The sequence below is a fragment of the Apium graveolens genome, chromosome 1 (assembly GCF_009905375.1).
Source record: "Apium graveolens cultivar Ventura chromosome 1, ASM990537v1, whole genome shotgun sequence".
Classification (NCBI taxonomy): Eukaryota; Viridiplantae; Streptophyta; class Magnoliopsida; order Apiales; family Apiaceae; genus Apium; species Apium graveolens.
Window position 1 is genome coordinate 164,440,622 of NC_133647.1, and position 72,089 is coordinate 164,512,710.

The 72,089-nt window shown below is 35.1% G+C and overlaps 1 protein-coding gene across 1 annotated transcript; it reads right to left on the bottom strand.

Moving 5' to 3' along the window:
- Positions 1-20,705: 20,705 nt before the first annotated feature.
- On the bottom strand, positions 20,706-23,138 carry LOC141710238 (uncharacterized). The gene is made up of 5 exons (XM_074513042.1): positions 23,017-23,138; positions 22,751-22,920; positions 21,790-21,869; positions 21,157-21,168; positions 20,706-20,825 (listed from the first exon to the last, which is right to left on the bottom strand). Exons 1-5 carry the CDS (start codon positions 23,136-23,138, stop codon positions 20,706-20,708), a joined length of 504 nt encoding a protein of 167 aa, XP_074369143.1.
- Positions 23,139-72,089: the final 48,951 nt, after the last annotated feature.

Here is a 72,089-nt window from a genome sequence, read left to right on the forward strand (position 1 = left end):
CTCCATCATCTTCAATGTTGGAGTCATCACCGTCGTTATCATCTTCGTTAAAGAATAAACCCATAAATTTTCTTTCTTCCTCGCTCCATCTCCAGTAATCTGATTCATCGAACTCAACATCTCGAGAAATGATTAAATTTTTCGTTAGAGGATTATGGAGTCTGTATGCCTTGCTTCTTTTGTCATATCTGGTAAAGATGCATTTCTCACCTTTATAGCCAGTCATATGATTGCTGGCTCCTGTGTCAAGATACCAAACATTCTTCTTGATCTCCTCGTCTCCTTCATAAGTGAGGAATATAATAGTGCCAACGTCTTTATCTTCTTTTTTTGATGCAAAATGACTTCTTTCTTCCACTTTTGTTTTTCTACCCTCGTAACTGAAGTGACCAATTTTATTATAGTTATAACATTGAAATTGAGATTTGTCACCTCGTTGAAATCCGCCTCTTCCTCGGCGTCTAAAATTCTGACCATGACCAGATGGTTAATAACCTTCAGAATTCCGGTCTCTATTGAAAAATTGCCTTCCACGGCCTCATCCACCTCGTTAGCCACCTCTGAAGCCACCTCTTCCACGTACAGAACTACTACTACCAGACTTCTCACCAATGGATACTTTACTTTGCAATGTCTCCTCCAGATGGCTTGCATCATCATACTGGTTCATTCGCTGCTTGTGAGCTTGAAGTGAACCTACGAGCTCATCAATGAAAATTGTGGACAAGTCCTTTGACTCCTCGATAGAAGAAACAACATAATCCTCGAGACTTTCACCATTTCTTTTCATCTCATTTGTCACGGCTTTCAAGCGCGTAACAAATTCACCAATATTTTCATAAGTCTTCATCTTTAAAATTTCGAACTCTCCCTTCATAATTTCGAAGGCCGTCAAAGGTTAATTTATCAATGCCCTGAATAATTATGTACAACGCTTTTTATCTTTTTTCCGGATCTCCTTTAACACCGTCTTCTCGGCATTTGGAAGTGCTGCTTCAGCGACTGCATCAGTGGGTTTTTGAACCAATTTTCGACAATTTTCCAATTATCGTAAGAACCGAGTAACACCTTCATTTGAATACTCCAATTCTCGTAATTTATGGACGTCAATTTTGGAATGCTAGGTTGTACCATATTTGCCATTTTTCACGAACGTAGCATTGGTTTGGATACCAGTTGTTGCAAACGTGTATGGGATTTTCTATTTCTTGAACTCTAAAGACAGGGTACATCTTTAATTTTATTTAGATAATAAAATATACACTTACAAAACTATGTATATATATAAGTAAAGCACACAACAAACTTTTTATTTCACAAATATAAGCTACAGCATATTTTGTAATCTAGTACACAACTTTTCTTTTTATCATTTAAAGGAGCTTTTGTTCTCTATTTATAATCACTCTATTTTTCACATCAATAATAAACTACAAACTACCAGCCCTCTATTAATAGGCTACATGTGAGGTTTATTTACTGCATGGCTTACATCAGAAAATTTATTATATAATAAGACTTTTACTACTTAGCCAAGGATGACCATTATTTATACTGAGCAGCTGTGTACCTCGAGAGCAACTCATCCAGCCAACTATTTAGATAACTTGATTAATTACACACCTTGTACGGCCAGTGGCAGACGCAGAACTTTTTTTTAGGGGGTCCAAAAAAATTTTCTTGCGAGCATTAAAGTTTTAATTTACTTAAAGTTTGGAAAAATTGATAAAACATTAATGCAAAATTAAAATATAACTCAAGTGGTTAAGGGTTTATTTCTTGTCGTTCCAGGTTCTGGGTTCGATTCTCGTTCACCCCCGAGATTTGTTAGGACATATACTTAATTGTAAGACATATAAGCCAAATCAGTCAAAGAATATATATATATATATATATATATATATATATATATTATAAGAATACTCTGCACATTTCACCTCTTCACCATGATTTATATGTTAGGAAGAGTAGTCAACGTACATAAAATACAGGTAGAAAAGACTACAAAGAAAAAAAATGAAGTAGAGATAAAAGGGCACACCAAAACATTTATTAAAAGATAATAGGAGGGGCTTGAACCCTGTTCTTGAAGGAAAACAACTCCACTAACAACCAGCTCAACTACTATGACAATTGTGTTTTTAGGCATACTACTCAGGTTTTATTTAGAAAATTAGGGGGGCAGGGATCCCTCTGGACCCCCTAGATCCACCACTGTGTACGACTATATACTTAAGTCTCAAGCATATATACATATATGAAGGTGTATGCATGCACGTATAGTAACCGGGACCATCTTTTACTTCATCTTATACAGATGGTCTTATTTTTGATACCCACACGACTTTGAATCACATTCACATGCTTCCTACCATTTTCCTCGCCCTTGACTTGAAAATTTCAATTCCAAATTAATGTCTATTCTTTTCCTGCTAGATATGTTTTCTGGATGTATTGTTCTGATGCATATAGCTAGCTGTAATACTTATTAGGATGGGGGAGAGTTGGAAATTATAATATTAAGTTCAAAGTATGGTACGTTGTGCTAGATTGCTTACCTATTCAAGAAAATATATAGAAAATACTATGTTGAAATGTACATATTATAGAATTCTAGAAAAAGGATTCATGGTTTCTTTAAGTAAAAACATTGGAGACAAACTTATACGTGTTTTATTTCTTAGATATTTGATACCAACCAAAACTGAGACACATAAGACTGTACAAGTAGTCCAGATAAGCTTCCATTGAACGGAGAGAACACTGTTTGAACACCTACTTCTGCTTGCAAAAATGAGAAGAGTTTTAGGTATTAGTTCATCAGGAAAACTGCCAGGTTTCGTCATGATCGTCTCAAATAATCTTTACTTTCTTAATCGCCGGAGACTCTATTACTAATAAGATATCTAAAGGCTCTATGAAGGTACGGAACCGGACCTGATCGGAAAATTGGATTTCATAAAATTATGCAACAAGGTCCAATGCCATAATCTATTATCATGTTTGATTTTGGGATCGGACTGAACCTTAAACAGATTGTTTAAAATTTTGAATTTTATAGTTCAAATTTTGTTTTTCAATGAAAAATTTAACACAAAATTATTTAAAATATTTTTTAAGCTAATACCTAATAGGCTTATTAAGAAGTAAATATATTCCTTACAATAAAAAGTAAATAGATTATTATTTATAAAATAATAGTGTTTATTAAATGTACAAGTATCAAACAATTTAGGTCTATCATAATGTAGCATTTAATCATTTCTTTTTTAATATTGAACATATTCTTTCAAGTTGGATACGTATAAATATATAATATATGATGTAAAATATTGAAAAAAGATAATATTATTAAAATAATTGGGTGTAATCTAGATTATTCACGATCCGAAATTTTTTTCTTAAAAATTGGGAAAGACACGAAGAATCTTTCACCTTCTTCGAAGTACCAACTTTCGAACCCGCTTTGACACGCTTCGGCGAAGGGACTGGAAGCGCATGAATGATCTTCATGGGAGGTGGACTAGAGCGCGCCCCATGCTTTGAAGGAGGCTCAGTAACGTTCCCTTCAAGAACTATAGGAATTATTCTCTCAGAAGTCAATTCAGGTCTGAAATACCTCGGTATCTTAGGAGCCATACCTAAAAGTTAAACATAAAATAGCTTAGTAAAATGCACATACACTACACCAGAAACTGAATCAGACAACACCTATTACACAATGGTGGCCAATAAAACTGTTGTCTCAAAAAATCAGACAACGATTAATTGGTAGTTGACCAAAAAGCCTTGTATCATTCTGTTTCACACAATGGTGATTCAACTTATTCGAAATTGTTGTCTAAATGGTGCCCCTGTGCTCCAATGAGACAATGGTTGTATTTATCCTCATTGTGTGACATCTATTGGCACAAGTGTTGTTTAGGTCACAATAAACCGGTGTGCTTTCTATGGTTTTACACAATGGGTTTTAAGGACTGTTGTGCAACTTAGACAACGGTTTTCCGGTACCAATGTGTTATTTATTTGAGACAATAGTGCAGAAAAACCAATGTTAGAAACAAAGCATAACAGACAATAGTTTATCACCCCTGTTGAGTAAAAGAGTTTCAGACAATGGTGTCTTACTCGTTGTCTGAATCACCTGCATTAGAAAATATGTTACAACAACTTTTATGAAAAACCGTTGTCTAATTTTCAGAGGGTTTTAAAAAAATTGCCTAAAACATAAATCTTTAGACAAAAAGCAATCCAAATGCTTTAAGAACATTGTCAAATAAATGCTTCCAACAAGTTGTCAAACCAGATGTACAAAAAACTTCTCAACCTAACTGAAAGGTACAAATTACATATAACAATTCTTGGATAAAAATCAAACCAAATCCTTCAAGAACAATGCCAAAACAAATCTTACAATAAACTGTCCAACCAAATTTGATTTAGTACAAATTATAAGCAAAGGGGATAACATAGGCACTTATAGGCAACATCTGATCAGTTGATATAATTATGGAAGTTGAATCATCTCTTCTTCCTCCCGCATGTAACTTCTATTTTCTTCCTCGACTTCATCAACAGTTGGGAACATGGTGACATCTACCTCATTTTCAAGTTCAATTTCTACGGATCCCTCATTTTCATCGTCACTTTGATCATCGAACTTGTTTGGTAATTTTAATACAACTGACCAGAATTTTTCAAGAGGGTCGTCAATGTAACAAACTTGCTTGACATGTTTACCTAACACAAAAGGGTCGTTCAGAAAACCTAACTTGTGTAAATTAACAACTGTGTATCCTAAATCATCTATCTTAACCCCTTTGTTCATATCTACCCAATTGCACCGAAAGATAGGGACTCGAAAATGGTTATAGTCCAACTCCCAAATACTTGTGATTACTCCATAAAATGTATGTGAAATATGCTCAATGTTCTTATCCTTATCCTGCACGAGCATTGTATCAGCATGAACACAAACACCGCTGCATTGAACTTGTCGCGTATCATCACGATCTTTTGTGCTGTAGGTAACACCATTGACTTTGTAGCCACTGAATGTAGGGACATACTTGTTAGGCCCTTCTGCAAGCCACATTACCTCCTTAGATACCATACTTTTCACATCAAGCAATTCTGACGAAATCTGTCCAAAAAATAAAATACTAAAGCAATTAGACATTTACTTGATTTCTTTAAATTAGAAAAAAATTATTGTCTAGCTATTACCTTCTTTTGAAACCAATTAGGGAATGTTTCATTTTGCTTGTTCTTAAGCCATTCTTCATCATTTTCATGTAATGGATATCTTGCCACCAAGAAGGCCATATGTTCACTGTGAGTAAATCAATTTCAGCTTTTGTTGAAAAAAATCATAAAATCATGGAACAAAAAACAGATGTATTTATTACTGAAAAATCAGAAATCTAAATAAAGAAACTTACTTGAAATATGGGGTCAATTCATTACTGTTTTGAAGAAGACACAGATGTGCTTGGTGCAAATCCTTGATGCTCGGCTTTATCATTGTTGCACCAGATAAGGGTCTGTATTTCTCCTTGTTCTTATCCCTTCCCGGTAACCCAACTGTTGGTTCTTCAAAATTAACTAAACACTCAACCGCCTCTTCTGCAATATAGGCCTCAGCGATGCAACCTTCCGGATGAGCCCTGTTTCGAACATATCCCTTGAACGTCTTCATATATCTCTCGAAAGGATACATCCAACGTAGGAAGATAGGACCACAAAGCTCAACTTCTCTTACAAGATGAACTGAGAGATGGATCATTACATCAAACAAGGAAGGGGGGAAGTGCTTTTCTAGCTGGCATAAGGTCTCCACCAATTGAGACTGCATTTTTTCTAATTTATCGACCTCAATGATTTTACTACAAATTGCCTTGAAAAAAAGGCAAAACCTGATAATAGTGCACCTGACTTGTTTTTGAAGTACTGACCGAAGTGCGATGGGGAGCAAGTGATGCAACATTGTGTGACAGTCGTGAGATTTCATTCCAACAAGTCGCAAAGTGTCCATTGATACTATACCCTTAAGGTTCGAACAAAAACCATCAGGTAACTTCATGCCAATCAAGGACGAGCAGACAATCTTTTTTTCTTTATACAATAAGTTCCAAGATGCCATCGGTAACTTCTCTTTTTTTCCAGAATTTTTTGGTCTCAGCTCCATTCTTATTCCCATTTCAGCCATATCAATACGAACAGATTCTCTATCTTTTGTCTTCCCGGGAATATTTAGCAATGTACCGGTTAAAGCCTCGCATATATTTTTTTCTATATGCATCACATCGAGAGTATGGCGAACTGGCAAAAACTTCCAGTACTCAAGCTGAAAAAATATAGACATCTTTTTCCAAATTGGTCGAGGTTCCCCCTTTTTCCACCGAGGTTGGTTTTGTGTCTTACCATAAACATGGTCCGCTAGTGGTAGTACCCTTTCTAACACCTCCTCTCCAGTTAAAGGAATAGGTTCTGATAACTTCTCCATGGTGTTATCAAAGGCTGATTTTTGCCTTCGATATGGATGATTTCTGGGCAGCCATCTACGATGTCTCATAACCACCGTCTTTTTGTAAGTAGCCAACCTGGTAGCTTTTGTTTTATCAACACAAACTACACAAGCATTATATCCTTTAATGATGTTACCCGACAAGTTTCCTAAGGCTGGATAATCACTAATTGTCCACAATAAAATTCCTCTTACTATGAAAGACTCTTTCTTAAATGCATCATAAACTTGTTTCCCATGCCACAATTTCTGCAAATCTTCTATAAGTGGTTGAAGGTATACATCAATATCATTTCCAGGCTGATTTGGTCCGGATATCAATAGACTTAGCATAATGTACTTTCTCTTCATACAAAGCCAAGGTGGGAGGTTGTAAATTGAAAGCAACACAGGCCATGTTGAGTGATCACTTCCTGGTCCATGGAAAGGATTAAATCCATCGGAGGATAAAGCTAACCGAAGGTTCCTAGCCTCTGCAGCAAACTCAGGCCACCTTTGATCGACATCCTTCCATGTCTTTGAGTCAGCCGGATGTCTAATTTTACCATCATTTTGTCGCTCGGTTTTATGCCAAGTCATGTCCTTCGCAATCTGAGCTGTATTGAACAAATTTCTCAATCTTCGTATCAATGGAAAGTACCACAGAACCTTAGCAGGGATCCCTTCCAATTGTTCTCCTTTCTTGTTTAACTTCCATCTAGATTCCCCACATATTCGGCAAATCGTCTCATCTTCGTCCCTCTCACCGCGGTATATGAGACAATCATTCGGACACACATGTATTTTTTCATAATCCATGCCTAAAGTACATAAAGTTTTCTTGGCTTCACCAAAAGATGAAGGCATACTGTTGCCTTCCGGAAGCATTGATGCAAGCAAAAGAAGGACATCGGAAAAGCATTTATCAGAAATACCATGTTTTGCTTTTAAATTATACAACTTGACTAAAGCTCTCATTTTTGTAAAACTCTCGCATCCAGGATAAAGTGGTTCATTTTCACCTTGAACATGATTCATAAAATCAGAAGAATCTAACGAAATATCCTCATCATCGATAATATCCTGCCCCATTCTCATGTTTGTAGGATCAACGGATGATTCCTGTTCAGAAACTACATGACTTTGTACATAATTTGACTCTCCATGCCATATCCAACACGTATAGGTTTGATCAATACCATATTGATAAAGATGATCCTTAACAGTCTGAGCATTCCAAGATTTACTATGAGCGCATCTTAAGCATGGACAACTAATTTTATTTTGTTTAAACCCATTCAGAAATGCAAAATTTAACAATTCATCCACTCCAAGTTTAAATTCTTGTGTTCTTCTATCTGCTTTCAACCAAGATCTATCCATTTTTACTCAACCAAGTTTAAACCCATTCTTTTGCTCAAATAACCACAAACATATATATTCCATTAAACTCGATATGGACCCTTATTAAAATTCTCCAAATAGATATGAACCCTAATTTCAAGTTCTCCAAATCGATATAAACACCAAATCCCCAAATTGATATGAATTCAGCAGAAACTTACCTGAGTTCAGCAAAGTGAAGTTCCCCTGGATTACTTCAGACATCAAAGAACTGAGACAAATATATGGTTAAGAAATTGTGTATGAAGGAGACAGTAAAAGAGGCATAATAAAACATAGATACTTCAGACAGACAATGATCACGTATAATAATGCTAGTCAAACTACTTTATTGCTAGTCAAAATTATTTACACTTTCCCCCTCTTTCCCCAGTGTTCCCACTTATATTTTTTTTGAAAAAAATAGAAATTTTCTTAAAGTAAAAGAATTTCGTTTCTTGGTTTATTTAAAACTCAGGACAATCGTTTCAACAATATTGCATTGTAAAAAAATGTAAACACAATGGTTTGTAGCATAGTTTATTTAAAATATTGGACAACGGTTTCAACAATTTATCATTGTAGTAACACCTACAAACAAGTGTTTTTTCAATAAACCATTGTCGTATTATATCAACTTTTTCGACAAACACAAGGACTATAAATGATTTTGTAGGCTTCGAAGACATGCAACAAGAGGAACAATTGACATGTTAAAACTTACATTATTAAATATATATTTAAATATCACTAATTGTTTATGAAATAAATTAAAAGTGTCTTCTTTTAATTTGTTACATTGTAATCATATACTATATGTGCATTCAGTGGTTACTTTCGAACTATATAGTCGATAACTCTATATAAAAAATTCGGGATTTGTTAAGTTTTTAAATAGACACTATATCCGTTACAAAAGCGAAACGAGTCATTTTAATGTCGACAAATTTGAATATTTCGCCTTTAATTTTTGTTAATTTTTGTTTGATCTAGGGTTATAGGGTTTAGGGTTTAGGGTTTAGGGTTTGGTGGAATAATTTTTTCTTACATAAGACAACGGTTTTTGCAATTTCCCATTGTAAGAACTTGTAAATTATTGTGTCGTCCTTATCATGTCGTGTATTCAAAATCCAAACACAAATACTAAATTATCGTGGTGTGTTAAAAATTATCGGGTGTAGCTTATATAAACAACTTTTTAGATACACTTAATTTATACATGACTTCGTTTACTTACTAATTCATTGCCTTTTTCTAATTTTTGGAAAATTACCTTCGGGCATGATACTCAAGATTCCTGGTATGTTATGAAATATTCCCTAAATTTTGCCAACATACCAGGAGAATATTTCATAACACACCAGGATTCTTGAGTATCATGCCCGAAAGTAATTTTCCAAAAATTAGAAAAAGGCAATGAATTAGTAAGTAAACGAGGTCATGTATAAATTAAGTATATCTAAAAAGCTGTTTATATAAGCTACACCCGACAATTTTTAACTCAACACGATAATTTAGTATTTGAGTTTGGATTTTGAGTACACGACATGATAAGGACGACACAATAAGGTACACGACACGAGATACACAACTGAGAAAATTCAAAATTATGAATTAATTAATATCGAAATTATTTAGAAAAAAAATCAAAATGTTACTTCAAAATTTTCCCAATCGTAGATTAAGGATAGATTTAATAGTAACCGTTGTTTAAAAAATATTTAATATTCTCTTCTTTTCAATTAATTTCTAAAAATTATGAATAATTCACTCATCAATCAATTAAAATACACCGTTGGTTTGGTAAAATACTAACAATCCAAGCCGTTGGTTTATTCCCCAAAATTATTTCACTTCCCCCTCTTTTCATTTTCATTCCCCCCTTTTGTTCCCCCCTTTGTGATTTCTCTTTTCTTACCCGATAATACTTCATTCCCCTCTTTTATTTCTCTTCCATTTTCTTTTCTCAATTTCTAATCGAAGCAAATCTAAGAAAGGTACTTGCATGTTTTAATCTGTTCAGTTCTTGGTTGTTGTTGCATGTTACTTGATTAAGCTTGTTCTGTTCAGTTCTTGTTTGCTCTTGCTTGTTCTTCATTGGTTATGTTCAGTTCTTGCTTGTTCTTGATTTGTAATGTTTTTAATTGTTTGTTTTGATTCTTATGCTCTTCTTTTCATTTTCATTCCCCCCTTTTGTTCCCCCCTTTGTGATTTCTCTTTTCTTACCCGATAACACTTCATTCCCCTCCTATTTCTCTTCCATTTTCTTTTCTCAATTTCTAATCGAAGCAAATCTAAGAAAGGTACTTGCATGTTTTAATCTGTTCAGTTCTTGCTTGTTGTTGCATGTTACTTGATTAAGCTTGTTATGTTGAGTTCTTGTTTGCTCTTGCTTGTTCTTTATTGGTTATGTTCAATTCTTGCTTGTTCTTGATTTGTAATGTTTTTACTTGTTTGTTTTGATTCTTATGCTCTTCTGCTGTGATTCTTTTATATTTTGGTTCGATTCTTGTGAAACCCTCGTATGTTATGTAGTTCTTGTTGGATTTTTATAAAACTCTCATATGACTTGTTTCTTTGGTATTTTTTTAATTGTTGTTACTCGCTACTGATTTAAATGGTTCACTTTGATGATGTCTTGGTTAGTTATTAGATTTTGTTTCTCATAAAACCCACATTATTAGAGATTTTTTGCTGGTTAGATTTTGTTTCTCATAAAACCCATATAATTTCTTAGCTTGGCAAATCCTTCTTTATAATGGTTTGTGGTACACAGATTATGGCTCCTCCAAAGAAGAAGACACAAGCTTCTCATAAAAAAGCAAAGTCTTCTCCAAACAGAACAGCGATGAGAGTTATGAAGGCTATAAGGAAAACACAATCATTGAACAAAGTTAACCCCTCTTGTTCTTCTCCTATATCTGTCAAGAAGAATCCGATATCTGAAAATTTAAAGAAGAAGTTGTCAAAGAAGAAAAAACAAGTGGATTCTAAGAAAAAGCAAGTGGATTCTAAGAAAAATCCAGAAATACCGGAAGGACTAAAACTATTGAAACGTGGTTGTGTCACGATGCACAGAATTCTGAGACGGAAGATAATGAATCAAAAGCTTACTGTGACCTTCAATGCAAAAGGGGAGCCGTATGGTGATGAAGCTGGAGAGATGCAGTCGTACATTGGAGTTTTGGCAAGGACCAAAGTCCCCATTTGGCATGATAGTTGGAAGCAAGTTCCTGAGCAGACAAAGAATAAAATTTGGGACTGTGTGCAGGTATAGTAAATTGTCTACACACACATGCCTATCTTTCTCTTTGATATTGGTTTTTTTCTTTTCTTTCTATAGATTTTGTTCATTCGTTAACTTGCATATTTGAATTTTTTTGTTTCTTATGTACGTAGATGGCCTTTATTGTACCTCCGACAGCAAGGAAACTTGTATGGGAATCCGCTTGTCAAAAGTGGAGAGAGTTCAAATCCCGGCTCATGACAGAGTACATCCTTCCACACCGGAATCAACCAGAAAAGCTCACTTTTCCTCCGGTTGACTACACGTTCATAGAAAAGTCGCACTGGGAGATGTTTGTTGCTGATCGTCTCGGAGATGATTTTAAGGTAAACTTTTTATTATTTTTATTTATTTATCAATTTCAATAATTGGATAGGTATTTAGCGTGATGTTTTAACCTTGTTGGTGCTTTTTTCTACAGAAAATTCATGAAGAACAGGTGAAAAGAAGCCGGATGAATGAGTATCGTCATCTAATGTCTCGAAAAGGTTATGCCAACCTAGAAATGGAATGGGTTAGTGATGACAGCCTAAATCTACTTAGTCTTTTTATATACTTTGTGTGGTCAATATGAATTTGTATCTTTGAATCATTAATAAAATATGTCGTACATGCAGTTGAAAAAACATCCAGAAGAACCGATAGATCGATCGGATGCTTGGGTCCTTGCAAGGAAAGACAAAGATGGTAATTTTAAAAATGAGAATGTTAAAGAAAAAGCTGAGAAAATAGTAAGTTATTCATTTATATTTCAACCGAGAATATTCATCATAGTTCCAATTTGATATATAACTTCTTCTATACTGTGGTGTTTTTAGGAGTTGCTCAAGAAGAAGGTTAAAGAAGGGGAATTGGTAGAAGAAGGTAGAAATGATGTGTTAACCATGGCGCTCGGTAAGCCTGAGCATGGAGGCAGAGTACGTGGGCAGGGGAGCCACGTGAAACAGTCTATCTATTTTGATCTGCCGAGATAGAAAAAATCAAGGACTATTGAGGAGAGGATACATGAGGGGGTTAAAAACTTTATGGCTGAGGAGACTCCGAAAATTATAAAACAGAGAGATGCATTTTGGACTGCTGAAATTGAAAAGATCAGAGCAGAATTGAAAATGGCTAAAGGTATTGGTCAAAAGGGTAGCCCAATCATTACTTCCCAACAAGGAAGCTGCTCAGATTTAAAGGGCGTGCCTCAGTTCGTAAACGAGAATGATAGGAATGATATTGTGAGGAAAAAGCTGAACGTGGAATCTGGGGATGAAGGTTCAGATCATGGTGATGAGGAGAATGTAGAATGTTTTTCTAAGGACAATATTGGATATAAAAATATTGAAGAGGAGAATGAGCATAATGTTTTTTTCAAAGGTGAGGAGGCCTTTATGGTTGACGCTGATAATGAGTTTGTTGAAATTGAGAATCATCCTAAAGGGTTGAAGTTGGATGGTTTATCCGGTGTTTGTCAACTGGCAATAGGATCAGTAAGCAACATCGTAGCATATGGCCGGGTTGATGAAATCCCTCTTGCTGAAGGATGTGAGCCGACTCTTCACGGAATATGCCTTTCAAAGGAAAATGCAAGAGTGTCCATTTCTTATGCAATTCAAGAGGATGCTAAGATCCCATTTCCCGTAGGAGATGAAATTGTAACTGTGAAACAAGCAATAGGTTCTTTTATTGCATGGCCAAGGGATCTCGTGGTGGGGAACACAAGCAGTACCCAAGTTTTGTCTACTCCAAAGGTAAAGATTGATGATAGTGTGTGTGTAATTGATATATTTTGTTATGTTTTTACTGTGTTGACGTGCATGTTTTTATTTTCAGAATATCAAAAAGCGTGGTGCGAAGAAAGTTGGTTCCAAGAAAACAAAGAAGCATGTAGTGATAGAAACTGATGATGTGGAGGATGAGCTTCATGTAGAGATGGGTGTAAATTATCCATCATCTTTAAAACGGTTGTGGATGTGGGCTAAGGATGCTTTAAGCGATGGAAGAACCGTAAGTTTTCAGTTATATGAACAAGCATTTGCTGTCACAAAGAAGCAGGTGATCTTTCTGCAAGATATACATTCCCTATGTGGTAGAGGTGAAATATCCGGATCGATCATTACCATATTCATTCAGTAAGTTTCCACGTACATTAGCTTTTTCAATTTGTTGTTAATTATCTTGAATTAAAAATGAGTGCATTCTTATTTTAATTGTTCTCTAAATAAAATTAAATTAGATTCCAACTATTGTTTAATTTGTTTACAGCTTCTTGTATGAGTTTTTGAGAAAGAATAAAATGACGAATATGATTGCTTTTGTGGATCCGTGTATTGTTGGAGCCATTGGTTGTGGCAATGCAGAGGAGAGGTCACGTGCGCTTGCCAACCGTTTTATGAATGCTAAGGAAGGACAATGCTTTCTTATTCCTTTCAATGACGTGTAAGCATTTCTCACTTTATAAGTACACTTCATATTTTATGATCTCATTAAGATGTTTAAGTACTTGTAATTTAATTTTCATTTTTTTTATATTTTTAGTGAATTTTAGAAATTTGTAGAATATATTTGTATGGATGGAACTTTAAATTTGGTAACTTGTAAATTAATTTGCTAACTTGTAAATTGTTAAATATATAATTAAATGAGATATAAGTAATTTATTTAATTATTTCTTCAAGTTACCTTTGGTTATTTTTGAGGTAACATCTAACTGCATAATTAAATTTCTGAAAGACACATCTTCTCATGCTTTGATAGGAATCACTGGTCACTAACCGTTGTTGTTCCAACGACGGAGGTAGTATACCACATGGATCCTCTTAAGCGTCGTATTGCAAGCGATGAATGGGTAGAAGTTGTTGATAAGTGAGTCAATATTTTTAATTGCTTTAGGTAATTTATGCAAAATGTTTTTTGTTGACTTGTACTACTTTCTAACAGTTCGATAAAGATGTACAAAGAGAGGCTGAATAAGGTGAATAAGGTTGCCAGGAAGAAAATTTGTTGGGAGAATATGGCGGTAATAATATTTTTTTATAATTTCTCATATATTGAAGTAAAATATGTGATTAATTTTATTTTCTATTTTTTTTCAGGGAGTTCCTTTGCAGACAGGGGTCCGGGACTGTGGCCTTTTTGTCATGGGATATATGAAAGAAATTTGTTATGACAAAGAGCTTCAATTTGCAACTAAGGTATGATTTTTTCTTGTTTTTAATTTTAAATTACAACTTTATGTCGGATGGTACTTTATTTTCACTATCAACATAGTGGCTTACAAAACTGTCAAAACTTTATTTGATTTTCAGTGGATTCGTAGAGGCAATCTGGCTTACAATGAGGATGACTTAAACGTGATCAAGATGGACTTCGCCAAATTCTTCATGAAGTTTTATTCATGTTAAGTTAGTCTCGCGAATAGTTTATATGTAATTTGTGATGGTAAGATGAACTAGTTTAAGTTATATTGACGTTGTTGGTATGGTGTTTAAGTGGAGTTTTTCTGAACTTTTTATGGTTGTTGAAGTTTGGTGGATGTATGTACTTATGGTTGAAGTGGATCTTTGGTGTAGTTGGTAAATTATGAAGTTTATCGGATGTTATGGTATTTATCGCATGGTACATTTGGTTTTTGAATGGTTTGGTATTTGATTTTGCAATTTGTATTTGTAAAGGCTTTATTTATAAATAGAATAGGTATAGAACCATTGCTATGTTTGATAGACAACTGTTTAGTAAAATAAAAATATCTATTGTGCTAAGTTATACTAGACAACAGTTGGTACATAAGTAAACCATTGTCCTAAGCTATATCAGACAATATTTGGCACAAAAGTAAACCATTGTGCTAAAGATATTCGACAATGATGTTTTAAAAGGCATACACTTGTATGAACCAAACTTATACAACTGAATAGTAGAACTTAAACATTGTGCCTTAATGATTTGCACAATAGATCAAATTATTAACACCATTGTATGTACAAATCCTAACAACACTCTGGGATCACTACATACCATTGTTAGATTAGCTTCTAACAATATCTTGGTCATTACAAAAACTGTTGTGAGCATTGCTAAAACACAATACCCAAAAACAAAAAACTGTTGTCTAAAGTATGTCATACATTTGTTTTCTTAATAAAAACCATTGTGTAACTAGATGAAATAAATACATAAACCGTTGTAGGAGTGAATTCACATAACACTATTTTTAACTATTGTGCCTCTACATTGTTACAACGGCTAGAAAACTGTTGTTTATAGAATATTAGAAAGGGTCATATCCGTTGTGTGAATAAAATGAGATAAAGGCTTTATATTCAGTTGTGTGATGTATTTGTTACAATGGTGCGTAACCATTGTATGAGTACCAAACACACCGCCCCCGGATAGACAATGAAATATTCATCTTTTAGACAACGGTGTAAAACCATTGTCTGATTCAATATTTCTTGTAGTGATAGATGAAGTATGGCATAGAGGAAGATGCAAAGAGACGAGAACACTTGCATATAAGACGTAAAGGGAGAAATTACAAAGATACATGTGCAAGTAAAGGAGTACAGGCAATAATTGATATCCAAGATATGAAAAATATTCTAAGCCAAAAATTGAAAACTACTACCACTATAGCTTAGGGCGCCCCCCGAAGGTTACCTAGGATAGGGGGCGCCCAGAACATACTAGAAGGAGGAGGAATGCTCGTCGTACTCTCCACATCACCTCTCTTCCTATAATCAAAATCTAGGTCAGGGTGGATGCCATACCAACACAAGCCCATCTATCATGAATTTTTCAAAGATTATCCATCTGCTTCGGAGTAAGCTTCTTCTCCCAATCACTCCTCCAATCCAAGTCCAGTTCACACTCCTTTACCTCCCGATGAAGATTATAAGACATATAACACTTATGAGGAGTGACAACCAACTCGGTAGTTGATGTAAATAAGAATTCCACCTCATCTCTAAACACATCCTGAGTAGTAGGCCCGTACACATGAGACTTACTCTCCTCGTCAGAAACCACGGTCTTGCCTTTCCTTTTACTATTTGCCTCTAAATCTGAAATTTCATCTTCAGACCAATCTTCCAAGATTGAACGACGACTCGGAGCATGCTGTCGAGAAAAAATATCGGAACACTATGCCATAAATGGCCTATAGCAACACGAAAAAAAATTACAACATGCCAAAGAAATGTTACCATAGTCATCCAAAAGACCTAAGGTAACATAAAAATTAAGTTATTTTTTTTCGAGTAACCTTTGGCCCCTAAGGTAACATCCATACTGCCGTGGTGTAACATTGACATTTTTATAACAATAGCAGTCAAAGGTAACATCAAAATATGCCTATAGTATCATACTATGTATGTTACTTTTGCACTTAGAATTTGCAAAAAAATGGGCTCCACATGTGGGCCTACCCGTGGGCCACAAAATCATTGTAACATTTTTCCCCTACTGTAATAGTTTTATAATGATTTGTATTATATTATACTAGTTTGTTTGTAACATTGAAGTACGTAATGTAACATATTTCTCAAAAAAAATCACTACGCCATAGATGGCCTATCGCAATGGTTTAATCATATGTGTTACAAAATTATGTTACCTTAGCTATGCTCATCTTAGCCTACCGCAACGTAGTATTTTTTTGTTACCATAGCCTTTGTAACATGTTACTATAGTTTCAAAGTGTTATATATGGTAACATGTAATAACTTATGTTACAATAGGGTGTTAATAGATAAAAAAAAGTAACATTTTACAAAAAAATAAATATATATAATTATTTGACTTGAAAATTAATCAATATTGATAATATAATTAAACAATAATATTAATATTAGCTAAGATTGATAAAAAAAATTTTGTTAAATTTTGTTAACTATACTATTTAGTAACTGATAATTTTTATTAATAAAAAATTCAAACACTATTTAAACCTAAAAGTTTATTAAAAATAAAAAATAACAGTGAATAGAAACAGTTTTTTGGAGTCTCGTTGGGCTATAGTTGGACTCTGAAGAGGCGGGTTCAAAATTTTTAGAGAGCGGGCTCAAAATTTTGGAGAAGCGGGCTATCAGCCGCTCTATTACACTCTAAACATATCTCCCTCGGTCTCTCTCAGTTTTCAATCGATTCACGCCCTATCTATTTTATCAATTCAGGGCTTCACTGCAAAAGGATTCAACACAATTGGTTTGGGGCTTCACGGGTCTTCCCGCTTGCGCAATGTCTTTACCAGAAGAAGACGAATGGGAGCTAATCAACGACGATGGCTTCGTCTACAAGCGCAACAAGCGCCCTCGCCTCGATATCACTTCCGCCACTTCTACTCCCCTCCAGATCCACTTGTTGAGGACAACAATCGAAAGATTTGGAGAAGAAATTCTCTGTTAAACCCTAAAGACAAGTACCAAGCCGAGCTTTCTCGTTGGGAACTTTTGTCAAACACCTTGAGGGACTTGAATTTGCAAACCCATAATGTTGAAAAGAGGTCTGAGAAGATTGATGTGGGCTAAAGGGGAGATGAGTTTTCGGGTTTTAGCGGGTGTGCTCTTGTTGATGAGCTTCTTGCTCAGGTAGTTTCAAGATCTTAGTTTTTTGCTAAATTTGACTTTCTTTTTGAATTTTAGGAACTTTTATCTGCTGCAACAGGAGATAAATGGATGCATTATAATTGTTTTGGTTTAGAGATTTGGAGAATCAATTTGTTCAATTGTGCAAGCGGAGAGATGAGTTTATGCAAAATTTAATTGATGAGGTACGTGGCTCTGTTAATGAAGGGGAGGCTAAAACTTTGATTCAGGTGTTGCTGGATTTAAATGAGGCCAAACCTGATTACTACAAAGATGATGTTATTATGAGCCTGATGCAGGTACCTCTTTAATCTTTTACCTATTAGCTAAATATTCATTCGTATACATTGGTGTTGATGATTTCTAAGACGATTAAATTATCTTTAATGTGATATGTAACTGAAATGTCTTGTTTGTTAAATTATTCGTTTAGATTTCTACAATCATTGTTTCAACATTTTGATGTATTTTTGAACTATGAGAACCTGAGAGTCCAGATAGTCTGCAGATTGCAGAATAATTTTTTCCGTCATTGTTATAATATAGTTTGCTGTATAGTTTACTCATTGTTGCCAAATTAACTGTTAAGTCTGGTTTATGCATACCATATTGTTGCGTGATGCAGTGACTCTGAGAATGTATCCAGTAGCCTGATATCTTATACCCCACTAATTAGCAGAGCAATGTACAATTGGTGGATTTAGAGTTCCCCATGGTACAATGTTGCTGGTTGATGTGAAGGCCATACAAAATGACCCAAAAATCTGGGGAGACCCTGAGAACTTCAGGCCTGAGAGATTCCAGGAGGGTGGTAATGTGGGGCTTGGATTCACGCCATTTGGATCAGGGAGAAGGAAGTGTCCTGGAGAAGGTTTGGCTACGCGGGTAGTTGTATTGGCATTAGGAGCATTGATTCAGTGTTTTAACTGGGACCGTATCAGTGAAGAGATGGTTGATATGACTGAAGGCCATGGCCTTTTTGCTCCCAAGGTTGTGACCTTGAAGGCAAAATGTGCAGCTCGACCAAGCATGGTCAGCCTTCTATCTGAAATTTAAGGAGATTTGTAGTAGATCAAGTCGAGTTAGACTAATCTGAACATCGACTCTTTATTAATACTAGTTTATTATTATGCTAAAGCTCTTAGAAAATACTAGTTTATTATTATGCTAAAGCTCTTTGTTAAGCATTTTGCTATGAACCACTGATCTGGGTTGTGACTAGTGAACTCAAATTTTGTCTAGAAAAAGAAAAATTAACCACTTCTGTTATACTGCAGGTTTAAATAAGTCGAAAATGATTGGGGAAGCAGGTAGTAGGTGCTTCTCTCTTCGAAAGAGCAATAGTAACAGGGCAGGAGAATCTGCATCTTCCTCGTTTTTTCAGGTCTTTTAATTTGAGACTTGTTTTTTTGTACACTAGAGTTTCTTATTTGATGAAGACACTTCTGACTTTGTACACATACTAAGAACACAATCATAATATAAAAGAAATATATGTGCCAGTATGTGAACTAGTGAAACTGTTGTAAAATGTAACCTCTCACAAGTAATTAATAATCCTCTGGGTTTTATATGAACAGATTAACTTGCAGGTGTCATGAGATGCTCGTATATCTTTTTACAGTTTGTTACAATTTGGCACCCACAAATGAATTATAACATACTTGATATTACATTAGCATACTCGTGTTGACCACACACATTTGAATATTTAAAAATAAATTAATTGTATTTTTCTGATTATGTTTCTTATGCAAAAGACTGGAGTTCATCATGCCATGAACCCAGACCCATATAAAGGAGTTTTTGGTTCTGATGGTGAAAAGTATGTTAAAGACGTTGATGATCTCATTCAGTTTGGTACTTCGGGCAATGTTGTTGGTTTTATTAGTGAAGCAATTCAGGTTACCTTATTGATATATTTTTGCCCAATAGTTAGTTCCTGCAAAATACAAAGCAAATATTTTGTGACAACTGAGGCACCTCCTTTTTGTGGCAGGGAGTTGGTGGTATTGTTGAATTGGCTCCAGGTTACCAGTCTGCTATACATAGCACCATCAAGAAAGTATGAGGCCTTTTTATATCTGATGAAATTTAGTTAGGATTTTCCAGGATAGGAAGCCATTTTTGGGGATTTGAGTCCCATGATGTTGTGCCTGACATTGTTACAGATCAGGAAGCTCTGGTTAACATTATAGAGCATATTTTTGTTTATTTTGTCGACTTGTATGTAAAACAGGTTTATGGCATGTTCAATTTACAAACAAATCCTTTCAAGTTTTTTTTGAGAAATATGTTACATTAGGTACATAAGTGTTACAAACAAAATTGGTTTAATATAATACAAATAATTATAAAACTTTTACAGTACAGAAAAAAATATTACAATGATTTTGTGGCCCACCAGTGGGGCCCACAAGTGGTCCCCATTTTTTTTTGGATATTATAAGTCCAAAGGTAACATACATATTGTGATACTATAGACATAGATTGATGTTACCTTTGACAGCTATTGTAACACAAATGTGAATGTTACACCAGGACAAAAGTAATGTTACCTTAGGGGCCAAAGGTAACTCGAAAAAAAGTAACTTAATTTTTATGTTACCTTAGGCCTTTTTCTGGCTGTGGTAACACTTTTTTGGACCTGTTGTAACATTTTATTGGTGTTGCTGTAGGCCATTTATGGTGTAGTGAATTGACAAGATTTGTTTGTAAATTGAACATGCCATAAACCTGTTTTTCAAACAAGTCAACAAATAAACAATTCAAACCACCAAACTTCAAATAGGTTTTCACAGTCCCCAGTTTTCACACATTTCACCATCAATTCCACATAATCCAAAAAACAAGTACATAGTCTATAGTCTAGAGTATGATAAATAAACATCTGAAATCTAGTACGATGACACTTGGAGTACGCAAAAGAAGATAGGTAAAAATTAGTGATGCCACTGTAAGATTAAGTGCAACCCCTCCTACTTCCAAGCTCACAATCTGGATCCTCGATAAATCTTGTGACGGTAGCATCTCTTGCCTTCATAGTCATAGATCCATCCAACTGAACACACTGCACTCTGGACTGCAAAAGGTTTCAACATCAAGCAAATTATTATGAAAACTATAACTTTTGGATTAACCAATATAAAGAGATATTGAATGTCAGTCTGAACTTTAGTAGACTTAAGTTTGCCATATATTTGAGCTGAAAGTAGAATTAAGAATTAAGAACAACTGCCTAGCTCTATCCATCATTTGCTATCATATAATAAAGTAAAAATAATCAGGTGAACTCTTATTTAGCCATATAACTGGTTAAAAAATCCAATACATTTAACATAGACCAAGTAAAACAACTGGTTTCCGGTAATCTGGGTCAGGAATGACAGTTGGGGCTATAGTTGCTTTCTTACCTTCCTTCCAAACTGCAGAAGAATTTAAAAATTTACATAATTTAACACAAAATGGCATCCTTAAAAGTTCTATAGGTCAACTATCCTGTGTACCAGCAACTAATGCAAAACTTGCAAATTTAAGTAACCTAACTCTTTCCATTATACTCTTTAGACAAAGAAATTACACAATAATTTTATATTCAATATTAGCAAAACTATTAAACAATATATATAAGACAAAAACATCTAATTGAGCAAAAAAATAAAAGTTGAGCATAAGAACCAATGATGTGATTATAGCGTCGCTTCTCCGATTCGTATACATATCTTTGCTCACAAATAACTTGTTACCTATCATTTTGCCAAATGTTGTACATGTGCGACTTTAAATTTACATGGTTTGGAGGGGTGTTAAGTATTAGGAATACCAGCTGATAAACCTGTGCTTCATTTTTTGAAAATTATGAATACGTCATGCATTTCTCAGCACATCCAACTCAGCTAACTCCATCACTTCCTCAACAAACATCTGAAAAGCGAGAAAATGTTAAAATATCAACCTCCTCTAATTTGGTTAGAAAATGATCACACTTTACAGTAGCGTTGCACAAACTAACATGAAGTCTGCTAACTTGAAACTCAAAGGCAAACCAACAGAGTAATAATCAAAAAGGTGTTCCACCAGTGCGGTGCAACATAGCATCGATTTTGTCTCCATTTTCCATTTCCAACTGAAAAAACACAACACATAATATATATTCGCAGTAGAAAAAGGGGGTGTACACAGAGTTAAGCGTCATCGGGACTCTGCTTTCCTCGGAGAGGACAACCATCAAAGAGAAAGGCAATTGAATTTATGTCAACTGATTGACGGTCACAATAAGCACTCATAAGTTTTTTCAATTGGGTACTCCATTTGATCCTGAAAAAGACTTCATTTTCAACCTATACAAATCATCACAATTAATCTAAAATTTAAAACTTGATTTATATTTATAAACAACCTAGTTTATACAGCAGGGTACATAATTGGGCAACCATACATCACTCTTAATGAGAGTCTGCTCCACATCACCAATTGTATATATCAGAACACTGTCATTCTAGAAACTAGCAGCAGAATACACCTTTCCAGGTTAACGAAGGAGCAATATAAGAAAATTACATTAACTAGCAGTGATTACCTTTAAAACTTAATAGATCTTTTAGTTTACTTGGTACATTCTCAATAATGGTGATTACTTCAACAGAAAATAGACAGGACTGCAGAATGCATGAACACATAAAATAACTTGGTTATACATTTTAGTTTTGTAAATTTTAATCATGTACAAATCACAACCTTTTAACACTGAACAAACAACCAAACACCGCAATTTAAATTAAACAATACATCAACCAATTTGCCCCAAAAAAGACACTCGCAAGCTACTAACATCTTACATTTTATCAATTACAATAGATGACCGTAAGGTACATGTACTTCTTGGGGGGTAGGAGGGGAGTTAAATCTACCTAGTCACTTATACAAAGTATCATTTATCATCATCGCTAAATAACAATACGAACAAAATACCCGGAATTATCACGTCTAAGTAACAACACAAAATACCCGGAATTGTTAAAGTCCATGTAACAATATAGGGTTTAAACATATTGTAAGTTAAATCCACAACAAACTGAGATTCCTTAGGACCAAACCCGAGAAAGGCATTTGCGTTCTTCTCTTCCGGAATATCCCTCTTCCTCAAAAGCTTCATCCCAAAACTTTGAGTATAAAACCTGTAAACATCAAATAAAACAGCATTTAGCAATAAATTTATCACAACTAGCACATATTTGACATACTTTCTTCCAATTAAATAATAAACCACATACTTGATAGTGCGAACAAGGTCACCAACACGAGACACAACATTTAAGAACCCGTGCTTATCCTTTCTAGGCCATTCCAACAACTCGCTACTCGGAACAACTGGCGTAGCTTCAGATTTAGCCATAATTCCTCTGCGTAAAACAACAACCGGGTTTCAATTAAATGGCATAATTATAAACATAGTGATACACACAGAAACAAAATAAAAACTAATTATTTCAGCAAACAAACAAAGCTACACTAAATTAAAATAAACTTGGATTAAAAATCATAACTTGTATTGCTACTACAAGGATAGATCACAGTATAATACATGATAATATTAAATATAAGTGATAAAATAAATAAATACGTACTAGAAATGAGAAATACAAAGCCCTAAAATGAGATCAAGTGATAATAGAAAGCTGAGAGAAAGTGTGTGAGTGGCGACCGAGAGAGTGATAGCCTGCTTTAGCCCGCCTCATGGAGAGCCCAATGACATCCCAAATAACTGTTGTCTAATTTCACTTTTTTTATTTTTTAATAAAATTTTATGTTTCAATAGTGTTCAAATTTTTTATTAAAAAAATTATCAGTTATTAATTAGTACAGTTTACAAAATTTTAAAAAAATTATTTTCTCAATCTTAGATAATATTAATATTATAGCTTAATTATATTATCAAAATTGATTAATTTTCAATTCAAATAATTATATATATTTTATTATTTGTAAAATGTTACTTTTTAATCCATTAACACCCTATTGTAACATAAGTTTCATCATGTTACTCGTATGTAATATTTTGAAACTATAGTAACATGTTATAAAGGCTATAGTAACATTAAAAATACTACGTTACGGTAGGCTAAGATGAGCATATCTAAGGTAACATAATTTTGTAACACGCATTATTAAACCATTGCGATAGGCCATCTTTGGCATAGTGGAAATAGACGCCTCATGCTCAATAGCCATAGAAATCTCTCCTCGTTGAATCCCGTATACCAAAGTCCCGGCGCAATGAAACAAGGATGAAGCAAAAAAAGGAGTCGGTGACCAAAGTGAAGTGGTGAAAGGCCCCATCATGCGGTTAAAATCCGTGAACGAATGGAAATACGTAGGCGAATCCTCATCCAGCTGCGATAAGAACAAGGAAAAATGTTAGGACGCGTCACAACACCAATAAAAATAAAAGTATATTTTGGAGGAGCTAAGACACGCCACAATGAAAAGGAAGAAAGACGTAAACTAGAAGTTCCAAGGTGTCTCGGGCACCCCCCGTATTACGCGAAGGGCCGCAACCTAAAAGCCGCAAATCCTCGGGCGCACCATGTGCTCCACGAATGTGGCGACCCAAGCGACATTAAAAGCTTCGGGCGCGGCCTATTTTTTTTAAAAAACTCAAAGGCCGCAATGTCGGAGCTTCAAGGCTTCGGGCGTGCCCCGCCTAACGCGGAGGCCGTGGCTGTGACGCATCTCCGATGCGCCCCGTATGGGGAAAGGGGAGTCGCGACCCGAGAGCCCCCATGGCATGCCTCGAGCGTGCCCCCGTGTGTGTGGCTACGAATTTTTATGACCTAAATTTTAAGATTCAAGCTACTAACACAATTTGAATTCTAATTGGTGCGTCTACAAAAATCAACAAGCTATGTATACAACCTATACATATACACACAAAACATGGCATAAACATGGAAGTTCAAGAAGCTCAAATTTATTTTATCTAGTAGCATACATGAAAGTAATTTATAAGAGAGACATGAAAGAGTACCTTGGAAGATGGAGGATGAGTGGGTTGAAGTTAAAACAAAGGTGGAGCCAAGAACAAGTTAATCCAAGATTCTTGAGATTTTTGTTGGAAAGGGGTTTATGCCCTTTATATTGGGTATTTTGGAAGATGGGAGTTAATAATGAAATGAAGGAGCAAGATGTATTAAAAGAAAGAAAAATTTAGAATTTTTGAAATTTGAACCCCAGAATAGACTTTCGGGGGTAAGGGCGCCCTAAATGCGCTCGGAAGGAGGAGAATATTTTCGGAAAATATCTGCGGAGAATCTTTGTGGAAAATTTTGAGAGAATTTGCGAAAGCACTTGACACGAGGACTCAGAAGAAGATTTTTACGATGAAGATTATCAACTAAAATATTCCTTTATGGAAAAAGGAATTCTCGCCTACGGAAAGGAGTTTATTAGCAAAAGATGAAGTGACGATCTTATGGATGACAAAAATCACGAAATGATGTAGGAAGTAGAAGAAGATTTTCCACTTTATTTTTAATAAACTAGAAAATCAGGGGGTAGTTGTTATACCACAAATTTTCATGGGTATTTTATCGGTCTTTTAGAAAATAGGTCGGATCGCTCCGCGGAAGAGGACGGACGAGCTCCGGAGCCTAGGGCCCTCCCTTTACGGAAAACACTTACAACTAGGAAGCTCCCTTTACGGAGGACGCTTACGACTAGGTCACTCCCTTTACGGATGACGCTTACGACTAGGGCACTCCTTATATGGGAGTCACTTACGACGATTATTGACGAGGAGAAGTTACGACGATGATTGGTAAAGTTATATCCGGAGATTTATGATTACCATTATGATGAAGGATTACGACGAATGGGGTGGAGGAATTATGCGATGAATGAAACGACGACGGTACCACGACGATCGTTATAGTAGAAGAGGACGACAAAGAAAAATTATTGATAGGGAACTTATAGAATATGATCTCAAGAAAAGGGACAAAGAGTGAAGCAATTAATAATTGAAGGACGGCCTGAATTCCGGGGAAATATCCCCGGATCCTTATAAGGCGCGCCCCGTGCTATATGGTCGCACGGGTGGCCGCTCCGCAATACTAGTGAGATGACAAGGAAGAATGAGCGAGGAGATTGCTTCCACAACTAAACTGGGAAATGAACAAAGCATAAGAATTGTACAAGGAAAGGAGTCCCCAATGAGCCTCTCCATGGTTTGGGCGCGCCTTAGGCATTGAGGAGAACTCCGGAAGGCTCCCGTGAAGGAAAGGGCCCTCTGGCAACCCTTTATCTCGGAAAATATGTCAAAGGCGTCATTTTTGTAATCTTGCGGGTTATCCTCATATGGAACGGTTGTAAACATCTAGTGTGTGCTTTGGGAGCCCTGTCTCCGTATTCGGCGGATTGTCCTCGACGGAAGTAGCGGTAGAAGATATGGATATTCTTCGGCCGGGGAGTTTTCTTGTCTGTAAAGTTCCAAAGTCATGATGAGCCTTGAGCCTTTATGACTATGACGCATCATCGGGAACTCCTAAAGGAAATTTGTGTTCGAGTTATAATAGGAAGTTGTTTCGACAACTCCTATTGGGCCATGGAATGAGAAGCCAAGTCCATCTAGGTTTCTTGTTCCCCAAGAACTACGTCTGGCTTGATCCTCTATAAAAGGAGGTACGTAGGCACATTGTGAGGGAACGTGTTTCAGAACTCTGAGAAGGCAAACATAAAACTTAGCAATCTTAGCCGTTTCTTAAGTACAAATCAACGCATTGCGGTGATTTCTCCGATCACCGACCACCGCAGCAGATCTTGATTCCGACCGCGAACCTCAAATTTTTGTTAACCAAATTCCTCCGTTAACAGAGAGTTTATAAACTAAGTTGTTTGCGATTAAAAGTTTGTGAACAATGTTCATTAGTTCGTTTAATGTTAGTCTGTGAGTTGTTCATAAATATGTACGCGAATAAACTTTTTTATAATGAGTCGATACACAAGCAAAATTTTTAACTCGATAAAATTTCAGCTAGATTTCAGGTTCGACATTTTTTTAACGAATTAATACATAAGAGTTAAGCTCGATTCGACCCCTTTACAACCGCAGATATTTAGGTCATTATCTCTCAAAGGGTTATATATTTCCTTTTTTATTATTTTAATATTAATAAATTAAACAAGATAATCAATTATTTCGCTTATAATAAGTTAATTATTACTTTTTACGTTTCAGGTTGAACAAAATGTATGCATCTGGGGAGCAACTCTATTACTCTGAAACTAACCACTTTTGTCACCCCCACCTCCTAATTTTTACGTAATTTTCTAATAATAAATTACATTTGTTTTGTCATTTTTTTAAAATGCGGTTTTAGGACCAAAATTAAATCCAACTATTGTTTTTGCCGCATTTTTAATTTCCAATTCTAAAAATTGAATATCTCTCGTTTTTGGTTTTATCCAAACCTGATCCTTTAATATACATAGAATAAATGGGTTTGTTCCATTGTGTTTGTCTTTAGAAACCATTCTCAAGTGGGTGTTAATAAATTTGAAGTCTTAAAAGTTAACGCGCCAATAATATATCAGTCATAACAAATTTAGTTTTAATTGGCAGGATAGTATGAGCTTCCGAACACCCGATTTTCCACTGTTAGAAAATAAAATATAAAAATAATAAACACTAAGATGTGTTGACATTGAATCATCTATCAGCTTAGGGTTGTCACCAGATAGTACGGATACAGATTAAATTATATCCGTATTGGTATCCGACATATCCATATCTCTATCCGTGATTGTCAGATTCAGATAAAGATAATATTTGCTTTATTTTGGAGACATATAATATTCATGTTTTCCCAAATACGAATGGGGGTATTTTGGACCGATATCTAATTTTTTGAAGTTTTTTATGGGCCTACTGTATTGATAATAATTTTAGAATATATTTTTACGGTTAAACTCAACTGATATTTTTGTATATGTATAAAGTATTTGTATAATTATTTAAAATTTGTATGAGAGTATTATTCAATGCATATACACACACTATAAGCTAATTTATTTAATTTACAATATATATAAGTATATATTTATATAATTAAAATATTATATATGTATTTAATTTCGGGTACGAATAACCCGTATTCGGATATGGATAATCTTCTCTTTTTTTCGAATCCGGATAATATCCGCTTTTTCTCGGATAATAATATAGTTTTTTGGACTGATATCGGAATTTTTCATATTTTTTATGGCCTTATGTTTACTTAGCTTTTTAATAAAAATCGAAAGGAGAAATAATGTAGGAAGCGATTCGATCATATGAATACTGCAGCTCATTGTGAAGAAATCTCTTTGGCTCTACAAGAAATTTCATTATTGCCAACGACATATTCTGTTGGTAAGAAAATCCTTTGGTAAAAGAGATTACGAACCGAATACCCGCTGAACTCGACTGTCGAAGGAAACAGTGTTGGTTAGTACCTTACTGACCGATTTAGTGTGTGTAGCTATGTTTAGTAACGGAATAGTAACAAACTAGTAACATCTTACAAATTAATCAAAAAACATCACCTTATCAACTAAATATTTGGTTGATAATTCTAACAACAACTGTTAACGGAAAATACACTGTAAAATTTAGTGACAATAAACTATTGAAATTTAGACAAGAAACCATCCTAAATTAGGTCATAATTTTTTCACTGGAAAACCTCGTGAGACCTTACTAATAATGAGAATTGTTAATATGATATGTGTGCAATATGTTAGATATCAGCAGCTCTCTAAATATCCGACTCCATTTATAATCACAACTCACAAACAACGCAAAATGAAATATACCAAAAGTTCCTAAATTTCTTAATTAATCAAATGTAACCATACAACCATTAATTCCATTAAAAATAATAGTACATACAACTCTCACATTACAATCCATAAAAATTTAGGACTTCAATAAAAGTTTATTTAATATAGAACTGGTTTAGTGTTAAGTGTTTCCAACATTTATAGTTTCCCCAAGCCAGTACTTCCTCATTTCTCAAAAAAAAATTCTTGTACAATCTATTTAAAGAGGTTAACATATATCAGTGTTGTCATATTATAAATTAGTGAAACGAAATCCCTAAATTCAAGGCCTAATTTAAGATAACATAAGGTGAAGATCGGCACAAGAATTAGTCATGTACTAAACCATTGAATCCAAGCCCCAACATAAATCTTTAAATCACCTGCAAAATTGTAAGTCAACAATTCTAAATGGTAAGCCCCAAATTCAAAAGTATTAAATAAATGAGAAGTGAACAACTCCACCAAATTTAAAACCCTAAAACTCAAGCCCCTACATGAGATTATATAGAAATTGAATCGGGTGCATACTCTTGGACTTTGGACTGAGATGGAGAGAGTAAAATTTGAGAGAAAATGAAATGAACAAGAGCGCTCAAATCTAAATAATTTTAGGAGTTGTGAGAGGGAAATATAAATAAATTGAGAGTAAATTGTCTGTCCTTTTTTTGCTTCGACTTAAACTTTTCGAAAATAAATTAAATACAGTAAAATCTCAATAAATTTTATTTTTGAGGCTCCCTCTCTAAATATTCATGTATTTTTAATCCAAAGAATTACTCTAAATATAGCATACTAGTTGTCGAATGAGACACACACATATATGGTAAAATTTTACAACATATTAGTAACAAAAATTTGCAATGACCGATTTAGAAATTGAATATATATCAATCGATGAATAACGGAATAGAAGCTCGACCGATTTGACAATGTCATTAGTATTGTGTTGGCAAGGCCTTTAGCAAATTATTGTTATTCTCTTAGTAGTGTGTAGTGAAATATATATATGTGGCAATCCATTAATATTTCTTTTAAAATTTTTGGTTTCTCAACTGAAACTTTTATGGGCAACATTTCATTAGTGATCCATTGTGAAACTGTTGATGTTGTGTAGGCTTTTGAAAAGTTTGCAATTAATCGTCAATCCGTTAATAATTGTTAACGGATAGATTTTTGTTGGTAAATGAAAAAATGGCTTCTATGAACAGTATAAATATGCTAGAAATTTCGCAAGTCATGTGATATTATGTTTTACAAGCTACCGGGCAAGCAGTCAAACCTTTCATGACACAGACTTGAAAGTAAAACACCAAGAATTGTTTGATACCAAGTCAAAAAGGATGATATTTGAAAGTACTAATGACTTCAACCACACAAAAACAAGGATACATCCAAAAAGTCTCGAGCTAAGCACTAATACATGAAAATTGTGGACCAGATAATAAATCATCTCCAATAAAATCTACACCGAGGTTAGTATCCATAGTTCCATAAATCTTTCTCAATTTCTTTAATCTTCTCTGCACGAAGTGTCTGCAGATTTTGTAGCTTATCTACGGCATCACCAAGACCATCCTGCAGAATTTGTACTTTACTTTTTGGCAGCATTGATGCGCCAGTTAATTGCGTGAAGCTCCGTGATAGGGGCTATAAAAACCGAAGATGTTTTATATAGTTTAGGCGGTTCAACACCCAACTTTAGTTAAATCCCAGACTGTGCAAGTAGGAAAATTATCTCAGAATCAACCTCAGCCACCTCACTGCACACACAACTTTTTGTTTTTTATTTTGTGGTGAAGGGCTAAAAGGTTTCCCGGTACTTGGCAGTTAACCTCAGAGTCACAGACCAGCCATAATTCTGAGATATCTTTTCCCCTTAAAGAGCTCACCAGTTATTGTTTGTCCCTTCAGCTGGAGAATCAATTGGTCTAACTCTATCTGCATCTACTAGAGAATTATGCAACACATGCTGTACTTCAACGTTCAAGTCGACAGTTTTAACGCTCACAGTTTTATCTTTATGCCGACAATCAGCCATCCTCTTGGTTTGAGCTTCCAATGGCTCTTCAGGTGCTGGATTTTCAGCTGTCACCAACACATTTGTTTTTTGGGCTGCAATTTCAGCTGTCACCACTCGCTGGAACAGTTGCTGTTTGAGGATCATGTCATCCTGCAGAGAATCAAAAACTTTGGTGATATATTCATTTTTTTTTAAAGAACGTGGAATAAGAATTAATGCAGCACACACACACACACACTACAGCCGTTATACATAATATTGGTAGAGCATCTGAATAATTTAACTTTACTTACCTATATCAAGTTCTAGAAAATGACTGAAGAATATTTACCAACAACATGATGAAAACTTTAGTCAATATATTATGGCCACTATAAAGTTCACCAAGTTCGCATGGCTGCGACGAATGAAATGCACAAAGATCCTAGGTTTCTATGACTTGGCAATAAAACAATATAAACAAGGAGGAGCATGCAACATTGCTTGACAGTCGCAACGGTGCTTGTTTTTCTTAAGAAACTTAAATGGTCCGATGCTTAGGTGGCCTTCAAGCAATCACCACCTCCCCATGCAACTCTCAGGGAAACAAGCACTGGAGATGTTCTAAATGGCACCTTAAACAATGTACAAAGAAAACTACAAGTAAGTAGCTTGTAAGAGCGCTACGTATACTTGATTCTTCATATCCCTGTCGTGAAATGTCTAGATCAACCTAAATTACCACAGCTGCTTTACATTGAAGCCCCTCCGGCTTCCAAGATTTTGTAAGGTTCAAACGGGGTAATATGCCATCTTTCTAAGCAACTGCAAGCATTTTCATAATTCACAACTGCAAAAGTTGTAAGGCATCAACAGCCCTTTCTTGCACATCCTCATGTGAGCTATGTGTAAAACTAAGAAACAATGCCACACCTTGGATGCGCCAATATTTATTCAAACATGTAGGATCCCTTACAGAAAACGCAAAAGAGAATCTGGGAGGATCCATTTAAACTAAATCATAATCTCATTAGGCCCTGCTCTTTATTTATTGAATACCTCCAAATGGTGAAAACATGTATCTCTTCCATTGTTGTTTGAGAAAAAAGAGAACATAACAATTTAAATATATTGGTGGAAATATTAATTAATAGTTTATCTTTAATATTATTGAGGTCAATAAAACTAGAATCATTATCAATAATTGGACAGTTCAATGCGCATAAGATCAATAAGTTCTCGGGGGTTGAAAGCAAACTAGACATAGCATCAGATGAAATCAATTTGTGAAACATGTATGTAACATTATAGCATTTGAGTATGTTTCTACATTTGATATGTCTAGATGTTTCATGAACTGATATCGTCCTGATGCTTTGTCTAGATTTCTTTCAACCTCAGAGAAATTATTGATCTTATGTGCATTGAATAGCCGAGCTATTGATAATGATCCTAGTTTTGTTGACCTCAAGAATATATTTAAGGTAAACTGTTAATTACTCTTTCCACCAATATATATAAAGGGGTATGTTCTCTTTTTGCTGAAACAACAATGGAAGAGAGGAATATTTTCATCATCTGGAGGAATTCAAAAATTAAAAATCAGGGCCAAAATGAGATTATGATTTGGTTGGAATAATTCTCTGATATTCTCTTTTGCGGTTTGCTGTAAGGGATCGGACACATTTGAATAATTATTGGTTTAGCCAAGGTGTGACATTGTTGCTTAGTTTTACACAAGGCTTACGGGAGGGATGTGCAAGAAAGGGCTCTTGATGCCCTCTCAACTTATGCGGTTGTAAATTATGAAAATACTAATATTGATTCTGCACTTGCTGAAGCAATTGCTCAGAAAGGCCGCATATTACCCTCTTTTGAACCTTACAAGATCTTGGAGGGAGGGGGTTCAGTGTAAAGCAACAATGGTAATTTAGGTATCTTGATTCTTCATATCCTAGTGGAGGGAGGACCCAACAAGAGTGAGCAAGGTATTGTATAAAGCAGTAAGAACTCCAATTATTGAGAACATAATTTCGAAATTAAGTGTCAGTTGCACATGCTTTTGTTTAAGATTCTCAAATACACCTCTGCCTATACTAAATTCAAACATGCATCTCATGCAATTGGATGTTGAAAGTCCTGTAATCATTTACAAGACTACATCTTACTTGCTAATATTCTCTTAAACAACAAATCCTTTTCAAGAAATTAATTATAAGTACTCAGTAGTTCCCACACTGTATGCTCTATTCCCATCAAAAAAACCATAATCTGGCAGAGATATACCATTAAAAATAGAAGATACATGCACAGTCTCCGCTACAAAAACAAGGGAAATTTTGCATTCAGTTATAGAGAAGCATAAGTCAGTCAAGTTCTGGTAGTTGACTTTAATTAGAATACTAAAGCTTAACACCAACAGTAAAAACTGCAACAGATGCTTGAAAATGCAAGAGGCTCATTAACAGGAACAGTAACTTAAAAGTCTTTGCTTTTAAAGATTGAAAAGGCTTCTGTATATCAATTTTAAGCAATAGTGAACTATGACAGATGAGATTGAACATGTATTGAAGGGTCTGATCCTTGACACCTGCGAATAACTAGTTTAGCTAAAGACTTAAAACCCTTGCTTACCTGACTGCTCTCCGAGTCGAATGTAAGAATCTTGGCATTACCAAGTTCAAGAAGCATACTTGCAAACTGCAGATAATTTTTTTTCCCATCTTTATATTAGATTTCAACACAATGCCGCAACTCTATATATAAATTCTTCTACTCGGGATCCCCAAATGTAATGAAAAAGATACCAAACACAACTGAAATTGGAAATCTTTGGTGCCAAAACCACAATACTATGGGGAATCATAAAGTAGGCTAAAATTTTCAAGTTCACCAACCAAGGACAAGAAATACTTGAATCTAGTAAAGGGGCACTAGATATACTTGAATCTCCAGGCACCGGAGATTCTCTATATGGAACCTTGAACACTGTTCAAAGATCCATAATCCATAATAGTTTTTTAAAGTGTTTTTTAGAGTTTTGAAGCATTTGTTGCCCTGATATCTATAGATCTACCACTTTATAGTGCATCACATTTATGACAAAAACAAAATAAATGATAACAAATACATTAAATACCTGAGGCAATTTCGGGACTGTGGTACATCTTAGAAAGCCACCAAGTAAGTAGATTCTGAGAGCAGTAGGTATACTTAATTCTTCTTATCCCCATGGCGAAATGTCTAGATCAACCTAAGAGCACTAGATAAAACGAAATTACCACAGCTCCATTACACTAAAGCCCCTCCCTTCAAGATTTTGTAAGATTCAAAAAGGGTAATCTGCCGCTTTTCTAAGCAACTTCTTCAGCGAATGCAGAATCAGTACTAGCATTTTTATAATTCACAACTGTAAAAGTTGAAAGGGCATCAACAGCCCTTTCTTGCACATCCTCTTGTGAGCTTTGTGTAAAACTAAGCAACAATACAACACCTTGGATGCACCAATAATTTTTCAAATATGTCGGATCCCTTACGGCAAACCGCGGAATAGAATCTGGGAGGATCCATTTCAACCAAATCATAATCACATTTAGGCCCTGCTATTTAAATTTTGAATTCCACCGGCCGGTGAAAACGTTCATCTCTTCCATTGTTGATTCAGCAAAAAGAAAATATAACCCTTTAAATATTTTCGTGGAAAGAGTAATTAGCACTTTATCTTTAAAATTCTTGAGGACAACAAAACTTGGATCATTATCAATAACTGGGAAATTCAATGTGCATAAAATCAATAAGTTCTCCGGGATTGAAAGTAATCTAGACATAGCATAAGGGATGATATCAATTTGTGAAACATTATAGTACTTGAGTATGCTGTCACATTTGAAATGTTTAGATGTTTCATGAACTGATATCATCCTGATGCTTTGTCTACATTGCTTTCAACCTCGGAGAACTTATTGATCTTATGCGCATTAAATGGCCCAACTATTGACAACGATCCTAATTTTGTTGACCTCGAGAACATTAAAGGTAAATGGTTACTTACTCTTTCCACCAGTATACTTAAAAGGCTATGTTCTGTTTTTGCTGAAACAACAATGGAAGATTTGAATGTATTCACAAATGGGAGGAATTCAGAAATTAAAGAGCAGAGCCCAAATGAGATTATGATTTGGTCGGAATGGAGCCTCACATATTCTCTTTTGCGGTGTGCTGTAAGGATCCTACAGGGTTGAATAATTATTGGTTCATCCAAGGTGTGACATTGTTGCTTAGTTTTACACGAAACTTAAGGGAGGATGTGCAAGAAAGGGCTCTTGATGCCCTTTCAACTTTTGCAGTTGTGAATTATGAAAATGCTAGAATTCATTTTGCACTTGCTGAAGCAACAATGGAAAATTAGCTATTTTGATTCTTCACATCCCCGTGGAGGGAGGACTCGACAAAAAGGAGCAAGCTATAAAGCTGTAAAAATTGTGATTGAGATCATACTTAGACAAAAATAGAGCGAAACAAATGTGTGTAAGGGTACAAATGTGGTCGAATTAGTTAGTAGCAGTAAAGAAACCACCGGATAAAAAGATGAGTTGGCTATATAAAGGGGGGCTGAAATAGCTAGCTCTCGGTTTTCCACACAGGAGATGAAGAGAGAGCATCATGTGAAGGAGTTGGTGCTTGACAGAGAGGTAAAAGGGGAAGAAACCACAGTAGTAATAATAAAAAGAGACTACTGATCCAAAGTGGCAGTGATGCATATATTACAATGGGATTGGTTTGACCTCCAGAGATACCATTCCATCATGCACCCTGTACTCCAGAGTTTTCAGATCCATTAAAACACAACACAGGCTGATACCAGAAACTTTAGAAAAAAGAGCAAAACAAAGGGTTTAAGTAAAAGCTGAAACTATTTCACCTCATTGGATGCTCTTTACAATTAATTGAGTAAAAGGAATGAAATTTCTACAGCGAAAATTGATGTTTGTAAATAGTATATCCCACTGGCAAACATGATAGATGACATGCATAGGGGGCCAACGAAGGGGTTGGTGCATGGATTGGGTGATTGTCTCATTAGAGGAGGTGAAAAGTTCGCCTCTGTGTAATAAATTACGTAAGAAATAAAAACACCATCGTTTGTTCAAATACCCATGCCCTAAGACCTAATGGAGATTATATTTTATAGTGAGAAAGACGTATGTAAAGTTTTATATTTATTTCGAGGAGAATAGACAATTGTATTGGATAATGACAATACATATCAAAATTATAGATTCAGTTGAAACAACACATTTGTTGTTTTTAACTCTTTTCACCTGAGATGGTATGGGGATTTTGTTTGGGTTCCGAAGGAATAAAACGCACCGGATAAACGTATATAAAACAAAAATTTCGAAATCCAAAAACAAGATCCATGTATAATTATGGGCAGATTATGGAGATAACGGATCATATGTTTCAAGAGCTTAACTTTCACGAACTCAACGGAGATCCTAGCTATCACGCTTTGTGTCTACCTCTCGGAGAAACACCTCTATGTTATTCACACGAGCACCTTCAAAAACGTCTCACGAACTTGACTACGGAATGGATGTACTAGCCTCCTTCTTGACGATCTGAATTGCCTCTGACTCTCTTTACTGCTAGGGTTTTTACAAAAACGTATAAGCCTCTTTAACCTATCATTATGTATTTATAATGGCTGATTAAAAAGGCCCATAACAGCAAAGTCCAACCCTGGTAGGTATTTGATTAAATAATAAAAACGAATTTCTATTATTTAATTAATAAGTAAGTCATACTTAATTATTATGGGCAAAAACATTTCTTTTAATTCGAATTTATATTATCTCAATTAAGTCTTACTTAATTATAATAAAATTCAAATAATCATCAATTAATTTAAATTCATAATTTAAATTAACTATTCCATTAAGTGCTCTATTTGTGCGACCCTATAGGCTATTATTTAATTGGGAATAATTTTATTCTCTAATAAAATTATAAACAATGAGCGGTATCTAGTAATACATCATTGTTACCCAATTAAACAATAATTAAATCATGATTAGATAAAACTTTCGTGATTAATGTTTTTTGTGTAATATAATGCCTTTAACCATACATATTATAAATTAAACTCGAGGCATATATTTAGTCATCCTCTTCAACATTTAATCCAGGTTTACTTGATCCATGAGTAGATTATCAAGACAAATCATTATTTGAGCATGACCATGCTTTTATAATCTCACTCAATCAAGAGACCAATAATATTTTTCCCAATTAAAGGAGGGTTAAATCGTTTATCTATCATTCATATTTCTCATACAACTCATGATATACCCCATGTCCACTTTTATCATCACCCCATCAAAAGTAACTTTTAATGTAGTCAAAGTATATTAATCCTCATATAGAAATATAATGATTTCAAGTCAAAGGATCGTTACACCATTATCAATGTGAGTCTTTCTTATGACTTTATTAAACATGAAGAATCTCACTGTGGGTTTGTCCAGTACCATGTACTCTCACATGTACCTATGTATTGACTTTAGTATCTCCATACTTATAACCAATGAGATGTGGTTATCTTATCGAACAACATACTAGTCTATCTATGTATTATTATTGTCCTATATAATAATACTCGACTAGGGACCTTCAAGAATATGATATATTATATAATCTCAAGTTCAAGTCATGTACTTAAACTATACAATTTGTATCATGATTCTAAGGACATTTATTATGCCAACAAAATATCGCAGTAATTAAGGTCATAATAAATACATTTATTGAATGATCCACTAACATAAAGATTTAAAAAAATAATGTATTGCCCTAGAGTATTGCCTCTAGGGCACCTACACTAACAATCTCCCACTTCCAATAGAGCCAATCACCCATATATCTAATACCCATGGAACTAGTGTGACCATCGTGCTTTTGGTGCGACAAGCCTTTGGTTAGTAGGTCTGCAATGTTATCATTTGTGTGCACTTTACATATGTGTATATCACCGCTTTCATTAATCTCTCGAATAAGGTGAAATCTCCTGAGTATATGTTTAGCCCGGGAGTGTGATCTAGGTTCTTTAGCCTGTGCAATGGCTCCATTATTATCGCAGTATAGATCAATGGGATCTGCGATCGATGGAACCACTCCCAAATCAGAAATGAACTTTCGAATCTAAACGGCCTCCTTAGCTGCTTCACAAGCTGCAATGTACTCAGCCTCCATTGTAGAATCAGCTACTGTTTCTTGCTTTGAACTCTTCCAGCTTACAAGACCTCCGTTTAGACAAAACACAAAACCAGACTATGATACAGTATCATCTCTGTCTATTTGGAAACTTGCATTGGTGTAACCTTTTACAACGAGTTTCTCTTATCCACTATACACCAAGAATGAATCTTTAGTTCTTTTCAGGTACCGTCCAGTGACCTTCACCCGGATTAAACTGATATCTGCTCGTCATGCTCAAAGCGTACGAGACATCTGGGTGAGTCCATACCATTGCATACATGATAGATCCAATTGCTGAAGCATATGGAACTTTATTCATGTGGTCCTTCTCAACCAATGATTTCGGACACTGGTCCTTAGAGATCGTTATCCCTTGAGACACGGGGACATATCCCCTTTTTGCATTTTGTATTCCAAAACGATGCAAAACCTTATCAATATATGTGATCTGACTTAGACCGATCATCCTTCTAGATCTTTCTCTATAGATCCTCATTCCTAGAATGTAGGATGCCTCTCCTAAGTCTTTAATGGAGAAATTGCTCCCTAACCAAGTCTTAACAACCTTTAGAGAAGGTATGTCATTCCCCATTAGTAATATATCATCAACATATAGTACTATAAATGCCACATAGCTCCCACTAACCTTCTTGTAAACACACAGTTCATCTTCATTTTGAACAAAGCCATACTCTGTGACTATTTCATCAAAACGGATATTCCATCTCCTAGAGGATTGCTTCAATCCATAAATGGATCAACGCAATTTACACACCTTGCCAGCATTCCTTGGATCGATAAAACCCTCAGGTTGTGTCATGTACACATCATCTTCAAGGCTTCCATTAAGGAAGGCTGTTTTGACATCCATTTACAAGATTTCATAATCATGGAATGCTGCAACGGCAAGTAAAATCCTTATAGATCTGACCATAGCCACTGGTGAGAAAGTTTCATCATAGTCAATACCATGAATTTGTTTGAAACCTTTTGCAACCAGCCTAGCTTTATAGGTCTGAACATTTCCATCCATGCCCTTTTTCTTCTTAAAAACCCATTTGCACCCTATGGGTTTTACCCCTTCAGGTGGATCAACCAAAGTCCATACTTGGTTTTCGTACATGGAATCTATGTCGGATTTCATGGCTTCAAGCCATCTCTTAGAGTCTAGACTGTTCATAACATCTTGGTATGTGAGAGGCTCATCTTCATCTATGAGCATCAAATCACCACACTGAGTCATGAGAAATCCATATCTCTCTGGCTCATGGCGAAATCTACCAGATCTACGAACAACCTGTGTTTGTTGAGCATTATCATTATTCTGCTCTTGTTCCACTTCAGGTTCAATGTTATTTTACGGTTCTCGATCTTCATCGAGATCTATAGTTCTCCAACTGTTTCTTTTGGAAACAAAATCTCTTTCCATGAAGACAGCATCTCGAGCAATAAACACTTTCTGCTCAGAAGGACTATAAAAATAATACGCCATTGTTTCATTAGGGTATCCTACAAAAATTCACTCTTCGGATTTAGGTCCAAGCTTGTCAGATTCTTGACGTTTCACAAACGCCTTACATCCCCAAACTTTCATAAAGTTCATGCTTGACCGTTTCTCCTTCCATATCTCATATTGAGTCTTTTGATCCTTCTTTGTAGGAACACGATTAAGTGTGAAAGCCGCTGTTTCTAGAGCGTAACCCCAGAAACTAATTGGAAGATCTGCATCACTCATCATCGATCGCACCATGTCCAACAAGGTGCAATTTCTCCTCTCTGAATCTCCATTCCATTGGGGTGTACCTGGCGGAGTGAGTTGTGATACAATACCACACTCTTTCAAATACTCTCTAATATGGTGCCAAAACGACAATACAACGGGGAATATAACAGTAGGTTGAACTTTTCAAGGTCACCAACCGAGGACAAGAAATGATATGATCTTAAAAACTCTAATGTCAGATTTTGTAGATTGAGAAGTGTGGGGTAATGTCACTCATATTATCGAGAAGTATTACATCACGGAGATATAGACATAATAGAGCTGGAAAATCCCAATTTATTTTGGGCAATACAGCCAGATAAATGAAGAGTTGTTAAATTTGAAAAACTAAAAGAGAAGGGAGAGATTAATAAATCCCAATCATAAATACTCTGAGTTTACAAGACAGGTAAGCATGCTAAACATAAATCAGATAACTTCTAGGCATTAAAACCGTAGCGGAGGTTTATTTCTCAATATATATAACTTCAATTTCAAGATATCGAATTTATGGTTTCGGTTAGACAAAACATGGAGAACGAACTTATGATTATTGTCGTTGCCAAACCAATTAAAATTGAGAAAAGGGAGTTATCTCTATACCTCCATCGTTCCAAGAGAATGCCGGTTTAAACTGCTTCTTTCGCATCGACAAGTGACATGATTTTGTGAATTAGTTTATCAGGTAACCTGCTAATTCTGTCTTGTTCGCCTCTAAGAATCCCAACTTTTTTCACCTTCGGGAACCCCATTAAGTAATCAAATCCGCCTCTGTTTCCAATTTCCCCTAACCTTAATCAGCGGTCACTCAAGTTTGGAGTTACTAACTATGTCCCAACTCCCAACCTTTATGTATTATCCCTATTTCATAATAATCTCACAAAATTGCATATTTTTGATTGAAGCAAAAAATCACTGTATAGACAAAATACGCATTTAGCAAATAAGTATCGCATTAAAAAATTGTATGATACAGAACTTAATTATCACGTCAATTCGCATTTCCAAATTCGCGCCTGATCTTTGTTTTTATTCAAGTATGATACATTCCTTACTACTTCCATTTTTTTAGAATTCTTATCATGTCAATTTTGCACTAACTCATTTTTTCTAAATCTTCCCTTCAATTCCAGTTAATTTCCTTTAATTTTATCCGTCCCATTCCATTCACATCTACCAAACGGAAAATAATTTTTGAAAAGAATAATGGACTCAAAAAATTACTTGACATGATTTCTAGAGAATCGTGGCTCTGAGGGTAATCCTGAGTATGACGAACAAGACTTGCACCTCAGTTCCTAACACTTAAGGTCCTAAATTATCATAGTCCTTTTTATATAAATATAAAATATTCTGTGTATGTATAATTTAGGCCCCAAAAATGATTTTTCCAAAGGCCCAATTAACTTCAAGGCCGCCCCTGCCCTGCGTGGCTCTCGGAGAGTATTCAAGTAAGTAGTTCCAAAGGGCACTAGATTTACTTGATTCTTCGCATCCCTGAGTAAGCTTCACACTATTCAATTTAGTAAATCGATAAGCAAACCAAATAAGAAAGTTTGATATTACAGAAAGCGCCTACACCCTAAACATGCAAGAATCAGAAAACACACCAGACATCAGTCCGCCATATGAAATTTAATTTAGATGTGCATATCATAATGCAAAAAAAGAAATTAATAACATGCCTATTTCTCCCATATTAATATATGAAGTATCTGATTTTGCGGGGGTAGCAAGATCACGTCAGATACAGATAATGAAAAATCTAACTTCCGAAAATATTGCCCTGCAATGTTCTTATGTTCGCATGAACAGAGAGAGGCTGGTTCTGATATTCAAGCGCCTTACTTGTGGATACGATATTAAAATGATCGACATTATTAAATAAATTGAAAGATAATTTAAATTGACAAGTGCGGAGAATAAGCCTCTAATATACTCCGAAGACTTACATTATACAGATGTTAAATTTTTTAAGCCGGGTAGTTACACCGGAGAATTGAAAGAGAAAGATGAGCTTGATAGACCCCAATAATAAGTGCAAAGATTTCTCAAGGCAGGCAAGCATGTTAGTAAATTAGAATTCATAGCATATAGGCACCTAAATGGAGAGTTGTCTAAGCAGGTAAATTTTGACAACCAGACTTACCTTATTTCGATGCACATTCATCAAATTTCAGTCGCAAAATGAGTTGTCTAAGCAGGTAAATTCTGACAATCAGACTTACCTTATTTCGATGCACATTCATCAAATAAGGTGGATAACTTATATAGTTTAATATTTTCTAGATTAAATGTTGGAACTGTTCACAAAACTATTTTTCTGAAAGTACTCATTAACCCTTGTGTTCCATGCTCACGGAGCTTGCTTCACCCCGTATAGTGCTTTCTTCAGCCGGTAGACTTTGTTTTTTCGGCCTTGCTGAATATATCCAGGAGGCTGCTCAATAGAGACTTCTTCTTCAAGATAAATATTCATGACATCCATCTGAAATATCTTCCACTCATTCTGAGATGCTATTGCTGTTAGAAGTCGTATGGTATCAACTCTTGCAACTGGAGCGAATATCTGGTCATAGTCAATGCCATATCTCTACTTGTAGCCTTTAACTACCAACTTCGCCTTTAGTTTTATAGACCCACTTGACACCAATTGCTTTATATCCTTCTGCAAGATCTGTGAACTCCTATGTATCATTCTTCTTGATTGCGCCAATTTCTTCATCCATGGCTTTGTTCCATTTCCTATCTTCAGAAGCTTTTTCAAATGTAACTGGATCACATTAATCAATTAAACAAAATAGAGAATAATCAAAGGATATTTGTACCGGACTTGTTGCTTCATAGATATTATCCGAACTCCACATCTTTCTCGGTGTTCCCCCTGAACTGTGGCTTTCTCCCGTCGACGGTATCGATGCAGGAGTTTGTTGAGTCAAACTTTGTGGAGGAGTTAGATCATCATCTCCGTCATCTTCAATGTTGGAGTCATCACCGTCGTTATCATCTTCGTTAAAGAATAAACCCATAAATTTTCTTTCTTCCTCGCTCCATCTCCAGTAATCTGATTCATCGAACTCAACATCTCGAGAAATGATTAAATTTTTCATTAGAGGATTATGGAGTCTGTATGCCTTGCTCCTTTTGTCATATCCGGTAAAGATGCATTTTTCACCTTAATCATCCAGTTTCTTCCTTTTCTGATCGGGAACGTGGGCATAAGCAATACACCCGAAAATTCCGAAAATTCCGAAATGTCCAACTAGTGGTTTGCTTTTACTCCATGCTTCATTTGGAGTTTTATTTCTGACACTTTTTGTTGGACAGCGATTCAGCAAATAAACTGCACACAAAAACGGCTTCAACCCAAAAAGTTCTTGGCAAGTATAAAGTATACTCTCCTCCTCTGTCTGATCTGAGTGTCTTCCAATGCAGGCCACTATATTTTTCTCCTAGTGCTTTGAACTCCTTGAATTTATCAAGAGCCTCCGGTTTTTCTTTAATGATATACACTCAACTTTTCCTGCTAAAATCATCAATAAATGTTAGGTAATACCTATTACGTCCAAGTGATGGGATATCAAATGGACCAGCTATATCTGTGTGAACAATCTCCAACGGCCTCCTGGCTCTCCATAATTTTCCAACGGGAAAACTTTGTCTATGTTGTTTCCCCTTGATACATGCTTCAGAAAAATTTTCTGGTTCATTGATTTCTGGAAAGCCTTCCACCATCTTTGTCTTTGACAATAATTTCAAGCCAGAAAATCTAAGATGACCAAATCTTAAATGTCATAACCACGAGTCATTTTTAATGACTTATTTCAAGCACTTTTGCACTTTCGTCTATATATTAAGTGTGAAAAGGCGATTCTTCGACACCTCTACATCTGCAATTAATTATCGATGATTATGAGAGAATTATCCTGTATTTGAATATTATACCCTTTCTCCACAAGTTGGCCAAAACTGATGATATTATTTTTCAGAGCATGTATATAATAAACATTATTTATATACTTTTTCTCATCATTCTTTGACACAATCGTAATTGTACATTTTCTTTTTACCGGAATTTTTTACGAGTCAACAAAAGTAACTTCTCCACTAAAAATCTTGTCTACCTCTGTAGATAAATCTTTATGGCCAGTCATATGATTGCTGGCTCCTATGTCAAGATACCAAACATTCTTCTTGATCTCCTCGTCTCCTTCATAAGTGAGGAACATAGTAGTGTCAACGCTTTATCTTCTTTTTTTTGATGCAAAATGACTTCTTTCTTCCACTTTTGTTTTTCTATCCTCGTAACTGAAGTGACCAATTTTATTACAGTTATAACATTGAAATTGAGATTTGTCACCTCGTTGAAATCCGCCTCTTCCTCGGCCTCTAAAATTCTGACCACGACCAGATGGTTAATAACCTTCAGAATTCCGGTCTCTATTGAAAAATTGCCTTCCACGTCCTCATCCACCTCCGTAGCCACCTCTGAAACCACCTCTTCCACGTACACAACTACTACTACCAGACTTCTCACCAATAAATACTTTACTTTGCAACGTCTCCTCCAGATGGCTTGCATCATCATACTGGTTCATTCGCTGCTTGTGAGCTTGAAGTGAACCTACGAGCTCATCAATAAAAATTGTGGACAAGTCCTTTGACTCCTCGATAGAAGAAACAACATAATCGTCGAGACTTTCACCATTTCTTTTCATCTCATTTGTCACGGCTTTCAAGCGCGTAACAAATTCACCAATATTTCATAAGTCTTCATCTTTAAAATTTCGAACTCTCCGCGTAGCACCTGGAGCCGCACCTTTTTAACTTTTTCAACTCCCTGGATTGATTTTTGCAAAATCTCCCACGCTTTCTTTGTCATTTTTGCTTCAAATATTTTTTCAAAGGTTGATTTATCAATGCCCTGAATAATTAAGTACAACGCTTTTTATCCTTTTTCCGGATCTCCTTTAATACCGTCTTCTCGGGATTTGGAAGTGCTGCTTCAGCGACTGCATCAGCGGGCTTGTTGAACCCATTTTCGATAATTTTCCAATTATCGTAAGAACCGAGTAACACCTCCATTTTAATACTCCAATTCTCGTAATTTGTTGACATCAATTTTGGAATGCTAGGTTGCACCATATTTGCCATTTTTCACGAACGTAGCATTGGCTTGGATACCAATTGTTGGAAACGTGTATGGGATTTTCTATTTCTTGAACTCTAAAGACAGCGTGCATGTTTAATATTATTTAGATAATAAAATCTACACTTAGAAAACTATGTATATATATAAGTAAAGCACACAACAAACTTTTTATTTCATAAATATAAGCTACAGCATATTTTGTAATCTAGTACACAACTTTTCTTTTTATCACTTAAAGGAGCTTTTGCTCTCTATTTATAATCACTCTATTTTTCACTTCAATAATAAACTACAAACTACCAGCCCTCTATTAATAGGCTACATCTGAGGTCTATTTACTTCATGGCTTACATCAGTAAATTTATTATATAATAAGACTTTTACTACCTAGCCAAGGATGACCATTTTTTATACTGAGTAGCTGTGTACCTCGAGAGCAACTCATCCAACCAACTATTTAGACAACTTGATTAATTACACACCTTGTACGGCTAGTGGCGGTCGCAGAACTTTTTTTTAGGGGGTCCAAAAAAATTTTCGTGCTAAACTTTCGAGCATTAAAGTTTTAATTTACTTAAAGTTTGGAAAAATTGATAAAACATTAATGTAAAATTAAAATATAACTCAAGTGGTTAAGAGTTTATTTCTTGTCATTCCAGATTCTGGGTTCGATTCTCGTTCACCCCCGAGATTTGTTAGGACATATACTTAATTGTAAGACATATAAGCCAAATTAGTCAAAGAATATATATATATATATATTATAAGAATACTCTGCACATTTCACCTCTTCACCATGATTTATATGTTAGGAAGAGTAGTCAACGTACATAAAATACAAGTAGAAAAGACTACAAAGAAAAAAAATGAAGTAGAGATAAAAGGGCACACCAAAACATTTATTAAAAGATAATAGGAGGGGCTCGAACCCTGTTCTCCAAGGAAAACAACTCCACTAACAACCAGCTCAACTACTATGACAATTGTGTTTTTAGGCATACTACTCAGGTTTTATTTAGAAAATCAGGGGGGCCAGGGACCCCTAGATCCACCACTATGTACAGCTATATACTTAAGTCTCAAGCATATATATATATTTATATGAAGGTGTATGCATGCACGTATAGTAACCGGGACCATCTTTTACTTCATCTTATACAGATGGTCTTATTTTTGATACCCACAAGACTTTGAATCACATTAACATGCTTCCTACCATTTTCCTCGCCCTTGACTTGACAATTTCAATTCCAAATTAATGTTTATTCTTTTCCTGCTATATATGTTTTCTGGATGTAGAGTTCTGATGCATATATAGCTAGCTGTAATACTTATTAGGATGGGGGAGAGTTGGAAATTCTAACATTAAGTTCAAAGTATGGTACATTGTGCTAGATTGCTTACCTATTCCAGAAAATATATAGAAAATACTATGTTGAAATGTACATATTATAGAATTCTAGAAATAGGATTCATGGTTTCTTTAAGTAAAAACATTGGATACAAACTTATACGTGTTTATTTCTTAGATATTTGATACCAACCAAAACTGAGACACATAAGACTGTACAAGTAGTCCAGATAAGCTTCCATTGAACGGAGAGAACACTGTTTGAACACCTACTTCTGCTTGCAAAAATGAGTAGATTTTTAGGTATTAGTTCATCAGGAAAACTGCTAGGTTTCGTCATGATCGTTTCCAATAATCTTTACTTTCTTAATCGCCGGAGACTCCATTACTAATAAGATATCTAAAGGCTGTATGAAGGTAAAGAACCCGACCTGATCGGAAAATTGGATTTAATAAAATTATGCAACAAGGTCCAATGCCATAATCTATTATCATGTTTGATTTTGGGATCGGACTGAACCTTAAACAGATTGTTTTAAATTTTGAATTTTATAGTTCAAATTTTGTTTTTCAATAAAAAATTTAACACAAAATTATTTAAAATATTTTTTAAGCTAATGCCTAATAGGCTTATTAAGAAGTAAATATATTCCTTACAATAAAAAGTAAATAGATTATTATTTATAAAATAATAGTGTTTATTAAATGTAAAAGTATCAAACAATTTAGGTCTATCATAATGTAGCATTTAATCATTTCTTTTTTAATATTCAACATATTCTTTCAAGTTGGATACGTATAAATATATAATATATGATGTAAAATAATGAAAAAAGATAATATTATTAAAATAATTGGGTCCAATCTAGATTATTCAGGATCCGAACAATTTTTCTTAAAAATTGGGAAAGACAAGAAGAATCCTTCACCTTCTTCGAAGTACCAACTTTCGAACCCACTTTGACACGCTTCGGCGAAGGGACTGGAAGCGCATGAATGATCTTCATGGGAGGTGGACTAGAGCACGCCCCATGCCTTGAAGGAGGCTCAGTAATGTTCCGTTCAAGAACTATAGGAATTATTCTCTCAGAAGTCAAGTCAGGTCTGAAATACCTCGATATCTTAGGAGCCATACCTAAAAGTTAAACATAAAATAGCTTAATAAGATGCACATAGATGAAGCATGTCATAGAGGAAGATGCAAAGAGACGAGAACACGTGCATATAAGACGTAAAGGGATAAATTACAAAGATACATGTGCAAGTAAAGGAGTACATGCAATAATTGATATCCAAGATATGAAAAATATTCTAAGCCAAAAATTGAAAACTACTACCACTATAGCTTAGGGCGCCCCCGAAGGTTACCTAGGATAGGGGGCGCCCAGAACATACTAGAAGGAGGAGGAATGCTCGTCGTACTCTCCACGTCACCTCTCTTCCTATACTCAAAATCTAGGCCAGGGTGGATGTCATACAAACACAAGCCCATCTATCATGAATTTTTCAAAGATTATCCATCTGCTTCGGAGTAAGCTTCTTCTCCTAATCACTCCTCCAATCCAAGTCCAGTTCACACTCCTTTACCTCGGTAGTGACAACAAACTCGGTAGTTGATGTAAATAAGAATTCCACCTCATCTCTAAACACATCCTGAGTAGTAGGCCCGTACGCATGAGACTTACTCTCCTCATCAGAAACCACGGTCTTGCCTTTCCTTTTACTATTTGCCTCTAAATCTGAAATTTTATCTTCAGACCAATCTTCCAAGATTGAACAACGACTCGGAGCATGCTGTCCAGAAATGGCCTATAGCAACACGAAAAAAAATATCGGAACACTATGCCATAAATGGCCTATAGCAACACGAAAAAAAATTACAACAGGCCAAAGAAATGTTACCATAGTCATCCAAAAGACCTAAGGTAACATAAAAATTAAGTTGTTTTTTTTCGAGTAACCTTTGGCCCCTAAGGTAACATCCATTTTGTCGTGGTGTAACATTGACATTTTTGTAACAATAGTAGTCAAAGGTAACATCAAACTATGCCTATAGTATCACACTATGTATGTTACTTTTGCACTTAGAATTTGCAAAAAAAATGGGCTCCACATGTGGGCCTACCCGTGGGCCACAAAATCATTGTAACATTTTTCCCCTACTGTAATAGTTTTATAATGATTTGCATTATATTATACTAGTTTTTTTGTAACATTGAAGTACGTAATGTAACATATTTCTCAAAAAAAATTGACAAGATTTGTTTGTAAATTGAACATGCCATAAACCTGTTTTTCAAACAAGTCAACAAATAAACAATTTAAACCACCAAACTTCAAATAGGTTTTCACAGTCCCCCTAGTTTTCACATATTTCACCATCAATTCCACATAATCCAAAAAACAAGTACATAGTATATAGTCTTGAGTATGATAAATAAACATCTTAAATCTAGTACGATGACACTTGGAGTACACAAAAGAAGATAGGTAAAAATTAGTGATGCCACTGTAAGATTAAGTGAAACCCCTCCTGCTTCCAAGCTCACTATCTGGATCCTCGATAAATCTTGTGACGGTAGCATCTCTTGCCTTCATAGTCATAGATCCATCCAACTGAACACACTGCACTCTGGACTGCAAAAGGTTTCAACATCAAGCAAATTATTATGAAAACTATGACTTTTGGATTAACCAATATAAAGAGATATTGAATGTCAGTCTGAACTTTAGTAGACTTAAGTTTGCCATATATTTGAGCTGAAAGTAGAATTAAGAATTAAGAACAACTCCCTAGCTCTATCCATCATTTGCTATCATATAATGAAGTAAAAAGAATCACGTGAACTCTTATTTAGCCATATAACTGGTAAAAAATTCCAATACATTTAACATAGACCAAGTAAAATAACTGGTTTCCGGTAATCTGGGTCAGGAATGATAGTTGGGGCTACAGTTGCTTTCTTTACCTTCCTTCCAAACTGCAGAAGAATTTAAAAATCCACATAATTCAACATAAAATGGCATCCTTAAAAGTTCTATAGGTCAACTATCCTCTGTACCAGCAACTAATGCAAAACTTGCAAATTTAAGTAACATAACTCTTTTCATTATACTCTTTAGACAAAGAAATTACACAATAATTTTATATGCAATATTAGAAAAACTATTAAACAATATTTATAAGACAAAAACATCTAATTGAGAAAAAAAAAAAAGTTGAGCATAAGAAATAATGATGTTATTGTAGCGTCGCTTCTCCGCTGTGTATACATATCTTTGCTCACAAACAACTTGTTACCTATCATTTTGCCAAATGTTGTACGTGTGCGACTTTAGAATTTACATGGTTTGGAGGGGTGTTAAGTGTTAGGAATACCAGCTGATAAACCTGTGCTTCATTTTTTGAAAATTATAAATACGTCATGCATTTCATAGCACATCCAACTCAGCTAACTCCATCACTTCCTCAACAAACATCTGAAAAGCGAGAAAATGTTAAAATATCAACCTCCTCTAATTTGGTTAGAAAATGATCACACTTTACAGTAGCCTTGCACAAACTAACATGAAGTCTGCTAGCTTGAAACTCAAAGGCAAACCAACAGAGTAATAATCAAAAAGGTGTTCCACCATTGTGGTGCAATATAGCATCGATTTCGTCTCCATTTTCCATTTCCAACTGAGAAAACATAACACATAATATATATTCGCAGTAGAAAAAGGGGGTGTACACAGAGTTAAGCCGGAGACCAAGTAAACATGTAAGAGACAGAGAGAAACCAAGGGTTACGTCATCGGGACTCTGCTTTCCTCGGAGAGGACAACCATCAAAGAGAAAGGCAATTGAATTTATGTCAACTGATTGACGGTCACAATAAGCACTCATAAGTTTTTTCAATTGGGTACTCCATTTGATCCTGAAAAAGACTTCATTTTCAACCTATACAAATCATCACAATTAATCTAAAATTTAAAACTTGATTTATATTTATAAACAACCTAGTTTATACAGCAGGGTACACAATTGGGCAACCATACATCACTCTTAACGAGACTCTGCTCCACATCACCAATTGTATATATCAGAACACTATCATTCTAGAAACTAGCAGCAGAAGACACCTTTCTGAGTTAATGAGGGAGTAATATAAGAAAATTACATTAACTAGGAGTGATTACCTTTAAAACTTAATAAATCTTTTAGTTTACTTGGTACATTCTCAATAATGGTGATTACTTCAAGAGAAAATAGACAGGACTGCAGAATGCATGAACACATAAAATAACTTAGTTATACATTTTAATTTTGTAAATTTTAATCATGTACAAATCACAGTCTTTTAACACTGGACAAACAACCAAACACCGCAATTTAAATTAAACAATACATCAACCAATTTTCCCCAAAAAGGACACTCGGAAGCTACTAACATCTTACATTTTATCAATTACAATAGATGACCGTAAGGTACATGTATTTCTTGGGGGGTAGGAGGGGAGTTAAATCTACCTAGTCACTTATACAGAGTATCATTTATCATCATCGCTAAATAACAATACGAACAAAATACCCGAAATTATCACGTCTAAGTAACAACACAAAATACCCGGAATTGTTAAAGTCCATGTAACTTATAGGGTTTAAACATATTGTAAGTTAAATCCACAATAAACTGAGATTCCTTAGGACAAAACTAGCACATATTTGACATACTTTCTTCCAATTAAATAATAAACCACATACTTGATAGTGCGAACAAGGTCACCAAAACGAGACACAACATTTAAGAACCCGTGCTTATCCTTTCTAGGCCATTCCAACAACTCGCTACTCGGAACAACTGGCGTAGCTTCAGATTTAGCCATAATTCCTCTGTGTAAAACAACAACTGGGTTTCAATTAAATGGAATAATTATAAACATAGAGATATACACAGAAACAAAATAAAAACTACTTATTTCAGCAAACAAACAAAGCTGCAATAAATTGAAATAAACTTGGATTAAAAATCATAACTGGTATTGCTACTACAAGGATAGATCACAGTATAATACATGACAATATTAAATATAAGTGATAAAATAAATAAATACGTACTAGAAATGAGAAATACAAAGCCCTAAAATGAGATCAAGTGATAATAGAAAGCTGAGAGAAAGTGTGTGAGTGTCGACCGAGAGAGTGATAGCCTGCTTTAGCCCGCCTGATGGAGAGCCCAATGACATCCCAAATAACTGTTGTCTAATTTCACTTTTTTTATTTTTTAATAAAATTTTAAGTTTCAATAGTGTTCAAATTTTTTATTAAAAAAATTATCAGTTATTAATTAGTATAGTTTACAAAATTTTAAAAAAAATTATTTTCTCAATCTTAGATAATATTAATATTATAGCTTAATTATATTATCAAAATTGATTAATTTTCAATTCAAATAATTATATATATTTTATTATTTGTAAAATGTTACTTTTTAATCCATTAACACCCTATTGTAACATAAGTTTCAACATGTTACTCGTATGTAATATTTTGAAACTATAGTAACATGTTATAAATGCTATAGTAACATTAAAAATACTACGTTACGGTAGGCTAAGATGAGCATATCTAAGGTAACATAATTTTGTAACACGCATTATTAAACCATTGCGATAGGCCATCTTTGGCATAGTGGAAATAGACGCCTCATGCTCAATAACCATAGAAATCTCTCCTCGCTGAATCTCGTCTACCAAAGTCTCGGCGCAATGAAACAAGGATGAAGCAGAAAAAGGAGTCGGTGACCAAAGTGAAGTGGTGAAAGGCCCCATCATGCGGTTAAAATCCGTGAACGGATGGAAATACGTAGGCGAATCCTCATCCAGCTACGATAAGAACAAGGAAAATGTTAGGACGCGTCACAACACCAATAAAAATAAAAGTATATTTTGGAGGAGCTAAGACACGCCACAATGAAAAGGAAGAAAGACGTAAACTAGAAGTTCCAAGGTGTCTCGGGCACCCCCCGTATTACGCGAAGGGCCGCAACCTAAAAGCTACAAATCCTCGGGCGCGCCATGCGCTCCACGAATGCGGCGACCCAAGTGACATTAAAAGCTTCGGGCGCGGCCTATTTTTTTTTTAAAAAAATCAAAGGCCGCAACGTCGAAGCTTCAAAGCTTCGGGCGTGCCCCGCCTAGTGCGGAGGCCATGGCTGTGACGTATCTCCGACGCGCCCCGTATGGGGAAAGGGGAGTCGCGACCCGAGAGCCCCCATGGCATGCCTCGAGCGTGCCCCCGTGTGTGTGGCTACGAATTTTTATGACCTAAATTTTAAGATTCAAGCTACTAACACAATTTGAATTCTAATTGGTGCATCTACAAAAATCAACAAGCTATATATACAACCTATACATATACACACAAAACATGGCATAAACATGGAGGTTCAAGAAGCTCAAATTTATTTTATCTAGTAGCATACATGAAAGTAATTTATAAGAGAGACATGAAAGAGTACCTTGGAAGATGGAGGATGAGTGGGTTGAAGTTAAAACAAAGGTGGAGCCAAGAACAAGTTAATCCAAGATTCTTGAGATTTTTGTAGGAAAGGGGTTTATGCCCTTTATATTGGGTATTTTGGAAGATGGGAGTTAATAATGAAATGAAGGAGCAAGATGTATTAAAAGAAAGAAAAATTTAGAATTTTTGAAATTTGAACCCCAGAATAGACTTTCGGGGGTAGGGGCGCCCTAAATGCGCTCGGAAGGAGGAGAATATTTGCGAAAAATGTCTGCGGAGAATCTTTGTGGAAAATTTTGAGAGAATTTGCGAAAGCACTTGACACGAGGACTCGGAAGAAGATTTTTACAATGAAGATTATCAACTAAAATATTCCTTTATGGAAAAAAGAATTCTCGCCTACAGAAAGGAGTTTATTAGCAAAAGATGAAGTGACGATCTTATGGATGACAAAAATCACGAAAGGATGTAGGAAGTAGAAGAAGATTTTCCACTTTATTTTTAACAAACTAGAAAATCAGGGGGTAGTTGTTATACCACATATTTTCATGGGTATTTTATCGGTCTTTTAGAAAATATATCGGATCGCTCCGCGGAAGACGACGGACGAGCTCTGGAGCCTAGGGCCCTCCCTTTACGGAAAACACTTACAACTAGGACGCTCCCTTTACGGAGGACGCTTACGACTAGGACACTCCCTTTACGGATGACGCTTACGACTAGGGCACTCTTTATATGGGAGTCACTTACGACGAATATTGACGAGGAGAAGTTACGACGATGATTGGTAAAGTTATATCCGGAGATTTACGATTACCATTATGATGAAGGATTACGACGAATGGGGTGGAGGAATTGTGCCATGAATGCAACGACGACGGTACCACGACGATCGTTATAGTAGAAGAGTACGACAAAGAAAAATTATTGATAGGGAACTTATAGAATATGATCTCAAGACAAGGGACAAAGAGTGAAGCAATTAATAATTGAAGAACGACCTGAATTCCGGGGAAATATCCCCGGATCCTTATAAGGCGCGCCCCGTGCTACATGGTCGCACGGGTGGCCGCTCCGCAATACTAGTGAGATGACAAGGAAGAATGAGCGAGGAGATTGCTCCCACAACTAAACTGGGAAATGAACAAAGCATAAGAATCGTACAAGGAAAGGAGTCCCCAAAGGGCCTCTCCATGGTTTGGGCACGCCCTAGGCATTGAGGAGAACTCCGGAAGGCTCCCGTGAAGGAAAGGGCCCTCTGGGAGCCCTTTATCCCGGAAAATATGTCAAAGGCATCATTTTGTAATCTTGCGGGTTATCCTCATATGGAACGGTTGTAAACATCTAGTGTGTGCTTTGGGAGCCCTGTCTCCGTATTCGGCGGATTGTCCTCGAGAGGAGACACTGGGGTTATCTCGCACTTTACACTTTTACTCTTGGGATCACTTATCTTGTAGTCTGGTGGGCTATCCTCATCGGGGGCAAGGATGCACTTTGGTATTTGTGGTAAGTCATGGATATACCTGCATTTACGATCGAGGGAAGTAGCGGTAGCAGATATGGATATTCTTCGGCCGGGGAGTTTTCTTGTCCGTAAAGTGCCAAAGTCATGATGAGCCTTGAGCCTTTATGACTAGGACGCATCATCGGGCATTCCTAAAGGAAATTTGTGTTCGAGTTATAATAGGAAGTTGGTTCGACAACTCCTATTGGGCCTTGGAATGAGAAGACAAGTCCATCTAGGTTTCTTGTTCCCCAAGAACTACGTCTGGCTTGATCCTCTATAAAAGGAGGTATGTAGGCACATTGTGAGGGCACGTGTTTGAGACCTCTGAGAAGGCAAACATAAAACCTAGCAATCTTAGCCATTTCTTAAGTACAAATCAACGCATTGCGGTGATTTCTCCGATCACCGACCACCGCAGCAGATCTTGATTCCGACCGCGAACCTCAAATTTTTGTTAACCAAATTCCTCCGTTAACAACGAGTTTATAAACTAAGTTGTTTGCGATTAAAAGTTTGTGAACAATGTTCATTAGTTCGTTTAATGTTAGTCTGAGAGTTGTTCATAAATATGTACGCGAATAAACTTTTTCATAATGAGTCGATACACAAACAAAATTTTTAACTCGATAAAATTTCAGCTAGATTTCAGGTTCGACATTTTTTTAACGAATTAATACATAAGAGTTAAGCTCGATTCGACTCCTTTACAACCACAGATATTTAGGTCATTATCTCTCAAAGGGTTATATATTTCCTTTTTATTATTTTAATATTAATCAATTAAACAAGATAATCAATTATTTTGCTTATAATAAGTTAATTATTACTTTTTACGTTTCAGGTTGAACAAAATGTATGCATCTGGGGAGCAACTCTATTACTATGAAACTAACCACTTTTGTCACCCCCACCTCCTAATTTTTACGTAATTTTCTAATAATAAATTACATTTGTTTTTCATTTTTTTAAAATGCGGTTTTAGAACCAAAATTAAATCCAACTATCGTTTTTCCCGCATTTTTAATTTCCAATTCTAAAAATTGAATATCTCTCGTTTTGGTTTTATCCAAACCCGATCCTTTAATATACATAGAATAAATGGGTTTGTTCCATTGTGTTTGGCTTTAGAAACCATTCTCAAGTGGGTGTGAATAAATTTGAAGTTTTAAATGTTAACGCGCCAATAATATATCAGTCATAAAAAATTTAGTTTTAATTGGTAGGATAGTATGAGCTTCCGAACAACCGATTTTCCACTGTTAGAAAATAAAATATTAAAATAATAAACACTGAGATGTGTTGACATTGAATCATCTGTCAACTTAGGGTTGTCAACAGATAGTACGGATACAGATTGAATTATATCAACACACACTATAAGCTAATTTATTAAATTTACAATATATATAAGTATATATTTATATAATTAAAATATTATATATGTATTTAATTTTGGGTACGAATAACCCGTATTCGGATATGGATAATCTTCTCTTTTTTTCGAATCCGGATAATATCCGCTTTTTCTCGGATAATAATATAGTTTTTTGGACTGATATCGGAATTTTTCATATTTTTTATGGCCTTATGTTTACTTAGCTTTTTAATAAAAATCGAAAGGAGAAATAATGTAGGAAGCGATTCGATCATATGAATACTGCAGCTCATTGTGAAGAAATCTCTTTGGCTCAACAAGAAATTTCATTATTGTCAACGACATATTCTGTTGGTAAGAAAATCCTTTGGTAAAAGAGATTACGAACCGAATACCCGCTGAACTCGACTGTCGAAGGAAACAGTGTTGGTTAGTACCTTACTGACCGATTTAGTGTCTGTAGCTATGTTTAATAACGGAATAGTAACAAACTAGTAACATCTTACAAATTAATCAAAAAACATCACCTTGCCAACTAAATATTTGGTTGATAATTCTAACAACAACTGTTAACGGAAAATACATTGTAAAATTTAGTGACAATAAACTATTGAAATTTTGACAAGAAACCATCCTAAATTAGGTCATAATTTTTTCACCGGAAAACCTCGTGAGACCTTACTAATAATGAGAATTGTTAATATGATATGTGTGCAATATGTTAGATATCAGCAGCTCTCTAAATATCCGACTCCATTTATAATCACAACTCACAAACAACGCAAAATGAAATATACAAAAAGTTCCAAAATTTCTTAATTAATCAAATGTAACCATACAACCATTAATTCCATTAAAAATAATAGTACATACAACTCTCACATTACAATCCATAAAAATTTAGTACTTCAATAAAAGTTTATTTAATATAGAACTGGTTTAGTGTTAAGTGTTTCCAACATTTATAGTTTCCCCAAGCCGGTACTTCCTCATTTCTCAAAAAAAAATCTTGTACAACCTATTTAAAGAGGTTAACATATATCAGTGTTGTCATATTATAAATTAGTGAAACGAAATCCCTAAATTCAAGGCCTCATTTAAGATAACATAAGGTGAAGATCCGCACAATAATTAGTCATGTACTAAACCATTGAATCCCAGCCCCAACATAAATCTTTAAATCACCTGCAAAATTGTAAGTCAACAATTGTAAATGGTAAACCCCAAATTCAAAAGTATTAACTAAAGCCCCTACTTGAGATTATATAGAAATTGAATCGGGTGCATACGGTTGGACTTTGGACTGAGATGGAGAGAGTAAAATTTGAGAGAAAATGAAATGAACAAGAGCGCTCAAATCTAAATAATTTTAGGAGTTGTGAGAGGGAAATATAAATAAATTGAGAGTAAATTGTCCGTCCTTTTTTTGCTTCGACTTAAACTTTTCGAAAATAAATTAAATACAGTAAAATTTCAATAAATTTTATTTTTAAGGCTCCCTCTCTAAATATTCATGTATTTTTAATCCAAAGAATTACTCTAAATATATCATACTAGTTGTCGAATGAGACACACACATATATGGTAAAAGTTTACAACATATTAGTAACAAAAAATTGCAATGACCCATTTAGAATTGAATATATATCAATCGATGAATAACGGAATAGAAGCTCGACCGATTTGACAATGTCATTAGTATTGTGTTGGCAAGGCCTTTAGCAAATTATTGTTATTCTGTTAGTAGTGTGTAGTTAAATATATATATGTTGGCAATCCATTAATATTTCTTTTAAAATTTTTGGTCTCTCAACTGAAACTTTTATGGGCAACATTTCATTAGTGATCCATTGCGAAACTGTTGATGTTGTGTAGGCTTTTCAAAAGTTTGCAATTAATCGTCAATCCGTTAATAATTGTTAACGGATAGATTTTCGTTGGTAAATGAAAAAATGGCTTCTATGAACAGTATAAATATGCTAGAAATTTCGCAAGTCATGTGATATTATGTTTTACAAGCTACCCGGCAAGCAGTCAAACCTTTCATGACAAGGACTTGAAAGTAAAACACCAAGAATTGTTTGATACCAAGTCAAAAAGGATGATATTTGAAAATACTAATGACTTCAACCACACAAAAACAACGATACATCGAAAAAGTCTCGAGCTAAGGACTAATACATGAAAATTGTGGACCAGACAATAAATCATCTCCAATAAAATCTACACCGAGGTTAGTATCCATAGTTCCATAAATCTTTCTCAATATCTTTAATCTTCTCTGCACGAAGTGTCTGCAGATTTTGTTGCTTATCTACGGCATCACCAAGACGATCCTGCAGAATTTGTACTTTACTTTTTGGCAGCATTGATGCGCCAGTTAATTGCGTTGAGCTCCGTGATAGGGGCTATAAAAACCGAAGATGTTGTATATAGTTTAGGCGGTTCAACACCCAACTTTAGTTAAATCCCAGACTGTGCAAGTAGGAAAATTATCTCAGAATCAACCTCAGCCACCTCACTGCACACACAACTTTTTGTTTTTTATTTTGTGGTGAAGTGCTAAAAGGTTTCCCGGTACTTCGCAGTTAACCTCAGAGTCACAGACCAGCCATAACTCTGAGATATCTTTTCCCCTTAAAAGAGCTCACCAGTTATTGTTTGTCCCTTCAGCTGGAGAATCAATTGGTCTAACTCTATCTGCATCTACTAGAGAATTATGCAACACATGCTGTACTTCAACGTTCAAGTCGACAGTTTTAATGCTCACAGTTTTATCTTTATGCTGACAATCAACCATCCTCTTGGTTTGAGCTTCCAATGGCTCTTCAGGTGCTGGATTTTCAGCTGTCACCAACATATTTGTTTTTTTGGCTGCAATTTCAGCTGTCACCACTCGCTGGAACAGTTGCTGTTTGAGGATCATGTCATCCTGCAGAGAATCAAAAACTTTGGAGATATATTCATTTTTTTTTAAAGAACGTGGAATAAGAATTAATGCAGCACACACACACACACTACAGCCGTTATACATAATATTGGTACAGCATCTGAATAATTTAACTTTACTTACCTATATCAAGTTCTAGAAAATGACTGAAGAATATTTACCAACAACATGATGAAAACTTTAGTCAATATATTATGGCCACTATAAAGTTCAGCAAGTTCGCATGGCTGCGACGAATGAAATGCACAAAGATCCTAGGTTTCTATGACTTGGCAATAAAACAATATAAACAAGGAGGAGCATGCAACATTGCTTGACAGTCGCAACCGTGCTTGTTTTTCTTAAAAAACTTAAATGGTCCGATGCTTAGGTGAGCTTCAAGCAATCACCACCTCCCCATGCAACTCTCAGGGAAACAAGCACTGGAGATGTTCTAAATGGCACCTTGAACAAAGTACAAAGAAAACTACAAGTACGTAGCTTGTAAGAGGGCTACGTATACTTGATTCTTCATATCCCTGTGGTGAAATGTCTAGATCAACCTAAATTACCACAGTTGCTTTACATTGAAGCCCCTCCGGCTTCCAAGATTTTGTAATGTTCAAACGGGGTAATATGCCGTCTTTCTAAGCAACTGCAAGCATTTTCATAATTCACAACTGCAAAAGTTGTAAGGCATCAACAGCCCTTTCTTGCACATCCTCATGTGAGCTATATGTAAAACTAAGAAACAATGCCACACCTTGGATGCGCCAATATTTATTCAAACATGTAGGATCCCTTACAGAAAACGCAAAACAGAATCTGAGAGGATCCATTTAAACTAAATCATAATCTCATTAGGCCCTGCTCTTTATTTATTGAATACCTCCAAATGGTGAAAACATGTATCTCTTCCATTGTTGTTTGAGCAAAAAGAGAACATAACAATTTAAATATATTGGTGGAAATATTAATTAATAGTTTATCTTTAATATTATTGAGGTCAATAAAACTAGAATCATTATCAATAATTGGACAGTTCAATGCGCATAAGATCAATAAGTTCTCCGGGGTTGAAAGCAAACTAGACATAGCATCATATGATATCAATTCGTGAAACATGTATGTAACATTATAGCATTTGAGTATGTTTCTACATTTGATATGTCTAGATGTTTCATGAACTGAGATGCTTTGTCTAGATTTCTTTCAACCTCAGAGAAATTATTGATCTTATGTGCATTGAATAGCTGAGCTATTGATAATGATCCTAGTTTTGTTGACCTCAAGAATATATTTAAGGTAAACTGTTAATTACTCTTTCCACCAATATATATAAAGGGGTATGTTCTCTTTTTGCTGAAACAACAATGGAAGAGAGGAATATTTTCATCATCTGGAGGAATTAAAAAATTAAAAATCAGGGCCAAAATGAGATTATGATCTGGGAGGATCCATTTCAACCAAATCATAATCTCATTTAGGCCCTGCTATTTAAATTTTGAATTCCACCGGCTGGTGAAAACGTTCATCTCTTCCATTGTTGTTTCAGCAAAAAGAAAATATAACCCTTTAAATATTTTGGTGGAAAGAGTAATTAGCACTTTATCTTTAAAATTCTTGAGGACAACAAAACTTGGATCATTATCAATAACTGGGAAATTCAATGTGCATAAAATCAATAAGTTCTCGGGGATTGAAAGTAATCTAGACATAGCATAAGGGATGATATCAATTTGTGAAACATTATAGTACTTGAGTATGCTGTCACATTTGAAATGTTTAGATGTTTCATGAACTGATATCATCCTGATGCTTTGTCTAGATTGCTTTCAACCTCGGAGAACTTATTGATCTTATGCGCATTAAATGGCCCAACTATTGACAACGATCCTAATTTTGTTGACCTCGAGAACATTAAAGGTAAATGGTTACTTACTCTTTCCACTAGTATACTTAAAAGGGTATGTTCTGTTTTTGCTGAAACAACAATGGAAGATTGGAATGTATTCACAAACGGGAGGAATTCAGAAATTAAAGAGCAGGGCCCAAATGAGATTATGATTTGGTTGGAATGGAGCCTCACATATTCTCTTTTGCGGTGTGCTGTAAGGATCCTACAGGGTTGAATAATTATTGGTTCATCCAAGGTGTGACATTGTTGCTTAGTTTTACACGAAGCTTAAGGGAGGATGTGCAAGAAAGGGCTCTTGATGCCTTTTCAACTTTTGCAGTTGTGAATTATGAAAATGCTAGAATTCATTTTGCACTTTCTGAAGCAACAATGGAAAATTAGCTATTTTGATTCTTCACATCCCCGTGGAGGGAGGACTCGACAAAAAGGAGCAAGCTATAAAGCTGTAAAAATTGTGATTGAGATCATACTTAGACAAAAATAGAGCGAAACAGATGTGTGTAAGGGTACAAATGTGGTCGAATTAGTTAGTAGCAGTAAAGAAACCACCGGATAAAAAGATGAGTTGGCTATATAAAGGGGGGCTGAAATAGCTAGCTCTCGGTTTTCCACACAGGAGATGAAGAGAGAGCATCATGTGAATGAGTTGGTGCTTGACAGAGAGGTAAAAGGGGCAGAAACCACAGTAGTAATAATAAAAAGAGACTACTGATCCAAAGTGGCAGTGATGCATATATTACAATGGGATTGGTTTGACCTCCAGAGATACCATTCCATCATGCACCCTGTACTCCAGAGTTTTCAGATCCATTAAGACACAACACAGGCTGATACCAGAAACTTTAGAAAAAAGAGCAAAACAAAGGGTTTAAGTAAAAGCTGAAACTATTTCACCTCATTGGATGCTCTTTACCATTAATTGAGTAAAAGGAATGAAATTTCTACAGCAAAAATTGATGTTTGTAAATAGTATATCCCACTGGCAAACATGATAGATGACATGCATAGGCGGCCAACGAAGGGGTTGGTGCATGGATTGAGTGATTGTCTCATTACAGGAGGTGAAAAGTTAGCCTCTGTGTAATAAATTACGTAAGAAATAAAAACAGCATCGTTTATTCAAATACCCATGCCCTAAGACCTAATGGAGATTATATTTTATAGTGAGAAAGACGTATGCAAAGTTTTATCTTTATTTCGAGGAGAATAGACAATTGTATTGGATAATGACAATACATATCAAAATTCACTACAAGAAAAATGCCCATAGACATCGGTTTTTGGCCGATGTCTATATTGTTTGGCAACCGATGTTGATGTGGGTGATGTCTATTCTACACATGCGCCATAACCCGATGTCTTTACTTAATTAGACATCATTTTTGGAAAAAAAAGTGATGTCCATGCATTATTTTTTACAAAAAAATGTTAGAAATAAATAATTTAATAAATAAATTACACCTATTACAACAAATTAAACATATAATGGGCTATGTTTTTTCTACATACACATCGAATATTTTCATATAGGTGATGTAAAATCTGATATTAAACATCGATTTATTTAGTAAAAGGTGATGTCTATGTTGGCACTTAGACATTAGTTGTATCCCAAACAAAGTGATGTCAATGTACCTTTTAGAGTTGAACATGTTAGTCTTTGACATCGCTTTTTTAGGAAAAAGCAATATATATCAACTTTTTTGACATCAGTTTTTCTTCACTAAAATTGATGTACAATTGCATTTGAGATATCAATATTTATATATTAAAAGTGATGTACAATTATTTTTTTGACATGAGTATTTATTCATTGAAAGTATTTAAATAATGAACTAACTAAACACTTATATTCTGCAACATAAATATCAAGTATCTAATTTTATTACGATATCGTTCAAAACCAAACTATTGTTATATGTTTGCTAAGTCATCCCTCCTAACATAAATATCGAGAATAATTTCTTCAACCTCCCTCTATACTGAGTTGATGCCTATCTTATCAAAAGGTGGAAAGGGAGATTCAACCTGCACCATAACAAAAGGGTAAGAGAAAACATAAATTTATAAACTTTACAGCACTACAATCTAATTTTCCTAAAAGCAGTAAGTTTAAAAGACGTGAGTTGGGTGACAGTTAAGAGTTACTTTCCAAACAAAAAGTACCACTGAAATTTTATGCAGCTTGAGATTTCAGTATTATGATTATTGAATATCAAGTAAACCCTTCTAATCTACTGTTCTGTAGTGAGCTCTAATATAGTTCTGAAGTACATTACTTTATGATCTTTTATAATCATGTATAGTACACTACATTAAGAAAAAATCACAAACTTACAAGTTCAAAAAATAGAACATGATTTGAATCCTCACAATATTCACTCTTTTCGTATCAACTAATAAACATTCCTATAAACTTGTCTATTGACATGCTATCATTGTTATACCCAATTTACACTCACGAAGAAGATACAACCACCTACTTGTGAATAAAAAATCTAAAAATTACATGTTTTTAAAATCTATTAATGTTCTTTATATGTATAAAGATAGAAAATAACCGACTTTTATCAAAAAATATTGCAACAGTTAGTCATGAATGATAAACAAGGGATAAGATCAATTTTTTTTCCAATAGTGTGAATATATGATCCATTCAGAAGAGACTCATTACCTCAGTTTCATCTATCCTGAACCAACTGCCTTGCATATCTTCAGCATATTCTTTATGCTTCAAATGTATAATTTCAATCACCTCATGCAGATTATTAGCCTCCTCTTTCATCATATTATCAATCTTAGACAACTGCACAACAGTATCTGTATACTCCAGATTGTAACAGAGCACATTGTCAATGTTAAATGGTTATAAAGAACAACAATATCTAAGATTGTAATAGAGCAGATAGCCGGAAAGCAACAAGAGGAGTTCCATAATCTAGCGAATAATAATAATAAGCGATGTTTATATATAGTATTACTTAATAATAGGCAAGTTTCCCGACCTTCTCCGGATGGCTTCTCATGCAAAACATGCCTTATGCTTTTAGCTTTGTCTCTTTCCATAACTCAATTCTAATATTCTACAAAGAAACATCTCCTCTGCAGGACATGATGGAACTGAACCTAAATTACAGATAAGATACAATTAATCAATGCATTTATGGGATCACCAGTATTATGCAAAGTAAACTAATATCGTTAAAAACCTCTCACACGTTATGCACGATCCAACATCTGTATTGTACTTTTTCCAGCCCCAACACGTGCGCCAAGAAAAATAAAATCATCAACCAACTACATCAGAAGAGCAAGGAAAATAGTTAAAATATTAATAACATAAATTATATAGTGACAGCAGAATAATGAGACGTGCAAAAGATGAAGCGACCTGATTCCATTGTTGGTTCACTGTGATTAATATCTCATCATATGTGGATTGTTTGTCCTTAAGTTCTCTTATTCTGCCTTCAAGATTGTGCAACCCATGCTTCTGCACGTCTAACTGCTGAACAAGTTTCTGATTCTGATACTGGAGAACTGTTGCATCAAAGATTCACAGTATTGGAAAAAAAATTGACCTTACATTAAGTAGGTAATGTAATGCCCGGAGAAAGATGCATTAAGCATATCTATAGGTAATGTAATATCATCTGCTACAGTCATAAACGAAATCAAATCCAATATCTCTGGGAAAGTAATACACTTGTTTATCTTTCCATAATTTCCTTCCTGAGAAAGCAAAATCATGATTCTGAATAGACTATTAAAGAATAGAGAAACTCAACAAATTTAAACAGAAAGAAGCAATAGCTCTGCAACTAGACCAGTTAGTAGGGAATTTAAATAGAATGTTAGCCTTAATGGCTTCACAATATATTTAGGCTACCATGTTGATTAAACAATAGATAAAGATAATAAATAAAATGTTGAACTGCTCTTACCAAAAAAAAATTGCCAATGGGTATCACTAAGGACACCTTAAATAGTAAGCTGCTTATATTACACGCTAAACCTACCAAACTGCTTTTTTTGGTGGAAAAAATCTGGATCTTTATGGCTAAACCTCAAACTCAACGTGTAGAACAAGGGATTTAAGGATCAGTACATGAGTATTTTAACGCTTGTTGCTTAGACAACAATTACCTGAAATCTCTTTAGGACTATCGTCAAGATATTTGGAGCTTCCTGTATTAAAATCTTGTAAACAAACCCAAGTTTTTTACTCGAAGAGACAATATTAGTTGTCATTTACACACCATCTTCAATCGCTTAGCAGAGTGCACAAACCCCGATATGACTTGCAACTCGTCCAATTGCTTCACCAACAACATATAAATTGTTTAAAGTCAATACATATATGTAGTATATTACTAGAACTTTAAAGGCAGAAAGCCAAAACTAATATACTAAGAGTAGCAGTAACTAACAAGTTATTATTTGGTTAGAAAAATCAAGCATACACTATATATCAGTTGCCTGAACAATCTTATGACTGGTCTAAATCTCAACACTCTTAAACATGAGGAGAGTTTTGGGACAATATTTATATTATTTATATAATGACAGTTAGCAAGTTCACAATTTAAAAAGATTATTACAGAAAATGCATAAATTACCATCATCATGAAATGCCTCTGAACTACATCAACCAGTTGCTCTTTGGTTGGGTTGGAGACTTCATCCGCCTAAAATACAAACCGCGTTATTACATATATGTATACAATCAAAGGATATTCGACCAAGTTCAATAATCAAGTTCTTTATAAAAGCACAAGTTGGATAAAGTAAACACCTTAAGCAGCTATAGAGTTTTTGGAATGATTCCAAACCCTTTCCATGAATAACGATTTTTGGTCTTCTTGGTAAGAAGCTGCATATCAATATCAAAATCAGAAAATTCCCCTAAACCAAATAATATAAATGGAAGAAAAGGCGAGGAACTATATATCTTGCACCAATGCTTTCAAGAACATTAATAATACCATAGACCTTCGCTTCTCAACACCTAAAATTAAACCAATTACAAAAAAAATCAACACGATATTCATTACAATTCACATATAAACAAGAATTACACAATTCAACACACAAGACCTCTCCAATTAAAGTAAAAAAATCAAAAAAAAATATTCTAAATTAATTTAATAAAAATTAAATCGAGAAATAAAATAAAGAAAGGGGGTATCAGGAAGAATACCTAGACGGGCAACATCATCATCAAGAAACTATAATAAAATTTTAAAAAAAAAAAGCAAATGCATATAGAATTAAATTAAGGATGTTGTGTATACAAAGGGAGGTGGGAGAAAGATTACTTTGAGCATAAGAGACCAAGAGATTTATGTTTGCGGTAGTAATTGGATTCTCTGGATCCAGAAGGAAGTGAAGATGAATCTTTTGAATTCGATGAAACCAGCGCCATTTCACCACCTATATATCTATTCATATTCATGAGAGAGAGAAGGGGAGAGAGAGGGATGGGAGAGAGAGATGGGAGAGGGTGAGAATTTTGGGATTGGGGGGACTGTAGAAGGGGGTAGAATTTTGAGATTGGGGGAATGTAGAACTAAAATCTGAATGAAAATTTCACTAACGGGGGAAAGAAAAGGTGGGCGCGAATTTTATTTTTTTTGGTGAATTTTAGACATCGGTTTAATTATAACCGATGTCTACAAAGAACAAAGACATCACAAAAACATGGGGTGATGTCAATACTTTTTTTAACATCAGTGGCAAAGTTAACCGATGTCTAATGTGTGATGTCTATTGACATTATTCTTGTAGTGATTATAGATTCAGTTGAAACAACACATTTGTTGTTATTAACTCTTTTCACCTGAGATGGTATGGGGATTTTGTTTGGGTTCCGAAGGAATAAAACCCAGCGGATAAACATAAATAAAACAAAAATTTCGAAACCCAAAAATAAGATCCATGTATAATTATTGGCAGATTATGGAGATAACGAATCATACCTTTCAAGAGCTTAACTTTCACGAACTCAACGGAGATCCTAGCTATCACGCTTTGTGTCTACCTCTCGGAGAAACACCTCTATGGTATTCACACGAGCACCTTCAAAAACGTCTCACGAACTTGACTACGGAATGGATGTACTAGCCTCCTTCTTGACGATCTGAATTGCCTCTGTCTCTCTTTGCTGCTAGGGTTTTTACAAAAACGAACAAGCCTCTTTAACCTATCATTATGTATTTATAAATGCTGATTAAAAAGGCCCATAACAGCAAAGCCCAACCCTGGTAGGTATTTGATTAAATAATAAAAACGAATTTGTATTATTTAATTAATAACTAAGTCATACTTAATTATTATGGGCAAAAACATTTCTTTTAATTCGAATTTATATTATCTCAATTAAGTCTTACTTAATTATAATAAAATTCAAATAATCATCAATTAATTTAAATCCATAATTTAAATTAACTATTCCATTAAGTGCTCTATTTGTGCGACCCTATAGGCTATTATTTAATTGGGAATAATTTTATTCTCTAATAAAATTATAAAAAATGAGCGATATCTAGTAATACATCATTGTTACCCAATTAAACAATAATTAAATCGTGATTAGATAAAACTTTCGTGATTAATGTTTTTCGTGTAATATAATCCCTTTAACCATACATAATATAAATTAAACTCGAGGCATGTATTTAGTCATCCTCTTCGACATTTAATCCGGGTTTACTTGATCCATGAGTAGAATATCAAGACAAATCATTATTTGAGCATGGCCATGCTTTTATAATCTCAGTCAATCAAGAGGCCAATAATATCTCTCCTAATTATAGGATGGTTAAATCCTTTATTTATCATTCATATTTCTCATACGACTCATGATATACCCGATGTCCACTTTTATCATCACCCCATCAAAAGTAACTTTTAATGTAGTCAAAGTATATTAATCCTCATATAGAAATATAATGATTTCAAGTCAAAGGATCGTTACACCATTATCACTGTGAGTCTTTCTTATGACTTTATTAAACATGAAGAATCTCACTGTGGGTCTGTCCAGTACCATGTACTCTCACATGTACCTATGTATTGACTTTAGTATCCACATACTTATAACCAATGAGATGTGGTTATCTTGTCAAACAACATACTAGTCTATCTATGTATTATTATTGTCCTATATAATAATACTCGACTAGGGACCTTTAAGAATATGATATATTATATAATCTCAAGTTCAAGTCATGTACTTAAATTATACAATTTATATCATGATTCTAAGGACATTTATTATGCTAACAAAATATCGCAGTAATTAAGGTCATAATAAATACATTTATTGAATGATCCACTGACATAAAGATTTAAAAAAATAATGTATTGCCCTAGAGTATTACCTCTAGGGCACCTACACTAACAATCTCCCACTTGCACTAGAGCCAATCACCCATATATCTAATACCCATGGAACTAGTGTGACCATCGTGTTTTTGCTGCGACAAGCCTTTGGTCAGTAGGTCTGCAATGTTATCATTTGTGTGCACTTTACATATGTGTATATCACCCCTTTCATTAATCTCTCGAATAAGATGAAATCTCCTGAGTATGTTTAGCCCGGGAGTGTGATCTAGGTTCTTTAGCCTGTGCAATGGCTCCATTATTATCGCAGTATAGATCAATGGGATATGCGATCGATGGAACCACTCCCAAATCAGAAATGAACTTTCGAATCCAAATGGCCTCCTTAGCTGCTTCACAAGCTGCAATGTACTCAGCCTCCATTGTAGAATCAGCTACTGTTTCTTGCTTTGAACTCTTCCAGCTTACAGCACCTCCGTTTAGAAAAAACACAAAAACCAGACTGTGATACAATATCATCTCTGTCTATTTGGAAACTTGCATCGGTGTAACCTTTTACAACGAGTTTCTCTTCTCCTCTATACACCAAGAATGAATCTTTAGTTCTTTTCAGGTACTTAAGAATATTCTTAACTGCCGTCCAGTGACCTTCACCCGGATTAGACTGATATCTGCTCGTCATGCTCAAAGCATACGAGACATCTGGGCGAGTCCATACCATTGCATACATGATAGATCCAATTGCTGAAGCATATGGAACTTTATTTATGTGGTCCTTCTCATCCAATGATTTCGGACACTGGTCCTTAGAGATCGTTATCCCTTGAGACACGGGGACATATCCCCTTTTTGCATTTTGCATTCCAAAACGATGCAAAACCTTATCAATGTATGTGCTCTGACTTAGACCGATAATCCTTCTAGATCTTTCTCTATAGATCCTTATTCCTAGAATGTAGGATGCCTCTCCTAAGTCTTTAATGGAGAAATTGATCCCTAACCAAGTCTTAACAGCCTTTGGAGAAGGTATGTCATTCCCCATTTGTAATATATCATCAACATATAGTACTATAAATGCCACATAGCTCCCACTAACCTTCTTGTAAACACACGGTTCATCTTCATTTTGAATAAAGCCATACTCTGTGACTATTTCATCAAAACAGATATTCCATCTCCTAGAGGATTGCTTCAATCCATAAATGGATCGACGCAATTTACACACCTTGCCAGCATCCTTGGATCTACAAAACCCTCAGGTTGTGTCATCTACACATCCTCTTCAAGGCTTCCATTAAGGAAGGCTGTTTTGACATCCATTTGCAAGATTTCATAATCATGGAATGCTGCAACGGCAAGTAAAATCCTTATAGACTTGACCATAGCCACTGGTGAGAAAGTTTCATCATAGTCAATACAATGAATTTGTTTGAAACCTTTTGCAACCAGCCTAGCTTTATAGGTCTGAACATTTCCATCCATGCTCTTTTTCTTCTTAAAAACCCATGTGCACCCTATGGGTTTTACCCCTTCAGGTGGATCAACCAAAGTCCATACTTGGTTTTCGTACATGGAATCTATCTCGGATTTCATGGCTTTAAGCCATCTCTTAGAGTCTAGATTGTTCATAACATCTTGGTATGTGAGAGGCTCATCTTCATCTATGAGCATCAAATCACCACACTGAGTCATGAGAAATCCATATCTCTCTGGCTCATGGCGAAATCTACCAGATCTACGAACAACCTGTGTTTGTTGAGAATTATCATTATTCTGCTCTTGTTCCACTTCAGGTTCAATGCTATTTTACGGTTCTCGATCTTCATCGAGATCTATAGTTCTCCAACTGTTTCTTTTGGATACAAAATCTCTTTCCATGAAGACAGCATCTCGAGCAATAAACACTTTTTACTCAGAAGGACTATAAAAATAATACGCCTTTGTTTCATTAGGGTATCCTACAAAAATGCACTCTTCGGATTTAGGTCCAAGCTTATCAGATTCTTGACGTTTCACAAACGCCTTACATCCCCAAACTTTCATAAAGTTCATGCCTGACCGTTTCTCCTTCCATATCTCATATGGAGTCTTTTGATCCTTCTTAGTAGGAACACAGTTAAGTGTGAAAGCCGCTGTTTCTAGAGCGTAACCCCAGAAACTAATTAGAAGATCTGCATGACTCATCATCGATCGCACCATGTCCAACAAGGTGCGATTTCTCCTCTATGAAACTCCATTCCATTGAGGTGTTCCTGGCGGAGTGAGTTGTGATACAATACCACACTCTTTCAAATACTCTCTAAATTCGGTGCCTAAGTATTCACCCCCATGATCGGATCATAAGATCTTAATACTTGCATCTCCGCCAATTTGCTTCTCTACTTCAACCTTGTATTCTTTACATTTTCCAAAAGAATTGGATTTGTTCTTCATAAGATATACATATCCATATCTACTGAAATCATCAGTAAATGTTATGAAGTAGTAGTAGCCTCCTCTAGCCATTACACGCACTGGGCCACATACATCATTATGTATTAGCTCCAGACGTTTAGTGGCCCTTTGACCCTTACCAGTGAAAGGGGCTTTAGTCATCTTACCAAGCAAACAAGATTCGCATTCTTGGTATGATTCAAAATCAAACTTATCCAAGTATCCACCCTTATGTAATTTGGATATGCGTTTCTCTTTTATGTGGCCTAGACGATAATGCCAGAGGTATGTTTGATTTGAGTCATTCATTTTAAGTCATTTGTTTTCTATATTACAGACAGATTTATCTAAATCAAGAACATATAAACCATTAAATAAACGCGCAACACAATAGGTTAAATTATTCAAAGTAAAAGAGCAATTGTTGTTCTTTATTGTAAACGAAAAACCTTTCTTGTCCAAACAAGAAACAGAGATAATGTTTGTGCGAATCGCAGGCACATAAAAACAGTCTTCTAGTTCTAAAACAAGACCAGAGGGCATAGATAAATAATAGTCCCTACAGCTAAAGCAACAACTTTTGCTCCATTGCCTACTCTTAGGTCCACTTCTCCCTTAGCCAAAGTTCTACTTCTCTGCAAGCCCTGCACATTTATACAAATGTGAGAAGCACATCCAGTATCAAATACCCAAGATGTAGAAATAGAAAAATTGACTTCTATAACATAAATACCTGATCCAGAAATCTGAACTGCTTTCTTTTTCTTTAGATCTTCCAAGTAAATTGGACAGTTTCTCTTCCAGTGACCATATTTCTTACAGTAGTGACATTCACCCTTGGCCACACCACCTTTAGGCTTTAAAGCCTGTTTGGGACCAGACTTTGGCTTGGGTGTATAATCAGATTCAATCTTCTTCTTACCCTTCTATTTGCCCTTCCCTTTGGCCTTACCTTTATTTCCCACCATCAATATGGGAGCATATTCAGTTGTCTTCATGTTGGTCTCATATGTTCTCAACATATGCAACAATTCATTAGGTGTTTTGTAAAATTCATTCATATTGTAGTTTACAACAAACTGAGTGAATTTGTTGTTCAAAGAATTCATGATTAGGTCAATACCAGTTTCTGGACCAATCGGGAAACCCAAAGTTTCAAGGTACTCAATGTAACCAATCATCTTCAGAACATGTGGGCCAACTGGTTCAATCGCCCCTTGTTTGTAATTAAAAAGTGACTTACTCGTGTTGAACCTTTCTTGACGAGTTTGGCTTACAAACATGCTTTGCAAGTGTTCATTGATAGTATATGCATCCATATGCACATGTTGTCTTTGAAGCTCAGCACTCATAGTTGCCAACATAAGACATGCAACATCATTTGCATCATTCTCATCCCTTGTGTGTGCTACTCGTTCATCAGCAGTAGTACCCTCAGGAAGGGGGCCTGGAGGAGGAATATCAATGACATGAAGCTTGCGCTCCTGCCTGAGGACAATCCTCAAATTCCTCTGCAAGTCTAGGAAGTTGTTTCCTCCTGTCAGCTTGTCCTTCTCAAGGACTGAACGTACGGATAGTGTGTTTGTGTTGTTTGCCATTACTTAGTATCTACAATAATAAAAGCGCAAAATAAACATTAGATTGTCTGAGTTAAAATTTTATGTTGATATGATTATGATATATTCATAATATATCTCCCACTATTTTTTTTTATCAAATTAATAGCCCTAACTATTAATTCGAAAAGTATATCCCATAAATATTTCTAGTGAGCCAAGATCCATATTTCGTCATGTTCTAAGTCAACCACTGGTATCCTTAAAATATGATTATTTAGGTAGACAACAGTTGTCAATTATATCATATATAATTCTTGGATAATTTGATGAACAACAATTGATCTTATCTATCTAATAGATTTTTAACCAAACTCTATGCTTCTAAGTTCATAATA

Excerpts from the sequence above, each read along its gene's own strand:
- LOC141710238 (XM_074513042.1), bottom strand. The coding sequence starts at position 23,138 with ATGGCTAAATCTGAAGCTACGCCAGTTGTTCCGAGTAGCGAGTTGTTG. Across the intron at positions 22,921-23,016 it reads GACCTTGTTCGCACTATCAA|GTTTTATACTCAAAGTTTTG; the intron begins GTATGTGGTTTA and ends TGATGTTTACAG. Across the intron at positions 21,870-22,750 it reads ATGGACTTTAACAATTCCGG|TTGGAAATGGAAAATGGAGA; the intron begins GTATTTTGTGTT and ends GTGTTTTTTCAG.